Source organism: Brachypodium distachyon, chromosome 5 (genome assembly GCF_000005505.3).
Source record: "Brachypodium distachyon strain Bd21 chromosome 5, Brachypodium_distachyon_v3.0, whole genome shotgun sequence".
Lineage (NCBI taxonomy): Eukaryota > Viridiplantae > Streptophyta > Magnoliopsida > Poales > Poaceae > Brachypodium > Brachypodium distachyon.
In genome coordinates, this window is record NC_016135.3 from 6,012,226 (window position 1) to 6,073,173 (window position 60,948).

General features: G+C 46.2%; 2 protein-coding genes across 2 annotated transcripts; both read right to left on the reverse strand.

Annotated features, from left to right (window-relative positions):
• Window positions 1–46,737: 46,737 nt before the first annotated feature.
• Window positions 46,738–49,936, reverse strand: LOC100837647. Its single transcript, XM_003581043.4, has one exon. It carries the CDS (start codon window positions 49,389–49,391, stop codon window positions 46,977–46,979), a length of 2,415 nt encoding a protein of 804 aa, XP_003581091.3. The 5' UTR covers window positions 49,392–49,936; the 3' UTR covers window positions 46,738–46,976.
• A 1,027-nt stretch (window positions 49,937–50,963) lies between these two features.
• LOC100841388 lies at window positions 50,964–53,803 on the reverse strand. Its single transcript, XM_003579296.4, has one exon. It carries the CDS (start codon window positions 53,563–53,565, stop codon window positions 51,229–51,231), a length of 2,337 nt encoding a protein of 778 aa, XP_003579344.1. The 5' UTR covers window positions 53,566–53,803; the 3' UTR covers window positions 50,964–51,228.
• Window positions 53,804–60,948: the final 7,145 nt, after the last annotated feature.

Here is a 60,948-nt window from a genome sequence, read left to right on the forward strand (position 1 = left end):
AATTCTATTCTTATTAATAACAACTCACCCTTGACATCATTATATGTGTGTTAAGTTTATCTTGAGATGACAAGTTAATTAATTGTGTTTTATTGATCGACCGTTGATGAGACGCGAGGACATCGCGCCGTCGCCGTGGGAGCTATTTCGCGATTGTGCTGCTAATGATTGACAAATTGGACGGCTCGTCGGACATGACCTACGTTGTGAAAGGGATTGGCTCCGAATAGAGACTGACCGATGTAATCCAAAAGAGATTCCTGTTCTATTATTTTCTGTCCAAAAGCAAAATAGGAGAGATGGATTCCTTTCGGTAGGATTACTGGCATGTTTGATTAATATGTTGAGGGGTTATCAAGTCATCATGTTCTTAATTAATTTACATGTCAAAACATGCTGGTGTACTTTTGCTACAAAAACAAGTACAGTTGATACTTTTGCTTCGTCCAAAGACTTCTTCTTTTCCAAAACTATCCAATGAGAAGTATGTGCATGCATTATTATATATTTGAAATTTGTTGTCTGATGTATATGTGCGTACTGATCGATTAATAAAGATGCCATCATGAATTTGAGAATAAAATAAAGATAACTAATTAAGAGATATGTTCTTGTTAACTCTCTGAGTGATTATGAAAAGTAAATTTGACTTATCCCTAAATGGAGATTGATAACATATACATGTTCATGTGCTAAATCAGCAAAAATAACATTTCATAATCTTAATTTTTTGTGGCATCACAACATACAACATACCGCATACTCCCTCCTCTCATATTAAGTGCCGAAATATTACGTGTATATAGACGTATTGTAGTATATAGATACGTCCATTTTTAGACAAATTTGAGTCATTTAATATGAAACGGAGGGAGTATAATAATTTTTTCGAGCTGATCCATAATCACATTAGTTTCGATGTCTACTATGTGCGCTATAAATGTCATTTGAACAAAATATTTTATGCATAATAAGTGTCGTTGATTTAACAACTTTGTACTAAAGTTTTACTAAATCCGAGACACTTATTATGAATCAAATACAATATTAGTGAAGCCATCAAAGCAAGATCTATCTTTTTCGAAAAGGTATCGTAAGCAATAACATTAATTGACAAAAAAAGATAAACTTGTTTTGGACCACATCTACTCTAGCTAGATTGTCACGTAAGAGTGATACAAGAATATTTGCACCCCTTTTTGGCAATATATTAACACTCACTACTACGAAAACGGTCTATATGCAACGGCACATCCGTAACGGGTACGGCGCGACCGTTACTGATGAACAACATCAGCGCTGGTCGCGGCCGCGACCGTTACTGATGAACAGAGCGGGGTCTACCCGTCCCCGCCCAGCCATACATCAGTGGCGGTCACGCGAGGCGACCGCCACTGATGAACCATCATACCTCGCGAGATACATCAGTGGCGGTCGGTTAAGAGACGACCGCCACTGATGAACTAACGCGACCGTTACTGATGTACACCCTATTATCAGTAACGGTCGCCCAATTCCTGACCGCCACTGATGAGTGTCGCAGTTTAAATACGAAGAACAGAGCCGCAGCTGGTCGTGCCGCGCGTCGTAACGGACTAGCTGCGGCCCCTTCTTCTCCGGCGATGGCGAAGCCCTGCTCGAACGCGCCATGGCCACCGGCGAGCCCCCAGGTAGCGTCTCCTCCCTCTCCCTTCCTCCCCTCTCCCCCCCGCGCCGGCGGCCGTCGTCTCCATGGCCGGCGGCCGTCGTCTCCGGCGAGCTCCGATCTTCGAGGCCGAAGCTTCCCTCTCCCTTGCGAGCTCTCTCTCCCTCCCGATCTGCCTCGCCGGCCTCCAATTTCTCTCCGAAGTTTCCCAATTTCAAATATTTGAGCTCCGGTCGCCGGCCAAAATGCGGTCTCCTCCTCGTCGCCCGGAGCTTCCCTCTCCCTCTCGAGCTCTCTCTCCCTCCCAATCTTTCTCGCCGGCCTCCAATTTCTCTCCGAATGTCTCTAATTTCAAATTTTTAGTTAGCCCCGGTTAATTAACACCTTAATCCCCTTGTCAATGATTAGGCTAACTATTTTGCTTTGTTTGTTTTCTTGTGTATTGTGTTGTATATCGAAGGACCGTTCTTGGATGTACGCCAAGGAAAGAATCAATGCGTTGTTCATGTCGCAAATGTGGAAACACATGCATGATGAAGCCTGAAGATGTTCAGATGCACGTGCTGGCATCGGGTTTTGTGGAAGGTTATTCTCGCTGGACTTGTCATGGGGAGGATGCGGTTGATGTCGGTAGCGGTAGCGAAGATGATGATGTCCCGTGGTATGATCTGGCGAATGATTCCGAGGAAGAAATAAGGGTCGGTGAGGAGGCTAATGTGGAAGGTGAAGGAGCTCCACATGGAAGGATTGCCGAAATGCTAGATAACCCGTACCTACGGGACCAGCTGGAGGACCCCGAAGATGAGGCAGAGTCTGCTCAGTTCAAAAAATTGTTGGAGGACGCAAACACACCGAAGATGGTGGACCCCGAAGATGGTGGAGCTGGCGAAGAAAACAACGTGCTCGAAGTGACGCTCGAACTTTTGAAACTGAAGGCAGCATCATGCTGGTCAAACAAGGGCTTCACGGACTTGTTGAGTTACCTTGCTTCGTTTTTTCCACAGCCAAACAAGTTGCCCAAGAGCACATACGAGGCGAAAAAGATTACATGCCCGCTTGGATTAATTTCCTGAAACATCATTCATGTCCAAACGACTGTATGGTATACATTGGAGAGTACAAGAACCATGAGAGCTGCCACATATGCGTGTTGGAAATATGCCCTAGAGGCAATCATGTATGATGTAATTCTCAATGTATTTATAAATATTATTAAGTTGTCCTTGTTTAAACATCTGATATGTATCATTGAATATGTGATTTGATTGTGGAACTATGTATTCATGTTGTTCATACTAAATTGTCCTTAGTCATTGAGGTTCTGCTGGACACATAACCTAAACTAATGTGAAAGTTGGCTGATGACTCGGTTCCACTTGTCATGGGCATGGTGATGTCATTCCAGCTTACACGGACTCGGCTAAAAAGTTTAGCGAGTCGGACTGACCCATATTGAGATGCAACGAGTAGGTCGTCATTTGCATGTCTCAATCAATGTAATCCTTAGACCTGAGGTTATCGCACAATCCGAGTTGTGGATCACCAACTTAGGTTTTGTCAAACGTTGTTCCGTAACAGGACAGTTATAAAGGCAGAGTTCGGGTTGACTGAGAATCAAGCTGTGTGATGTGGATAACCAAGATGGGATTTTGCCCCTCCGACTGGAGAGATATTCTCTGGGCCCTCTCGAGTGATATGATTCGGGAAGCATGGCCATGCGCGACTTGGTTAACTGTTAACCGGGTCGATCGACTAAGAGTTAGTCGGATGAATCGTATATCACAGATCGAGAAGAGAGTTGAACTATTAAAGGGATGACGATTAATCGCCTATAGTTTGACAAGGTATATCGTGAGGCAAAAGGGACTAAGACGTATGTCACATTGGAAGGTACGTCGTCATGACTCGATGGTACTTGGGAGTCGGCACGTTCTGCTAGGAGCCGCTACCGATTGATCGATTGAGAGTCGGACTCCAATCGTTTCCAAGTCGCCATGAGCCTGCGGGGTCACACACTTAAGAGCGGGAGCAAGTATTTGGTCGGGTTGGACCCGAACTGGAATTGGGCTGACAATGCGAGTTGGACTCGCAGAGTGGATGGGCCACAAGTGCTGGAGCCCACTTCCACTCGGTATATAAGCAGGGGCGTGGGATGCCTAAGGGGCACGGTTTTTCCACTCTCATGCGTTGAGAACCCTAACCCCATTCAGTCCAACCGTCGCACCGGACTTAGCAGTCCGCCGTCGGAGCTCCTCCTCGCACGTGTGGATAACGGCAGAGGTGTTGTACGTTCAGCACTTCGACGATCGCGGGATGGGATCGGCTGGATCGGATCGAGGGACTGCACTGCATCAAGGCGCCGCATCGATAATCCGCAACTGCGTGTCTAGTGGTAATCCACGTGGCCTTCTACCTCGGCTAGATCTTGGGAGTTCGCGTAGGAAAAGTTTTTTGTTTATCTCTACGCGCCCCTTCAATGCGGTGCATCGAGATACAAGATGAAAAACGCCAGAGCTGGCGAAAACGATGGGGAAGAAGTGATGAAAGGCAGGCCGACAAAGACTGTCTGGTATCTTACGGCAGGTGGCCGAGTTGAGCGTTGGATGCAGAACATTAAGGACACGAGGTATCTCGTCTATCACGATCCGGCACAGGCTGCATTCGATCATGACGGGCACTACCGTGTGGAGGAAGTTGGGGTCCTAAGACACCCTGCCGATGGGACTCAGTGGAGGAACTTCGACACGGCATTTCCTGATTTCGGGGCAGAGCCCAGAAACCTGAGGCTCGGTCTCAGCACTGACGGGATAAATCCTTTCGGAAACATGAACAACAAGCACAGCACGTGGCCAGTAATCTTGTTTGTCTACAACCTTCCTCCATGGTTAATCATGAAGAGAAAGGACATCCACATGTGCATGCTCATACATGGTCCAAAGCAGCCGGGAGCTGACCTAAATGTGTATCTGCAGCTAGTCAATGATGAGCTGAAGCAGCTTTGGAACCCTGGCAGAGTGGTTCGGGATGCAAACAGGAGGGAGTACTTCATGATGAGAGCAGCGCTTCTGACCTGCGTGCATGACTACCCCGCGAATGAAAATACTTCATGCCAGATGACACATGGCTACAAGGCCTGTACAAAGTGCGGGAAAAACACGACATCGGAGAAGTTGCCCGCTTCATCCGAAAGTGGTTGGATGCTAAAGACCCTTGGGGGGGAGTACAAGGAAAGGTTCAATGGGAAGACGGAGCACGGGACAGCGCCGGAGGAGAAGTCTGGTATGCAAATCCTCAAAATTGTAAACGATCTTGAGGTTGTCCCTGAAAAGATTGCTGCGAAGAAATATAAGGAACCTGAAGGCGCCGTGTGGAAAAGGAGGTCCGTATTTTGGGACCTGGAGTACTGGGCATATTTAGAATGCCACCACAGCATATATGTCATGCACGTGGAGAAAAATGATGCGACATCGTGCTGGGGTTGCTGATGAACATTCCAGAGAAGACGAAAGATGGACCCAATTCACGGAAGGACCTGGAACTCATGTCTATCAGAAAAGAGTTGTGGGGCAAAGATCAAGTGTCGACATCCGACAAGAATGGTTTCGCGACGGTGACCACGCGGTGTCGTCTTGCATGTCACAACCTATACAAAGACGAGTTGCATAGGATGTGCCAGTGCCTGCAGGGCATTAAAGACCCATCGAACTACTCGTCGAGCATCAAGCATCTAGTTGACATGAAGAGTCACAAGCTATCTGGCATGAAGTCTCACGACAACCATGTCATACTAACTCGGTTACTTCCAGTCGCATTCAGAGGTATCATGGAGGCGCACGTAAGGGAGACAATCATGAAGCTTTCTGACTTCTTTGACAGCATATCGCAGAAGTCAATTACCGTTAGACGATGCTAGATACTGAAGGATAGTATGATACAGATTCTGTGCGAGCTCGAGATGTTCTTCCCTTCATCATTCTTCGATATCATGGTCCATCTAATGATCCACATATGCGATGAGATCTTGTCCCTAGGGCCTTCGTTCCTGCATAACATGTATGGCCCTGCACATGGAACAACTGTGAAATGAAAACCCTAAAAGAGGAGAAGTCTGGATCCACTGGGAGCACAATAAAACATTCGCAGCGTGGTTGAAGAATTTTTGGTACGGCAGGGAGACGACCAATGTATCAGAAGAGACGGTTGCATGTTTGTCACGTCTCTACTTGGCAATCATATGCGATCAACGGCTATAACTTCTACACTGCGTCTCAGGACCGTAAAAGCACGTATCAAAATAGGGTGTAGTCATGACTTCTAAGACCGCGACCGAGGACAACAGCAAAACCAAAGCGTTCTTCGGCGTTATCGAGGAGATCTGGGAATTGGAGTATTCGATCACAAAGATCCCAATGTTCCGTGTAAGATGGACCAAAGGTGACAAAGAAGAAAGTCACGTGTTCACGACGATGGTGCTACCTCCTGAGATCCCTCGTGAACAAGTTGACGTGAGAAAAATCCCGGCAAAAGAGAAACCATGGGCCTTTGCTAAACAATGCAAGCAGGTATTCTACATAGACGACCCGGCAAATAAAGGCCGCGTCGTAGTAAGAAGAGGGAAAAGAAGCATTGTTGGAGTGGACGGAGTTACTTCACAAGAAGAGTACGAAGGTTTTCATGATCCGACGACCGCCGCAGATGACAAAAAAGCGGAACGCACGATAGTAACGAGGAAAAGGAGAGGGAAAAGAAAAAGTGATGGGAGCGAGAGCGAGAAAATACCACAAAAACCCTACCTTAGAAGCAATTCTGCGAGGAGTCAAGTTATGACTTACCGAAGGAAGGAGAAGCACTAGTAGTCACATTGTAAAATGTACTCGTACTGAATCTTAATGCAAACTTTGTACTAAGTGAAATTATGTGTTAAATTTGTATGCATGTGATGAATTTTTTGAATTTAATGTAGCACAAATACTAAAGAAATACAACTGCCCCAACAAGCATAGTAGCACATCAGTAACGGTCAACTACTATGCGATTGTTACTAATGTGTAGGAGAACATCAATAACGGTCGGTCGCTCTGTCGCCCGTTACTGATGTAAGCACATCAGTAACGGTTGCTGAGCCGCCCGCCCATTACTGATGTGTAGGTGATCATTAGTAACGGTCGCGCGGTTGTGTGACTGCCACTGATGTGCTTCGGCATATAAAAGGAGCGGCCGAAACCCTATCCCGTTACTCTACTCGCCTGTGCGTCGCTTTCCTAGCAGACCGGCAGTGGGCGCTCCTCCTCCCCCGGGCGAAGCCCTGCCGGATCTCCGCGCCGCCGCCGCCGTCAACCTCCTCCGTGCCGTCAACCTCCTCCGCTGCCCCGAGCCCGACGCCCCTGACCTGACGCCCTCCGACCGCCACCCTGCGTCGCCTCGTCCGCGCCGTCGACCCCACGCCTGCCGTCCTTCTCCTCTGTGCCGTCGACCCCGAGCCCGAGCGGCGTCTCCCTCCTCCCCGAGAGCCGCCACCCCGCCGCCGTCGACCCTGAGCCCGAGCCCGCCGCCCAGCACCTCGCGTCATCGTCCTTTCCCGGGCGCCGCCACCCCGCGCCGCCGTCTCCCTCCTCCCCGAGCGCCGCCCGCCGTCTCCCTCAACCACAGGTGCGCGCCTCTGCCTCCTTCTCCTCTCCTTCTCCTCTGCCTCCCTCCCTCTCCTCTGATTTAGGGTTAGGATTTAGAATTAGCAAATTAGTTGTTGTTGTTAGGATTAGGGTTAGCAAATTAGTTGCTGTTGTTAGGACTAGCAAATTAATATGCTGTTAATTTAGCATATTGTAGCATTGTTGAGTGTGTCAAATTAGTTGCTGTTGTTAGGGTTAGTGTTAGTGTTAGAGTACTTTAGGGTTAGCAAATTAATATGCTGTTAATTTAACAAGAGCTAACTGAATAAGACAATGTTGCTGTTAGGATTAGGGTTGCTGAATACTGCTGCTGCTGCTCCTTAACTTAATTTAGGGTCAGACAATTTCATAAAAGAACATGCTGCTGCTGATTAACTGATTTTTTTTAGCAATGTGAAGTGTTCATTATTAGATTATTAGATGCTGTCATATATACATGTTGTTTTATATGCTATTTTGGAGAATTTAGTAATGAATTGCGGGCCCGACCATCATGTCGGGTCATTGGAGAAGGGGCCGGCCATCGTGCCGAGGGGGTACATATGCGGGTGGGTTTTTTATGCAGGTTTCGAGCTCCTAGTAGAGAAAATTTGCTAGTTTTTTAGCATAGGTCATGCCAAAATTTTTGGCCGATATATTTTGATGGTTTTGATGGCATAGGTACGAAATAGGAAAGAGTAGCCAGAAATTAGTTCTTGATCGGGAGGAGGTAGATCGTGTTGATGAAGAGTCTTCATCGGGAGAGCAAATTGCCAGCTTTGGCTCAAGTAGCTCTCGTTCAGAAGAGCGCGACAACGAGCGACGGGTGGAAGAGAGTAACCCACAACCAACTAAAACTGCCGCTAAGAAGCCAAGGAAGAAGATGCCGAGGGGGAGCCACAACTTGAAGGAGTTCTGTGACGTGGTCACCCGGCACTCTGAGAGAGGCCGCCCTGAGTCGCCTGAGAGGGCACAAAAGGCCTTCGCAACGACCTGTGGAGCCTTTGCATGTAAATATTGCAAGATCACCGGCGAGTGGAGTGACATCTCCGAAGTCGTTATAAACACGTGCATCGCAGATGTTGCAAGGAGGTTCCAAGTCACTGACGAGTGGCGCGAGCGATTCCTAGCGTTCGTCAACATAGCAGTGCGCAATGGACTTGCTAATTGGAAAACCACCGCTAGAAAGTGGATGGACAAACCGTATGAGATCATCAAGAAGAAATGGCCGTCGATAACTGATGAGGCCGAATGGGACAAATTCAAGAAGGAATCGTCTGACCCTGCCTTCATTACGAAGAGTGAACGTATGAGGGCGTTGCGCGCGAGGAAGCCCTTGAACCACAGGCTAGGGAGTGCAGGGAAAGAGGGGAAGAAGAAGGTCTAGCGCAAGCAGGACCGAATTCTCAAGGCGGCAGGCAGGGTGCCTCCAGTGCATGACATGCCGGAGGACCAACATGCTAGAGAATATGCACGTCAGCACATGACACCAGAGGAGGGGGCGGGCATTGAGCCAATGCAGCCGCCTGTTAAAAATTTTACGGTAAGAGTTCACGTGCATTAATTTGTTTTCGGCGTTAATTAGGACACTCCTGATCCATATAGACTCATGCCCTATCTTATATGATAACATGAAAATGCCCACAAATGGGAGGAGAGCAAGAGGTCAGAAACATCCGACAACTCCGTGCAGAGCAAGAGGTGGGAGTCGGCTGTGACCGCCTGCTTGCAAAAGGCGGAGCACACGGGCCGTGTTCTAGGGGAAGGCGAAGGGGCCTGCAGGGATGATTATTTTCCGCCTGCTCCGAAGTGAAGCAGGGTCCAGAAAAAGCTCTCCACTTCTGCTGAAATAATAGAACAAGCTAAGGCGGAGGCACGAGAGCAGGCATCTCAAGAGGTGTCACGAGAATATGCAGTCCAAGCCGTCCATCATTTGGTGTCGGCGTTGGCCAAAGACCACCCCGCCCTTGACGCCATACTCGGGGGAGGAGTGGAAGGTTTGAGGAACCTCCTTCCTCCTCTTTCTCCTCTTCGCCCGCGAAAGAGCACCCCGCTGAAGAGCAGCACCGCCGCTGACACACGTATGGACGACGAAGACACCTACAACCCAGGTTACAGCCTGGCTCCTAGCATGGACAACAGCCCCGCTAGCCAATCGGACCCAAGCGAGGGCATCCGGGATAACGATCCGGGTCCGAGCGACAACATCCTTGTAAGCATACTTTTCAAACTTTTTTTCACTCCTTACCTTCATGAATAAAGATCTTACACACATATGCCTTCTTCTTGTTATGCGCAGGCACCGACGAAGTGTCGTATCCACGTAGACAAGCCTGGGAAGCCTGTAGGCGCCATTGGCCACCTGATGCCCAGGCAATCACCACCACTGGTGCACGGCATTCTTATGAACGACGCACAAGTGAGTGTGATGGTGGACTCCGTCGTCGAGGAGCATCGTGATTATGCTATCCCGCTACCTCCGGAGGAAGGCGTGGATATCCTAGGCGGTTGTCCAAACTACCGCATTATGTGGCCTAGGAGCTTGGTATCTCTCTACAACCAGCGATGACCCTCTATGACTCCATCTCCCTCCGCCCACAAAGGTACTTCTCAATCGCCGCTCGGCCTTTCCCCTAGGATACTTCCTCCTGTCCATGCCGGCGGAGATGAAAAGCGGGCAATGTCGATGCCTCCACGGCTCAAAGATAGCCAGACCACAGGGTCGGCACCGGCTGGAAGCGTCCCTCCTACCTTCTCTCTCTTGGGTGCCGCTGAGTCCATGGGTGGCCGCAACATTGATGACAAGTACAAGGCAGAGGAGCAGAAGGCATGGGACAATAAGAGGAGTCATAAAAAGAGGGGACACGGCGGCAAGACCATCAAGGAGTCCTCCAATGTCACTCAAGATGAGATGCACTATGTGTCGGACATAACTGGAGTTTGGGAGGACAATAGGCCTGACATTCCCATAAAGAACCCTCGTCAATGCCAGAGATTCGAAGACGGATCCTATTTCGTGGCTAGGGAGTTTGACCGGGTGCTTATTTACTATCCTGGAAGACCGATGGTCGCCGAAGATTCCCTGCATGCCGTGTCCAGAGAGATGCAAGAGCTTCATCAGTTTTACATGCAAGCATCAGCTGGTTCTCAACAGCATGCCCAACAAATCAATGTTCGAATTCCACGAGACTATGGCTTCTTTGACCAAGAAACCGGGAACATTCAGAAACGTCCTATCACCTTTGGTGTGGAGTTCAACGAACTATTCCACCTCTTCAACCGCCAAAAGCTTGATATCAAGCTCTTAAGGCTGTGGTCTGCCTATCAAATAAAAGAACTGCGGCGAATGAAGGTCAAAAAAGTAGCCATTTTAAACCCCGCGATGTTCAACTACGGTGACATCGGTCTTGAGCCAGAAAAGGATCACTCAAGAACCCTGGCATCTAAATACTTGGTGGCATGTCTTGAAAAATACACGGACCACGACTTTATCCTCTTCTTCCTTAATTTGGAGTAAGTGCAATTTTATATATGAAACCTTTTGTTTTTTCTAATTCAGTCTTTCCTTATACACCCTTAGATACTAAAGTTTGTTTCTTTTGAAAACAGAGACCATTGGGTGACACTACTCATTTTTTTGCATTGGTCCGTGGTGTATTACTTCGATTCACTACTTCCGAAGAAGGGTGTTCGAGGTCGGTTCTGAAAACCCATCAAATCACTCATTAACACTGCCTGGAAAGTGGCGACCAAGGAAAAACTAGGTGGTAAAGGCTATAAAGACGAGCCTCACCACAACCACAGGTTCCATTGCCAGCAACAGCCGTCCAGCAGTGTGTTCTGTGGCTACTACTATTGTCACATCCTTATGGAGAATTCTAGCATGTTCAAGCCTGAGTGGAAGGGGTCAGTTGCGGTGATGGAAGAGAATTGGCGGCCCCAGATGACAATGGGACACCGACCTAAATGGGTTGTGTATAACATTCAAAGGAAGTTCGCCCATCTCATCAACAATGAGGTCATCAAGCCTAGTGGGGACTTCTACGAACGCGTGGAACAAGTGGTGTCTAGGATTCACCCACAGCAATAGCATCAAACTTGAAATGAGATACGTTTGTATTCTTTATATTCTTTTATGAAATTTTGACACTTTGTAATCAATGTCGTGAAATGAGATACATTTGTATTCTTTATATGCTTTAAATGATGCGGCTTTATATACATTTGTATGCTTTAAATGATGTGATGTGATGTGATGCGGCTTTATATGTATTTTTCTGTGCTGTGATGTGATGTGTTGTGCTGTATATATTATTCTGTGTATTTCCTGTATATTTTCTGTGATTTTATACTTTTTTTAAATACCGAAAATGTATCAGTGTCGGTCGCTCGACCGACACTGATGTGGCAACGCGACCGTTACTGATGATATATACATCATTAACGGTCGGGTCGGCCCACCTGCCACTGATGATATTACTGATAACGGCGGCTTCGAACATTACTGATGTTGTTTTTTGACCGTTACTGATAAGCCTTTCTGTAGCAGTGACTTCACATTCATATTTATTCATATAAATAGACAAATGGTGAACTCTTGTTTGAATAAAAAAAATGAGCCCTATTTGTACGTATCCGTTATAGGCATCGACTCTAAACCCACCTTCTTGGCTCTTTCGGTCGTCCAGTACGTCGCCCTGAGCTACAGTGCATATTTCTGCTGATCCGAGCACACATACCTTTAATTGGATTGATTTAATCATGCATCATGAGCAAAATTTGCAGCGCCTTGCTTCTATGTGCGATATACAGTATGCACCGGTTCCTCTTTGGTGATAACGACACGAAGCATTCCCTTTGAAGCTAATTAAGTATACGCATCTATGTAGGTCCCCATCACATGGCGCCCAAAGTTAGATCCAACCATCACATTATATTCACATGGTCTTTTAAGCAACATATAATTAACATGCCGACGATCGATGTGACCGGTTTGAAGTTAACAATGGCTGCCTCCGTCTGAATCCGACAGAAGTGCAGTGATAGGAGGTTATTCGTGAAGACTATTCATTGATAAGCTAATTTTTTAGGTTGCCGACGTACGGTTAAGCAATGGTCCACGAGAGAATACAACGGTACATAAAGGTGCTTTGCGACCGATTTTTAGGTTATATATACACACCTAATGAGGATAATATTTATATGTATACGTACTACGTAGCCACTTCTAGAAAGTCCTTTCTTAGGAATCAACGTAGCAATGATCCCAAAATTAAGTTTATACAGGGGTAGCTGGCCTGTTTGAAGCTGAGCAAAGAGAGCCATCAAATCAGATTTAATAAAGTTCGAGGAAAACTGATAGAACTCCGCAGGAAAACCATCAGGACCGAGCACTTTGTTATGTTTCATCTGGAAGATGGCATCATGCACTTCCTGCTCGGAGAATACCGCCACGTGAATGGCATTCTCTGCCGCAGAAAGTTGAGGTTTATCATCAACTTGGGATTCCACCAGGGAGAAAGAATTCAGTTCCAAAGCTCCAAATAATTTCTTATAAAATTCAGAGATATAGAGTTGAAGATTAGCCTGCCCTGTGATGGTCCCTTTGTCCTGCTCAAGTTGAAATATCCTTTTCTTTCTGTGCTTCCCATTAGCAATAAGATGGAAGAATTTCGTGTTATTCCTCCCTCCTGTATGTATTTAACTTTTGCCCGCTGGGCCCATTTCGAATCCTCATCCCGTCGTAGCTTAGATACGAAATCATTAGCATCCCTCAACGTGGCCCGTTCAGCCGTGGTGAGATCAACGGATTCGGCTTTAATACCAAGGTCATCGATAATTTTAAGAAGACGGTCAAGCTTCTTTTTATATTTGCCACTTAGGTTCTTAGCCCACCCACGAAGGAAACGACGTAAGTGTCTAATTTTATTCTGCCATCTCTCAATGGGTGTGCGACCCGAAGTCACCGAGGCCCATTCAGCCGCAATTATGTCATATAAACCTTCCTCAGATGACCAAGAGAGCTCAAAAGAAAATTGAGCACGATTTCCTAAGTGAGCCTGATCGCCGGAATCAATAAACAGTGGTGTATGGTCGGACCCCGAGCGGGTCAACGCATGGATTGACACCAAAGGGAACTTATATTCCCAGCCAAGACTTGAAAGTACACGGTCCAACTTCTCGTAAGTTGGAACCTGGCGTCTGCTAGCCCAAGTAAATTGCCTGCCCGAAAGAACAATCTCTTGCAAGCCCAGACTTTCAATAATGGCGTTAAAAATAAAAGGCCACTTAGCATTAAAACGGTCGATGTTTTTTTCCTCCCGGCGATGAGTAATATTAAAGTCTCCTCCAACCAGCATAGGCAGAGTTTTAGCCTCACATATACGAACCAATTCGGCTAAGAACTCGGCTTTGTGCTCATTTTGGGCAGCCCCGTAAACTGGCACCAAAATCCACTCAAAGCCATCCTCTTTAGAGCGAAGGTGAAATTTGACACAGTAATCTCCAGTATCGACCCGATTGACATGAAGAGAACTAGTGTTAAAACCAACCAAAATGCCTCCTGATCTACCGTGGGGCGGTAAACAATACCAAGCAAAATCAAGACCCCCAGCCAAATGGCGTAAAAAAGGGTTGGAGAAATTAGATCTCTCGGTTTCCAATAAAGCTATAAAATCCAGCCGTAAATCTCTAACCGACTCCTGTATAAATCGATGCTTAGCTGGGTCACGAAGGCCATCGCTGTTCCAGAAAATTCCTTTCATCAAAAAAAATTCTTTGGCTTTTTTACTCTAGAACTACGACGAACAGCGGACATGTCATAAACTTTCTTCCGTCGAGTTCGTGTGACTTTCACACGACGATCCGCATGATTTTCCTCAATATATCCAGCAAAATTATCTATATCAGTATAGAGATCGGAAATTTTCGAGACAACTAAACTATGCAAATTCTCATATCCTTATCCGTCTCACCCACATTCCTACGAAGTAAAGTAACAGCCCTCTCTATTTCCACATCTTTTAGAAGATTAACTGACTCGGAGACGGACTGATCAGACGAACCAAGTGAGACCCCAATACTATTAAAGTTGCTACTAATCGCATTGCGGGGATCGCTAACCAGGTGGTTAGCCCGACTCAAACGGCATTTATGCCTGGATGACACATCTTAGAAGGTGTGGTTGGTCTTCATGAGACCATACATGAGCTTCATCGGAAGAAAATTGATGGGGTGCTTTTTAAAATTGAGTTTGAGAAGGCCTATGATAAAGTCAAGTGGCCGTTCCTACAACAAGCGCTCCTCATGAAGGGATTCGACCCAATGTGGTGAAACTGGATTTCGCAATTTGTCCAGGGAGGGAGTGTGGGAGTCAAAGTTAATGATGATGTGGGTCATTCCTTTCAAACTTGCAAAGGATTGAGACATGGCGATCCTTTGTCCCCGATCTTGTTTAATATTATTGCGGATATGTTGGCCATCCTAATTTCTCGTGCCAAGGAAGATGGACAAGCTGGAGCTCTAGTTCCTCATCTCGTTGAGAGAGGTGTCTCTATTCTTCAGTATGCGGATGACACGATTATTTTCATGGAACACGATTTAGCGAAAGCCGTTAATATGAAATTAATCCTTTGTATATTTGAACAACTTTCTGGTCTTAAAATCAATTTCCATAAAAGCGAGATTTTTTGTTTCGGTAATGCCAAAGATGAGGTGCTTAGCTACAAGCGCATCTTTGGATGTGAATCTGGATCTCTCCCGTTTCGATATCTGGGAATTCCAATTCATTTTCGCTCGCTTCTTAATAAGGAATGGAAATCTGTAGAGGATCGCATTGAGAAACAATTGGACTGTTGGAAAGGGAAGTTGCTGTCCTACGGTGACCGCCTAACCCTCATTAATTCGGTGTTGACTTCTATGCCCATGTTTATGTTATCCTTTCTTGAGATTCCCATTGGAGTTTGTAAAAGATTGGATTTTTACAGATCTCATTTCTTTTGGCAATCGGACGAGCATAAGCGCAAGTACAAATTGACCAAATGAAATATTATTTGTCGCCCCAAAGATCAGGGGGGCTTGGTCATTGAGCTTCTGGAGTTTAAAAATAGATGCCTCCGCAGCAAATGGCTGTTTAAGCTACTTAACGAGGAAGGTATGTGGCAAGAGATGCTAGGAAATAAATACCTCCAGAATAGCACTCTTTCCCAAACGCTGGCCAAACCGACTGACTCGCAGTTTTGGAAGGGCCTCATGCATGTTAAAGATCATTATTTTAATCGCGGGTGTTTTATCCTTGGGGATGGGACTGGAATTCGTTTCTGGGAAGACACTTGGCTTGGCACTACGCCGCTCGCCTACCAATATCCATCCCTATACCGCATTGTTCAGCATAAAAACATTTCTGTTGCCGCGGTTTTTCAGACGATTCCTTTGAATATTCGCTTCAGATGAAATCTCATTGGGGATAAATGGATAAGATGGTTGCACTTGGTCCAGCGGCTTATGACGGTTAATTTGTCGACTGACCCGACAGATTTGTTTGGAGTCTTACTCCCTCGGGCGTCTTTTATGTAAAGCCTATGTACGCGGACTTTATGGATGGGCAAACGGTTTTTCGTCGAAAATATATTTGGAAGTAAGATTCCCTCCAAATTCAAAAAATGTATGTGGTTCTTAGATCGGCAGGTTATTTTAACTAAAGACAATCTTGCGAAGCGGAATAGGCAAGGGAGTTTAAAATGTTGCTTCTGTGATGCTGATGAGAACATTCAACATCTTTTTCTCTCCTGCCTTCTTGCTCGTATTATTTGGCGCATCATTTTTATTACTTTTAATTTTCCACCCCGACAACAATTACTAATTTTTTTGGTAACTGGCTTAATGGGGTAGAGAAAAAACTTAAAGCTCATATGCGGATGGGAGTTTCGGCTTTCTGTTGGGCTATTTGAAATTGCAGGAATGATGTGGTTTTTAATCGATCCAGGGTTTGCAACTTTTTGCAGGTTATCTTCAAAGCTACGCACTGGATCCGTCTTTGGGCTTTCCTGCTCCCTGTGCACCTGCGGAGACTTATGAATATTGGATGTAACCGGCTGGAGACGGTATCTCGGGATATCTTCAACCGGGCTGGCTGGCGGTGTAGTAGACGCCTTCAATTATATATTCGTCATGATTGATGTTTTTAGCTGGCTTATTTTTGTATCCACGATCGCTTGTCGATGACTTGTAACACCTACTCTTTATAACTTTGCAATAAAAATGGTTGGGTGCATCGATTGATGCAGAGGCCAGGGTTTCCACCCCTTTTCAAAAAAAAAACTTCTAGAAAGTCCTATAGATTAATTAGTTTTTGCAAGCAAAACTTAGTCCAGATATATTTCTTCTTTTCAGTCTACGCGGACACATCGACTCGTTAGCAGAGATTTAAAAGAACTAAAATTACAAGTGTGTATTGCATTATGAAAGTATGGGCACTTCGATTGAAAGTTTTGCCAGCATATACATAGTAGCAAAAGACCCGTGCGTTGCAACGGAACAGCGAAAATTGTATCAAAACGTTAAATTAAATATTGATGTGTTTCATGAGCACACATGTATACAACGATTTTATGATATGTTTATTTTAATTCGTAGACTATACTTTGGTCTCTTTCTCTTTTGCACATGTTTATTTCTATATTCCGTGTAAAGAGAAAGTGACACATGTTGAAGTCTTTTGCTCTCATTTACACCACACTTGAAAAGTCTTGTGTGAGTGTTTTTCAACTTTTTTGCTGAATTCATGAAGTGATTCTCAATATAATCATGAATAATGAAGAACACGTAGCAATGATAACGTTTATCACTTCCATCCCAAGCTGCTCGACCTCCCGTGTGATGATGATTTAAACAACAAGCATCGGTATATCGATCAAGACAGCAAGCAACAACAGCCATCACATAAAGCAAACGGCAGTATAAATTTTTTCTTAATGGATCATTGTCCTGCTCTCCTATTACTTCTACTCCGTACTTTATTTCTCAAATCTCTTTTCCCAATTTCTCTCGCTCTCCCTCTGACTATCCTCTCCATCCACTCTGAGTGCAAACTTGTCCTCTCCCCGTCCCGATTCATCCCGCTACCGAACATCGCGTCGACATTATATAGCTGATTTAGCTGTAGGAAAGAAAAGGTAGTTTTGATGAGGTGGAGAAAAGAGAGTGAGAAAAAATATAAACTGTACGTAGTTTTACATACAATCTTATAGACAATTTATATACAATTTACATACAATCTGTACTGTCCTTAGTGCATTTGGATGACTTAGTCACTTGGGCATTTGGGTCGTGGCTGACGGAAGTGCATCTTCGTGATCATCTGCTCAGCTTATGAGAAGTAGAGCCCACACAGCACCTCCACGGCCCCATACGTCAGTTGCTTTATGGGTAGAGACAAACTCGGTGCATGTGTACCACCGGACGTGGCAGCCCGTGACCGGTCAACCTTGACCTGGTGATATTGACTGGTCAACCCTGACATGGCATGCAGGGAACGCGCAGGCACTAGCAGCTGCCGTACGAGTATAAAACAACGGCGGATCCTCCGTTAAAAAAGGATTTCGTTTCGCGTGGAGACACCGGGAGGACGCGCGGCCAAATGATTCAGGTTACTCACGTAGTCACGTTGCCTATATTATTTCTCATCACGAAATCATTGCTTACTCACCACTAGGCGGCAGCAACCAAGTTCCTAGTTTCATCGATCAGAAAGGGGGTCGATGGCCTTCCCGTGCCTGGTGACGGTGATTATCAGGGTATTCTTTGACACTTCTTAGTTCAAACAAATAAACTAGTTTTATAAAAAGTTATGTCATTTTTAAATTTTAGTTCATTTGGTTGAACTAAGAAGAGTCAAAAGGTACCCTGATAGTCACAAAGTTGCAGGTCTACCCATGCCTCTGTTTTTAAATTTTTGCATCCACCTGAAAAAAGAAAAAAGAATCCTATGCAAAAAATAAACCTAGAACAATACGATTGCTAGGGATGCATATTGCACTGACAATTTCATATTTAGTTGGTGTCGGTGAAAAAAATATATATCGTGTCTAGCAACAATATGGTCTTTCATATTTAGATTTTGTGGATAACCTCAAGGTACGAATGATTCGGTAACAGTCCTACTTGTGTGTTGCCTGTATTACAGGAGGTGTCCAGTGAGTTGGCGGAAACTCTACGGATAAGGATTTGTGGTTATAACCTAGAAGTAATAACACACTCAATATATAAACTTGAAGCGTGCGAGCAGTTTCATAAAAGAACTTGAAAAATGAGGCCAAGTGATCGAAAACTTGTTTAAACGGGTGATTAGTGCCAAGATTAGTCTGAATTAGCCACGCTGATTGTTTAGACGGTTTGCAACTTTTGATTTTAGCCACTGCGATCAAAATACAATTTCTTTCTCATCCCCAGACAATGCAAGGCGAATGAAATTTTGCAAAATGGCCCTGCTTTCTTCCTATTTTCCATTCCAACCCGTACCTCTTCATATACCGAAAACATCTCTTCTTTTCGATCGTGGCGATGGTTCATCTCCCTCCCGAAAACCTTCACCTCGAGCTCCACGGCGGCGGCGGAAGTTTCTAGCAGTGATGCAATCTGCACGTGGCAAGGATGTTGCCGGAACCCTAGGTTCGGCGATGGGAAGAAAAAATGCGGCCTTTTATCGCAAGAGCGTACGGGAAACGAGGATTTTATGTAAAAATACCAGGCCCTCGGCGCGCGACTTTTCCACGCCGGCAACACACATGACGGCTGCAGACATCTGACTAAAACTGAATCTGCAATACAAGTTTTGGACCACTTTGTCCCATTTTTCAAGTTCTTGTATGAAAATGCTCATGCACTTTAAGTTTATGTACTGTAGGTGTTATTACCTCGTTGTTGTTTTTTTGAAAGAAGGCTTTTCGGCCGGCTTTTTATTAGAAAGCCAGATAAGTTCTGCTGGGTATGCCAGCTTTCAGTACAGGTTCAACCTCCACAACACACCAGTACAGGAGATAACATCAATTACACTTGAGACAAACCAAATCTAGCATTACACAGGAGACACTCGCAATCAACCAATCCCTTGATCGTCCGACTGCACCGAGTGATCTTGTAGTTTGGCAATCAGCTTAAGCGTAGGAGCTCGCATCTTTTCCGGAAGGAGACTCTTCCAGTGACCCAGAAACGCCGCGGCTTTGAATATAATCTGCATAGGGGATGAACAAACACGTTGATTGAACACCATATCATTGCAAGTTAACCAGAGAGACCAAGCCAAAGCAGCAATCAAAGACCACATCTTATGATTAACCACACGTCCCCCAAGACAGAGCGAAGTTTAAACAAGTCATCTCCTGAGAGCGGCACACGAACCCACCCCAGGCGATCCCTAATGTAGCACCAGAAGAAGAATGCCACAGGGCACGTAAATGCAAATGCTCAGCTGTCTCAGGTTGGCCACAAAGCCTACAACCGTCAGGACCTTGCCACCCCTTCTTATGCAATTCCTCAGTAACTTGGATTCTGCCCTTCAAACACATCCAATTGAAAATTTGTTGTTTTAGAGGGATAGTGGCCTTCCACGTATCCTGCAGATCACAGACCCCACTGTGAGACAAAGCATCATACATTGATTTGGTAGAGAAAGTTTTATTAGGAGTCAACTCCCAGCGAGCTGAATCAGGCACCTCGGAGAGCTCCACCTCCCTAAGCAGGGTCACAAGAAGTTCCCATTCCTCAGCTTCCTCATCCCCAAAAGACGGCCGGAAAGTGAGGCGAATATCCCCTCCAACCAACACTTCTGCCACCGTGGCTTCTTGTTGATTGGAGCAAGAGAACAGCCGGTGGAAAACCACATCCAACGGGGCCTGACGTAACCAAACATCCGACCAGAAAAAAGTATGTTTCCCGTTCCCAACAGTGTAAGCACTACCCACGGTAAACCAATTCTTCACTGCGTGCAGGCCTTTCCAAAATTGAGAAGCCTGAGAGGAGGAAGATTGGAAGAAACCCCTATCCCCCAGATACTTCCAACGAAGGAGCTCGCAGCTCAGGCCCGTATCCCCCCGTTCCAGCTTCATGATCCACTTGGAGACCAGGGAAATATTTCAGCGCCTACTTTCCATGAAGCCCAACCCACCAAATTCCTTACGCGCATAGAGCCTATCCCAACAAACCATGTGGTATTTCCTTTTCTCTCCAATTCCTTCCCAAAAGAATCTAGCTCTGACCATATCCAGCTTATAGTGAATGCCCTTGTTTAGTTTATAAAACCCCATCATGTAAGTTGGCATGTTATCAAGGCACGAGTCAATCAACACTTACCGACCTCCAAAAGACAAGTTACCACTCCGCTAGCCTTCCATCCTCTTCTCTACTTTCATAACAACACCCTGAAAACCTTCCAAGAGGATTTTCTTTGGGGACACCGGAATCCCTAAATATTTCATAGGGAACGAGCCCACCTGGCAATTAAATTGGTTGGCTAGTAAGGACTGCTCCTCTGCATCCATACCAACACCAAAGACCTCGCTTTTTTGATAGTTAATTTTCATTCCGGACATCGCCTCAAAATAGTAGAGTAGCAATTGAACAGTTCTAATCGACTTCTGATCATTGTTGACAAAGAGGATCGTGTCGTCCGCATATTGCAGATGCGAGATCCCCCCCGGGATAAGATGAGGCACCAGCCCTTGCATGTGCCCTTTACACTTCGCAGCCAGCAACATTGCCCCCAAGGCATCTCCCACAAAATTGAAAAGAAGGGGGGAAAGTGGATCACCCTGGCGAAGCCCTTTGTAAGTTCTAAAATACTCACCAAGTTCACCATTCAGGTTGATGCAAACCCTACCAGACTCCATAGCCATCCTGATCCAATTGATCCAAATCGCCTCAAAACCTTTACGTTGCAGCACTTCTATGAGAAAAGGCCACAACACCTTGTCGTACGCCTTTTCAAAATCGAGTTTAAGCACAATCCCTTGTGACTTAGAACGGTCCAATTCATGGAGCACCTCGTGAAGGATCACCACCCCCTCCAAAATGTGTCTGCCAGGGATAATTATCCTTGCAGCAACAGGGGTCAGCCTAATTGTGAGAACCTTGGTAATAATCTTGAGATCACAGTGAGTAAGAAAATAGGCCTGCATTGTTTAATGGTGTTGGCATCCTTGATCTTAGACTTTTGTGAAGTCAAGAAATTCATTAAAACATCAAGAAATTACGCTTATAGAAAACTCTAAAGAAAGGAGACCCATGCCTTGATTTTCAAATCTTATATATTTTGTAGTCTAAGCTGCTCGTTGCCTCGTTGGGTGTAATGCCTATCTAGATGTTTATATCGCATATACTGTATATTTATATTGTCGTATGCCTATCTACCCACGAGCCTTCATCAGCATTCGAAATGAAGCCACGACCAAGGCCAAGTCGGTCTGGTAATGAACCCAAGATAAGACAACTCGCCTTGGTTCAAGCTTGGTAATTAACCTACCGAGAAACCCCTGATAAGGTACCATTCCTTTTTGTTCCTGCATTCGAGTGAAGACGAAACTGCTTTAGCCTACAGCCTCGGGTGGACCAACTATTATACCCTCGGGTATTTAGTGAAGCATCGCATGAGTCATGGTGGATCATGATGGGATTTTCCTCTTCGACTCGAAGAGATATCTCTGAGCCTTTAGGAGGGATCAGATTGCGACCTAGGTCAAGTGCTAACCTAGTTAGAGAATGTGTATCACCGGATGGAAAAATGAGTCGAGATATTCACAAGAATGACAAGTCATCGCCTTTAGCATGACAACTTATATCGTGAGGCAAAAAAAAATGATGCATATGACGCATTATATGATTCGTCGGTATGAATCGACCATTAGGGAATCGACACGTTCGAAGCGTAAATCGTGCCTCAGGTTACAGATTGCCTGTTTCGTGCCTCGGTGATTAGTTTGTTTTACTACTCCCTCCGTCCCATATTAAGTGAATCAAATTTGTCTAAAAATGGACGTATCTATATAGTAAAATACACCTAGATACATGTAATATTTCGGTACTTAATATGGGACCATGTGAGATCGAGATAGGCAACCAGAGGGGGTGGGGGTGAATGATTGTGCGGAAGCAAATTAAGACTTTTCCCGAAAGTTCGAACCATAAATCACCTTCTGTCCGTGATAGTAAAACAGCCGTAACTTTTGATTTGATGAACCAAAAAATACGTCTGAGTATGTAAAAGAAAGGTATTGAAATTATCTAATCAACGCAACAAGAATCAGCTCAATTGGATGTATAAATCAAAATATATGATCAAAGCACTAACAGCTGAAAGAAAGTTACGAGAATTAATCTATAATCAATTTCGACGAATAACAAGAAAGATGAAGTAATCGCGATCTTTCCTTGATCTCGTGATAAACCTGCAGCAAAGTATTATGAACTTGTGATAAACCTGCAGCAAAGTGCTAGAAAGATCTAACACGAAGAATCCACGAAGATCCGAGAAGAACAGAGATGACACCGCCAACGAATCTCTTTATTGCAACGATGTCGATCGATTACAAAAGATGCAACCATGCATCCAAGAACTCGCCAAGAATTGATCTTCACGTCGATGCCACTCCATGACATCAACTCTTCTTGTGATGTCTTCAAAACTCGACCATCACGTGTCGAATATCTCCAATACCGTACATCTCCGGTATAAACAACGTACGACAAACCGGTGTCCTCCCGGATCATCGTAACCTTCACTTCCATTGTTCCTTCGCACGAACGTCCTGCATGACCTTGATCCCTCGACCTCAGCTTCTCCCAAGCTTCGTCCCTCGATCCCGTCATCGACTACGTTCCTCTAGCTCCGGCAACACCTAAAAGCGAACACACAAATATCCAATACAAGCACAAGTCCACGACTTGACTCAGCGTAAGTTCCAACACAAGATACATGTGATCACATAAGTATCCATATTATCCAAAGTATCCACATCAATGTTTCATCTAAAACACTTCTCAATGTTACACATCACCTATGATTTCACAGACCGAGGGAGCACAATTCATGCATGCAGGATGCCATCACGCGTGCCAGTGCATGCATCCATGCATGATGCATCACATGTTTACGACAACACTCACGTCTGTAGGGCTGCAATCTAGGCATGCAAATGCCTACGTACCTCAAGTTTATTTTTAAATTACTTCTCTCTCCAATTCATATTAATTATCGAAATATTAAATGTATCTAAATTTTGAAGTATAGATACATCTATATTTGAACAAATTTGAGACAATCAATATGGATCGAAAGGAGTACATGCATGTCCAAGCCTACATGATGCAGCTTAGTTCAGAACCGGCAACCTGTTCTGAATCTATCAAGTAGCAGGTTCCTCCTGCGTCGACACCCTGCAGCAACAGATTAACGATGCGGCAGCACAGCATATTAAGGAAGCGGTGAGACCACTGAGTAGCCTAGTGCGCGCTACTTCATTTTCTGTTTTCTTCAGACACTGCATAGGGCGTGTACGATGAGGTGATGTCAGCCTTTTCTTAGCGATGGCACGTAGGATAATTGCTGGTGTGGAAGAGAGAGGAATAAAGAAAGTCATTAGTCTTCTCTTAACTAATTGTGTTTTTTTTTTTGCGATCGCTCTTAACTAATAGATGGTCTTTTCACAAGAAAGATAAGGCGGAAAAAAAAAATCCCCACTGTACTAGATTTCACCTTTCCTTAACATTTATTTATTTAATTTTATTCATCTAACCATTAATTGTAAGATAACACAATAAAAGATGACCTATTGTATAATATGTTTTATTGTCTTTTCTAAATGACGTGAAACACATAAGAAAAAGCTGTCTTATCAACCATTGTACATGCCTAACCCAGCCATCCTCGGTTAACATAACCTCATCTGAGCCTTTGACTGTTGGTGTTTGGGATGCAATATGAACTTCACAATTTGGTATGCTACATATGGAGGCCAGAGATACTTAATTTTAATAATACTACGTTAATGTGTTCAGAATTTGTATGCTCCAACTCCATTCAGTGTTGTACTCACTGCTTGAAAAAACCCCTCCAATGGCGGTCAAAAAATGGGGTTGGTGGCGGTGATCACGCCCGCCACGAACTCTGCGTCACCGGAGGTTTTATCACCGCTGCCGGGTAAAATATCCGCCACTGCTGCACCGAGATCACCAATGGTAGGTAAAATACACGCCACCGAAGACCTACAAACCGCCACTGTAAATCCCTCCGGCACCACCAGAAAAGTACGTGGAGTACATCAGTGGCGGGCAAAGTACCCGCCACTGGACATTTCCAGTGGCGGTCTGTGGCCACCGCCACTGGAACCATTTCCAGTGGCGGTGGTGTATAACCGCCACTACTATAGTTTATAACCACCACTGGTACTATTTTTTTCCGAAAAATCTAAATGAATTATTTAAAAAAAATAGTCCTGTAGCACAGAAATAGCAGGAATACAGCACAGCACAGACAATAGCAGGAATACAGCACCAAAGAAACAGAATAGCATCAAATCTTCTATATCTAAGTAGGAGAAACCCACTACTTGATTTCTCTCAACATGCAAGCATGCCACATCATCACATCATTAATATGTTCACACCTATTTAGTGAGAAACTCATATTTGTTACACATGCATGGATGATATTTTCCATCATGCTATCCTCACTATGTGAAGAATCTATCATACAATTTCATTCTATGTTTTAAGTTTTGGATTCTTTTTCGTTGCTACTCAATTTCACTCAAGCATGTATATTAACTAAAAATTTCCGCAACAACGTGCGGGGCATCATCTAGTATATTACAAAGTTCCACACGAGTTAAACATTCAAGTCACATGCATGTATACAACGTGTTTGAAGAATGAGCCACAAATAGAAGTGTTCCACACAATTTAACCACTTTTGGCGACAATCCCGCCGCCGTAGTAATCCCCGCTCGATTTGAGGACCTCCTTATTGAGGATTTCGCCGATGTCCTTCTGGATCTCGTACACGAGAATTTCTGAGTTGTGCCCTAACTCGGCGTTGGCCAGAAACCATTTCCTCACTTCTTCGAAGGTCTTCTTCCCCTTCGGCTGGAAATCATTGATGAACTGCTGAATAGTGTGCGCGCAGTAGTAACCATAGTAGACGGATCCTTCAGGCTATTGCTCGTAGGGGAACCTGAAAGTGTGCCTGAGGGAGCGTCACGATTGCGGCTGAAGCTAGGCATCGCGTACCATTTCACCGCGTCGCGATAGGCTGTGTCGATGACCTTTTTTATCGGCTCAAAGTTGTGTTGTGGTTCATTCTCCTTGTGTCGTAATGGATCAAAATATGTGACCCCTCCAAGATTGAGGCAGATGGCGATTGTCACCCAATGGCCGCTATTTCACAGAAGGACGCACATTGTATTAGCCAAATAATATAACAAGTAAGTCTACTGACAGAAAAAGATGTATGTATTCACGCGAATTGAAAACAACTTACTGTAGATGGTACAATATCAATACAAAACGGCGGTCTTGGTGCTTCAACATGAATTGAGTGAGGTATTCCATCCCCAACCTTCTACTTTCGGCCAACAATGGGTCTGGACCAAGCAAAGTGGCGTTGAAGAGAAGGGGGTCGATGACGAGGCCTTACGAGTGCAGCCTCTTGCTTCTCTGACATAGGCTCTAGGCCCGCCCACTGATTTGCGGTCATTGAAGACCGCAGCCATTTGTTGGAGCGCTCACCGCGAAGAAAAGTTGGGACCCTCGCTGTATCCCGGCTTGGTCCAATGCGGCGTCCTCTTTCGCCCACACCTTCTCCTTTCCGGGGCGTCCACGACTGCCGAGGTGGTGGTCGAAGGGCCTTTTCTCACGAAGCTCCTTGTACCATTTTTGGCTGGCCTTGAAGTCAGGGGATCTGACCCACACCTTGAACCTCTCCCAATCCTCCTCCGAGATCCCCTTCCAGTGCTTGTTAACCACTATCTTCCAATCTTTTTCGATGAGCTTCTGCAGTTATATTGCCACGTGCTCTGGCCTTTCCTCATGACTAGGTGCATCCGCCACTCCAACTGTACGCGGATCTCATCATTGGCAGGCACGAACTACTTCCATGCCGCCTGGTAACAGTCCTGCATCACAGCTTCCGGGACGTCGCTCCATCTTTGATAGATCCGAGTACGTACCCGTACGATAGCGTTGCATGTGTTGGAGAATCTTTCTGCAGCCTCCACCGGTTCCTCCGGGTAGCTTTCTTTATTGAGCTTGGTGATGACCCACGACTCCGACGGCACCTTGTTCGCCCCCCGCTTGGACTTCGACTAAGTATTCGATGTCGTAGCCTGAGACGTCGCACCCTGTGCTTCTTTCTCGTTAGCTGCTCCTTCGAGGAGGAGCTGCTCCTCGGCTCCTTCAAGGAACAGCTGCTCCTCGGCTCCTTCTTCACTGTGCTTGAAGCCATCGCTCATGGCAATTTCCGAACCCGAGGAAGATGCCCCCGCTTCTTCTGCGACTTCTCTCTCCACAACCGGTGGCTGCTCAGGCACCTCTTCAACGTGAGCCTGAGGTTCCAATCCAACACTTATAAAAGTAATTTAAAAAAACCAAAAAAATTTGCCAAGACCTATGCTATAAAACAAGATTTCGGCATGACTATTGTTGTAAAACAACAAATGAGTCTACCCGAATTTTATACCTGCATAAAAAAAACTCCCACCCACATATACACCCTCGGCACGATGGCCGGACCCTTCTCAACGACCCTACACGATGGCCGGGCCCACATTGCTCATATCAACCGACACGATGGTCGGGATCACATGCATGTATCATTTAACCATAAACAGCAATAACATCAATACTTAACCATAAACAACAATATAAACCCTAAATAGTTAGAACTAAACATAAACAACAATACTTAAATCCTAACTAAACATACACAGCAAGATTCAACCTAATTAAAAAAACAGCAAGATTCAACCCTAATAAACTATAGAACTAAACATAAACAACAATATTTAAACCCTAACTAAACATAAACAACAAGATTTAACCCTAATTAAAAAACAGCAAGATTCAACCCTAATTAACTATAGAACTAATCATAAACAACAATATTTAAACCATAACTGAACATAAACAACAATATTTAAACCCTAATTAAACATAAACAACAAGATTCAACCCTAATTGGACCCTAAAAACAAGATTCAACCCTAATTTAACCCTAATTTGACTCACCGGGGTAGGTACTTCGTCAACCGGCGGAGGAGTCAAGGCGGCGGGCATGGTGGCGGGGTCGGCGGCCGCGGGGGTCGCGGAAGAGCTCCGGCTGCATCCCCTCCTCACGGCGCCAGATCCAGCGGCCGAGGCCGGCGGCGCCCGCACCTTGCCGCTGCGGGTCGTCTTCCCCGACGTCCCCTACGAAGACATCGCGGCGGCTAGGGTTTGCGGCGGCGGCGGAGTCAGGCAGGGCTTCGCCGTAGGGTTAGGGAGTGACCGCTGCTGGTCTGGGAAAGACGCGCGTCTCGAATACAAATTTTTGCCAAGTCCAGCACGTCCCATATATATAGGCAAAATCACCAGTGGCGGGTATCAGCATATACCCGCCATTACTAACTGAGACCATCAGTGGCCGTTCTTAAGGATACCCGCCATTGGTGCTCACCAGTGGCGGGCACTAAACAACCACCACCACTGATAGTAGGAACAAAAGTGAGGGTTCTTCACACCCCTGTTCCACACACCAGTGGCGGGGATCTGAGAACTACCCGCCACTGGTGACTATTTTGGCTTTTGTATTATATTTTTATTATATTTTGTGTTTATCTAAAAATTATAGTACCTGTACTTTCAAGTGTATAATAATAATTTCTTGTCTCACTAAAGTTTTGAATGCTAAATGCATTGCTGAAAATGAAATATGTATGCTTTTGCAATGTTTACTGTGGTTAAAAATTGTTATAAATTAGAAAAAAGCTTAGAATGGTCTGATATTAGGCATGTAAGCTTCTCACACAACAATATGCCTGCATATGAAGTTTGCTGTCAAAATTCCAAATGAATCCCGTAAGAATACCATATTGGGATCATCTAGGTAGATATCGCTGATACCTTCTAAGCCAACATCCAAATTGTAACATTAAAACAACTTTGACCTCGATTTTTTCCATGTGGCTTCATTAGACTGATAGGTGTTCCCATGCAAAGTTTCAGCTCATTTCGATGAAAATTGAATTCTATGAAATTAAATTAGCAAAAAAGCCACACATAATCACAGAAATTTGTATGATATACTATGAATTAATGTCTAAAACTTGTATTGGGAACAAACAGTATTATTATACAACCAAAAGTACAACTGCTATATTTTTGGGGAACAGAGAGAATATAGTAGGAATATAATAGTGCATTTTGAAATCATTACCAGTGGCAGGTTTTACACAAATCACCGCCACTGGTGAGTGGGACAACATTTGGGAAATCCCTAAGTCCTGTAGCACTCACCAGTGGCGGTTTTCAAGAAAATCACCGCCACTAGTGACCCCTTCCGGTGGAGGGTTTCCCTGTAATCACCGCCAACGGTGCTTTAAGGCACCCGTGGCAGGTTCCTGTGATGTCACCGCCACTAGTGGCCTTCCGCGGGCTGCCGCGCGAGGCGAGCTCGCTAGTTTACAAGCGTTTCGACCAGCATAAATAGCTTCCCCCCACCCTCCTGTTTCAGAATCCAAATAAAATCAAATGCCGCTCTATCTTCCACTCCCATTCGCCTGGCCTGTGGGCCCGGTACCCTATGTGTTCACTTGTGGGCTCGGATTATAGCCCTGTGGGCCCATGCTCTGCTAGCCAGTAGGTAGTAGGCAACTCCCGGGTTCGCCTGGCTGGGCCTGAACCCGAAACAGCCTAGTTGACTAGGCGGGCTAAAAACCATTTTTTCCCTCCTTTCTGTTAGCACACACTAGTGGCGGGTCTCCCGAGGTCACCGCCAATGGTACGTGCACCATTGGCAGGTTTCTTTGGATAACCGCCACTGGTGGCCTTCTACGGGTTGCCACGCAAGGCGAGCTGGAGTTTAGTCCCACCTCGCTAGTTTACACGTGTTTCGACCAGCATATAAGGCTTTCTCCCCTGTGTGCATCAGCTTCTGAATATTCCTCTAACCTGTCACCGCCTCTCCTCGCCTGGTTCGTGGGCCCGTTACCTGTAATGTTCAACGTGGGCTCGGATTACAGCCCCGTGGGCCCAGGTCTGCGTTGGCTTAGTAGGTAGTAGGCTGCTCCCGGGTTCGCCTGGCTGGGCCTGAACCCGAAACGCTCGGTTCACACGGGCGGGCTTAAAAACCTTTTTTTTCCTCCTTTATAATGAAAATAACATGTATTAAATATAAAAAATATTAATTCTGAAATAAAATATGCATTCTGTAATGTAATTGTTACCGAAATCGAAACAGGCAAATAAAATATGCATTCACATTGGAAAAATATTTCGAACAAATTTACGGCATTTGTTTTCAAATTTGAACAAGTTAAAATTCGAACCTCGTTAGAATTCAAATTACATTGAAAATCATCAACGAGCATAATTGATCAAAATTACACAAATTGTGAACTATTGGACAATCTTGTCTTTTTTCTTTGTTGCCTTCTCTTTTCTCTTATACGTTTGGACCTCATCGTGGCTGCTTCTGGCGTAGGCCCTATCTTGTGCGGGTAATTTTGACTTCTTTCTTTTATGGATCGTCCATCTTGCCGCCTCTTCTTCTTGCCTAGTCGTGGGATCGGGGAAACCTTCATAGTCTTGTTGTGAAGTTACTCCGTCGACCCCAACAATGCTCCTCTTGCCTCTCCTCACGACTACATGGTTTTTCGCTATCAGGTCTTCTATGAAAAAGACGTGTTTGCATTTGGAAGCAAATTGCCATGGTTCAAGCAGTGCCGAGATTCTTTTGACGTTCATCTGATGACGGGGAACCTCTTTTGGCAGAATCATTGTTGTGAACCTATGATTTTCATGCCTGACATCACGTGCCCATATGATGCGAAACATGGCGATGGTGGTGAAGGTGTAGTCAAGCTCCTAGATCTGTTCGACCACGTCGTAGTACATTTCAGTCTGGCCTTCGCTGTCGGTCCCCGTCTCAGCAACGAGCACTATACCGCTGTTTTGGTACGTAATCTTACGGTCTTGAGCCTTAGTGTAGTACGTATACCCATTCATTGCGTACGACTGGTAGGTCACGACGTTGCGGTCGGGAAGCCGTGACAACTTCTAGACAATCTTCTCATCTTCATGCGCCGCAGCCCTCGGATACCAAAGATCCTTGAGCCACATGGCGTATGTAGAATTGTGTTTTCGCTGGATCCAATCATCATTCCCTTTAGGGTTGAGGTTTCGAAGTTCTTCGATGAACGGCTCGACCTCTGGCGTGAGTTTCAGCACCATTGTCTGTGCTCTTACAAAGTCGTCCATTCTTTGGCGGGCATGCACATCAAGATCCTTCCGGCCAAGCCCACCTTCACCTGTTAGCTTCCCCTTATGTCATGATTCGGGGACCCCTATGGGTTTGCGGTCCGCCAACCAATCAGTGCAGAACTCAACGCACTCTTCTGCATGATAGCCTTCCATGATGCTTCCTTCGGGACGCCCTCTTTTACGAACATATCGCTTCAGCACCCCGTTGTATCGTTCGGGCCCAAACATGTTGTGCAGGAATGATGGCCCTAACAACAAAATCTCATCGGCGACGTGGACCATCAGATGGACCATATTGTCGAAGAACGTTGGGGGAAAGAACATCTCACATTCGCACAATATCTGTATCATTGCGTCCCTCAGTTGCAGGCAACGGTCCACCGTGATGGACTTCTGGCCGATCGTGTCGAAGAAGTCACAGAGCTTCATGACCATCTCTCTCACCCATGGCTCCATGCAGCCTCTTATTGCAACCGGAAGTAGCTGCCTGAGAATCACGTGGCAGTCATGAGACTTCATGCCAACCAGTTTGTGGCTCTTCATGTCAACGAGTTTCTTGATGCTGGATGAGTAGTTCGATGGAACTTTGATGCCATGGAGACACTCGCACATTCTATGCAGCTCGGCTTTGCTCAGACTGTAACACGCAGGTTTGCATCGCGTATATATCGTGCGTTCACTATCCTTGTTTTCCTGCGGCGCCTCTTCCTCTATCGGCCACAGCTTCTCCCTTATCCCCATCCACTGCAGGTCCTTCTGTGCCTTTGGTCCATCTTTTGACTTGTCCGCGTGGTGCATCATCAAGCCCAACAGGCTGTCGCACACGTTCTTCTCGACATGCATGACGTCTATGGTGTGACAGCTCTGTAAAAACCTCCAGTAAGGCAGGTCCCAGAACACGGACCTCCTCTTGTACGTAAGGCCGCCATCTGGACCAGCAGCCGGCCGTGCTTCCCGGCCACGACTTCGAGGTCCCTGACAATTTCGTATACTTCATGTCCAGTCAGTTTCCTCGGTTTGTGCCGCCTCTCTGCTCTCCCGTTGAAGTTTTTCTTATCATCCCTCCACGGGTCCTTCATGTCCAGCCACTTACGGTGTCCCATGTACACAAACTTTTTTGATTCTGGCAGGAACAACCCTTCTCTCTCGTCCCTGCACTTTGTACACGCTTTGTACCCATGGGTTGACTGGCACGATGAGTTCCCGTTCGCCGGTTAGTCATGCACACATGTCAGGAGAGCTGCTCGAAGGATAAACTACTCCTTCTTATGAGCGTCCCAAACCTTTCGACCCTTCTCCCAAAGCTCCTTGAGCTCATCCTTCAGCAGCTCCAGATACACGTTCAGATCAGCTCCGGGCTGCTTAGGGCCTTGTATGAGCATTGATAGGTGGATGTACTTCCTCTTCATGACAAGCCACGGGAGGAGGTTGTATATGAACAGGATCACCGGTCATGTGCTGTGTTTGCTGCTCAAGTTTCCGAACGGATTGATCCCATCCGTACTCATCCGGAACCTGATGTTCCTGGGCTCTACGCCGAACTCGGGGAATTCATCGTCCAGAGTCCTCCATTGAGCCGCATATGCGGGGTGTCTGAGGACTCCATCATCGTTGTGGTACACGCCCTCGGGATCGATATCCGCCTGAGTCGCGTCGTGGTAGACGAACCACCTGGCCTCCTTCTCGTTCTGGAACCAACGCTCCAGCCTGGTGCCACACGGGAGATACCAGGCCGTCTTTGCCGTCGGACCACGCTTCACTTATTCCTCCTCGCCGCCATCAGGATTGGGGTCTTTCTTCATGTATCGAGATGTTTTGCATACTGGACAGCTGTGCATGTCTTTGTAGTCGCCCTTATATATGATGCAGTCCAGCGGATAAGCATGGTATCTGATGACCTCTAACCCGAGGGGGCATGTAACTTTCTTCGCCTCGTACGTGCTCTTAGGCAACTTGTTGCCCGGAGGAAGTACCGTACGCAGGTAACTCAGAATCTCTGTGAATCCCGAGTCCACGATGTTGTATTTTGCCTTTATACGCAAAAGCTCGAGCGTTACTTCTAGCACACTGTTATGCACGCCGGCCTTTTCATATAACGGTGTCTCAGCATCCTCCCTCAGCTTCTCAAACTTACGGGACACCCTCTCATCCTCAGAGTCATCCAACTGATTCTGCAGATGCTGATCGTCCAGCATTTCAACCATCCTACCGGTTGGAACGTCCTGTACTGGATCCTAGCCACGGTATGCTTTTTCACCAGGCTGGTCGTCAGACTCCATGTTTTCCATCTCAATTCCGTCATCGGCTTCAATGCCATCCTCCCAGTGAGAAGTCCACCTTGAATAACCAGGCACAAATCCCCGCATGAGCAAATGCATCTCGACATCCTATGGCTCATACAGCTTGCTGTTCCGACATCTCACACAGGAACAACACATCTTATCACCCCCTTTCCTATGCATATCTTCCATGCCAGCATCGACAAAAGTCTTCAGCCGCTCTATCCACTCAACACGTAACCTGTCCTCGTACATCCAGGCACGGCCCATCGAGCTACAACACAATTTTTTTTTAAATAAATGAATCAGCTTGATCGACAAAAATGAAAATTTTTGGCATGACCTTTGCTAAAAAAACAGCATTTTGCACTACGAAATTCGATGCCTGCATCAAAAACAAATTACCCCCACCCACATCGGCACGACGGCCGATGTCACATCACATAAGAAATACAAGGCCGGTGTCAACACACATTTAATATGCTTGAACATGCACGTACACCGGTCCCGAGGTTAAGCTTAACCCTCGGGCTAAGCTCCCCCATAAGCAGCAGCGGCCATGGACTCCAGAGAGAGCTAGAGAGAGAGAGAGAGAGCGCTCATGGGAGCAAATTAAAGCCATAGAGAGGGCAATCCGGGGGGGAGGGCAGAGCTATGCTGCGGGGGAGCCACGGATAGAGCGGGGGCAGACCGGGGGAGCCGCTACAGAGAGATCGAGGCCGAATTTCCCGCCGGCGGCCACGACGCCATTAATGGAGATTTTGCCAAATTGGAGAAGAATAGGAGGAGGAAGAAGGGAGAGGAAGAGGGAGGAGAAGGGGGGAGAACTACCTGCCGGCCGCCGCCATCAATTTTGGCAGGGCTTCGTCGGCGCGAGTGAGGAGAGAGCCGCAGTTGGTCCAGAGAGACGCGCGAGCTCGACCAGCTGGGGCTTGCACACAGTACTTATATATAGGAAGGTCACCAGTGGCGGGTGTAAGGATAAACCGCCACTGGTGACTTCCAGCGGCGGGTGGAAAAATAAACCGTCACTGGAGGACTCAGCAGTGGCGGGTTAAAGGAGGCCCGCCACTGGTGCTCTCCCACCAGTTTCCCCGCTTTAGTCGCACCTCGCTAGTTTACAAGAGTTCTGACCAGCATAAAAAAGATTCCGCCGCCCCGCTTACCAGTGGTTACTACTCAGTGCTCAGTGCGTTCCCCGTTCCGGTTGAGTACTAAACGAATGATCAGACGGTGCTTAAGGGGTTCAGCGAAGGTCACTGAGACTGAGTAGTACCATCATGTATCGGGTGGTCTACCAGTGGCAGTTCTTTTTTACGGCCACCGTTGGTGGTTGTTAGGGTTTCCATGGTCATTTCCAGTGACAGTGACAAACACCGCCATTGGTGATGGCGGTGACATGTTTCGGGACAATATTCACCGCCACTGGTGGTGAGGCACGAGTGGCGGTGATAAGGCGCTCGTGGATACTTTGAGAGGCCTCCAGTAACGCTGTGTTTTTTGGTCCGTTTTAACCGTCACTGGAGAGGGATCACGGATGGAGTTTTTTGTAGTAGTGATTTCTCTAAGTACTAATCCGCGGCGGTGCAATTTTTAGGATGCCATCGTGGACCTCCTATATATAGGCCGGTAAAGAACTCAAAGTGGAAGAATGCCATTACTCAACAACCAAAAAAATAGAATGGTGGTCTCAAGTATGACTACGGAACATAAGCCCCGCGGCGCGACCTGTACATCATTAACATCTCTTGGGATCAATGAGACAATCAAATCCATGTTCACCTCTTCTTATTTGTTTCTCATGATGTTGCCAATATTTGATTTTGTAGTATATATAGAGAAGTGGTGCGTGAATATATTATATACTTTTTTTAGTTCATGTTAGGAGCAAGAAAAGGTGTTGTCGAAATTCAAAAGAAATAAATAGGTTTACTTACTCAATTTATCTCGGAAATGCAGGTATATGAATGGAATTCGTCCTTCAAGAAACCGTGTGAATCTTTCGTAATTGTTTGAGTCATACCTAGCTTGAGTTAGCTTATGTCGTGTGTATCTTCTACATGCATTCATTTTTATTATTTTTTAGGAAAAAGACAGTATATCCAATGTACAAGTGAAATAAAAAAATTTATCAAAAAGAAGCAATCCAAGGGCTGCATAAGTCTTTCTTTTGGACTTATGGAAGACAAGGTTCAAATCCTCCATGAAGAGCTTCCTACGTATAAGCAGGGCTGCACTTGTTAATGATGTAGTCATTTCTGATCCTCCGTATGCTCCAGGCAGCCAGCGTGATGATTTCCATGTGGAAGGGGATTTTTATGATATTAGATATATACTAAATGCCTATTGACCACGATTGTAAGCTTATATAATAACAATTCGATTACTAGTTGCTTTAACAAAGTATTTGCATCTTTGTTGTCCATTTGTCAAGACTATAATATTTGGTAAGCCAAAAGTTCATGATTCGCAAGGAGTTTCCCTCAAAGTAGTATGATATAAACTTTGCCCTCGGAAGTCTTTGTAGACATCCTTCCCCAGCTTTCCTCCAAAGGCTTCAGAACCCTATATTTTGCAGGATCACAACTATTTTTTTCTCACCTTAAGCGTGCAGGACGCTCAAATACATCTATGAAATCCACCCCTTCCCTCCGTTTTATTAGGAATTCAAGTCTTTGTTGGAGTTTAACAAAATCTAATACATCATGTTTGCTTTGATCCTGACTATTTATGGAATAATAGGTTGATCTGTTCTAGTAAACATAGGAAGACAACCACCATATCCATATTTCACAAAAGAAGGTAAATTGGCATTCACTTAAAGAAGTGGTTGTGTTTTATTTGTGCATACTTTTCTTTGCCAAAACCGGATTTGGGCATTTTGTAACCCTATATTTTATCTTCCTATCAAACCATGTAGTATTTCAAAAGGAATGATGGATTGTTATTTCTAAAGTCAAATGGTTGTATCGTGTTTTGGAAAAAGGAAAATATATTGCATATTTTGTGTGCCATTAATTTCATGATGCATAGAATTTAAATTTAAGTCGGTAAAAATATGAAGAATTGCCCACGGTACACTGTTATTTTGCGGCCTTTGACCAAACACACCGCCCGATTTTGGATATGTCCAGTACCGTTACAAGTCATGGGACATTTGTCGCCCTTCCAAAAATGGAACCGAGGGAGAGGGCGGGAAGGGGCAGGAGACGACGGCAGGCCGACATCCGCTAGGGTTCCTGCCTGGTCGCAGCTCTGTTGGGAATGGACGGGAACTGTTTAATTTCGCTGATGCGCGCTGGAGTAAGAACAATGGTGAGAGAACAAACTAGAGAAGTGTAAGATGGTAATTCAACACACAAAAAAGGTCAGCTTTTCGTTTTTGGGCAGGTGGTGTGTTTCAGCAAATGACCCTAGAATTGTAATGGTTCTAGGCAAATCCAAAATCGAGCGGTGTGTTTGGACAAAAGCCGCAACATAACGGTGTTGTGTGATCCATTTCCCTTTAAAACTATTGTCCCTAGAACTGCGTAAGCCACCATGTTGCTTCTAAAGAGATCATCTCTTGTGAAGATAGAAGGCAGACATCTTTTGATCATTTCTCTCTCGTACAACTTACAAGTCAGTAATTATCCTCCGTGACATAGTTAGATAAGACCGGTATGTATGTATGCTGGTGAATTTCAAACTCTTTTTCTTACCACTCTCCACTGCACCGCCGGCCGCCGAGGATGAGGAATCGACCGTCCACCGCGCCCGATCTCTCGAGACAAAGACGACGGTAATCGCCACTCTCAATGGTACAGTCCGGGCCAAGGTGGAGACAACGGCCGCTGTCATACGCCACCAAGTTGGATCGCTACTGGAGCACAGAAGACGGCCGCAGTCGGTGGCTTTCAATCGGCAGCCAGAATCATCTGTGATACGCTTTTTCCACTGAAAAATCGTTTATGGTACATATAGTGATGTTCGTGGTCAAAAATTTTTCCGAAACCTATGTAATGCCATTAATTGGTTAAGTCGAAGAAGAGTTGGACAGTTTATAAGAAAAACCGTTCGAAAACCATACAACGAAGAACGTACCCCGCCAGCCCCGAGGCACGCCCCACACGAGTCAGATACCAAGTCACCCAAGAGACCAATGCCGACACCCTAACAACTCAACACAACAAGGCGAAAGCGAAAAACCGGAGCCGCCGCTCCACCATCCACACCGGCCCCAGGGCCGCCGGGCAGCTCCTAGCCGAAGACGAAAACGGACAGGTGCCAACCAGACGAGCAGACCAGACACTGGCACAGGAGGTGAGGGTCTCCACAACGGTGCCTCCAAGGAGAAGAGCGACAACTGAGGGCGCTGCCATCGCTGGCAACAACCGAGGTCGGTGCAGGGCTTTCACCCGGAGCTCACCAAACCTAATGATGCACTCGCCTGACCGCCGAAGTCGAGGATACATGGAGTACTTTCTCGGTTTCTCCTGCCTTTTGGTTACGGTTGTCGTCAAACTTTTCAATAAAACATAGCATAATAATGTTCCAATTGTATGATCATTTTTTTCACTGTATTTTTTATTGTGGGAGATGTAATTAATACAATGAAAATAGAATCTACTCTTGTTGTGGATCCATCTGCCCAACTCCAACACCCAAATATGACATTTTGAGTTTGACAGCTGGTTGTCAGAAAGCTCACACATCTTTGATTAATTATAGTTTGTATCTGCGTTTGGATGCAGCTTTCCAAAGATGGTAAATGATGGCATATTCATAAAAAGATGTTCACCGAGAAGTATTCAAAGCTGGGACGCGGATGCTCCTGTTATGGAATGATTTTACCGTAGACTAGAAGATGAGTACAAGCAGATGCCGATGCCCACCCTGCATGCACCTCCTGCTGCAATCTCTGAACCGCACAATGCATGATGGGTGACTTTTCTATGCCATTCTGAATTCGCCCAGGCTTTCCAAATACTTAATACGTTTCTCATGTCTGATCATGCTTACCTATCCCTCGCAAAAAGGTCATCTTTTTCAGCTTAAGCTTTAAAGATCATCACTGCATGCATATCAGTGCTGGCGCTAGCTAGCCGCACTGCAGACCTCTGATGCTGCATCGATGACACTCCCACCAATACATGAATCGTAATGTAACAATAATATTGCTATGAATCCATCCAATGTTTCACTACGCATCTCAGTGGTATAATAGTGGACATAGATGATAAATCACGTCCTCAGGAAAAAAAACCGCAGGCATAGTTTGCATGTAACCTGAGCACACGAACCCCAAACTGTCAATGAAACGGGCGTCTGTCAATGAACCACTGCACCTTAGATATAGCTAAACACAGAAGAATACTCATACTCGATGTTTAGCTCAGGAGAGTATGTTTGAGGCTACTACCTCCTTTCCGGTTTATGGGGGGCAGTTGAAGTTTTAACTAATGTAACATTAATCTTATATCACAAAAACTATACCATTAGAAGCTTTAATGTTTTATTTTTTAATGGTATAATTTTTGTCATATACGAATGATGTTACATTAGTTAAATCTTCAACCTAGAGATGCATTGGGGCCACTTATATTGGAACCGAGGTAGCAGTTCTCAAGTGCACGAAAACACACTTGATCTGTTTGATAAGCTCAGAAAAGATGTAAATAAGACAGAGATAATACTTAAGGGACGAAATTGTGTTTCAGCCTTAAATTTTGTTTTATTCGAATAGAAAGGAAATATTTATTTGTATTATTTTGGTGTGCACAAATGTATTTCCATTCATGTAGAGTGTAGTAGTAAACTAGTAATTTATTTATTTAAGAAATCAAAACCGGACACCTTAGGAGGCCTCTCACTAATCCACTTTTCCGAGCCGTCTTTTTCGCGATCTAGTTATGTTAGGCCATTGGACATGCATTGAGTAATATTTAGTGTAACATAATCCCACAATATGGCGAGATGTCTGAAGGACACATTATTTCCATAGAAAACTCAGTGCCTGCTAATTGTCACACTCTCCGCTAATTGGACCTTCTCCTAGATTTTTATTGTTTACAAAGACATTTCAACTTTGAGTGATAAGTTCATAGCATTTCTTTCCCTGGGTCGAATATCACCTTTTTCTTATCATGGCCTTGATTAGATCAAACTTTTTTTTGAGAGATGATGACCGGATCGAACCATGTGGACTTCTAGTTGCCTACACGATTGGATCTCAAATTCGTTGATTTAAAATAAAAAAAATCACTAACCGGCGACGTATCATGTGAAAACCTTTATTCTGTGAAAATTTTTAAAAAAATACTAACCATTAGATCTCAAAGAAACAGGTCAGATGGAATGTGGAACCTCTAATCAGTTCAACATTTTATGAAAAAAAAACCTACGTGATTAGAGGTCTAGAGGGTTTTTGTAAAATACGTTGAAGTGATTAGGAACTTCACCTTTCATCAGATCCGTTTATTTGGGATCTAATGGCTAGGATTAGAAGTTTTCACTAAATAGAGATTTTCACCTGATAAGTAGATGTAATTTTAACTTGCCTATTCTATGAGATTATATATTTGCATCACCCCTCTCTTCTTATTGGCCAAACTGAATGATGTGGTCACACACGCCATCGCGATCTAGTGTGTTATCTACATTGTGTAGTATTTAATGGTTTCAAATTTGAGCATCGTGGTTCCTAAAATGGAATGGAACCATCTGATTCCTCAAATATGCAGGCAACCCGTAGTAATGACGAAGAAACCAAGGAATTCAACTTGCAGATCTTTGTCCGAAAATATCTTTGACCACTGGCTTGTTGTGTAGCAGTACTATCAAAAGTGACCATAGAAGATAAGTACTTTGACCTTTAAATTAATTTAAGAAAATCTTTCTTTTCGTGGGAGCAACGGTTTCAGTCGATACAGAAGGATGCATACGGCCGTTTGCAGTTGCGAACTTGCGATCGTTCTGGATCCATCGTTCTTGGTGTCATAGGAAGCCCCTATAGACAGACAAGCTGGGCGTGGCATTGGACTGGAAGCGTAACATTAGAGAGTGTCCCGCAGGCAGGCAGGCAGGCAGGGATGGGGACGGGACTGAATATTTGAGGTGCATGCATGTTTCAAGTTTGCGGTCTTGTTGGTCTTCTCCGCTCCACGGCTCCACGCTCCCTTCCCCCTGGTCATTGCATTCCAAAATACACTGTGAAGGCTTTTTGAACTGGCGTGAGTGCGAAGGCTCAAGACAAGAGAAAACTACCACCTCCCAGATGTTTTCATTTCATAAACCTAGGTCATCATCACAGGTGTCAACATCGACATTGTTACTTTTTTTTGTCTGCCAGGGAAGCCAGTCACGTATTGCATTGGGTCATTTTTTAAAAGGTGGTGCTATATTACTCAGATGGCTGGGAAGTTACAATCATCCAGAAGCAATCGCCCCACACAGGAAGGAACTGCAGCACTCAACACACCACCATTCGACACACTAATATAGAATTTCGCTAATTCATGAGCTGCACGATTATTCAGACGACTCGTGAAACTAAAATGTATGCCAGGGTCGAACGGCACAGGCCTTAGGGACGACCTCTGAATTACAGGATCAGTGAGAGCCAGCACAAGACTCTGACAGTCACTCTCAACAATGAGCGGTAAATTAGTGAATCTTCTTGCTAGGCGGTACCTTCCAGGCAGTCAATTCTTTCCGCAAATTCAGCAACATTGGGTCACATTTTAATTACGCCTTTGTACCGTTTGAGCCTTCGAGGTATGTAAAGCTGCCAACGCCGGATGTGTTTCTGACCTCGAAAAATAACACTGTAAATCATACTCCTTCGTCCCATATTAAATGCCAAAATATTAAGTGCCAAAATATTACATGTATCTAGACGTATTTTAATATATAGATACATTCATATTTAGATAAAATTTGAGTTACTTAATGAGATGGAGGGAGTACTAATTCTCAGAAAGGAGAAAACATTGATACAATTTTCAGGTCTTGTTTGGATCATAGGAATTATAGGAGAAAATGAAGGGTTCTAATTCTAAGAAAAAAAATCTTATGCAAACCTTTGAATTGTAAAATTTCACCAAGACATTTCATACTTCCTCCGTCCAACAGGGGATGTCTCAATTTTGAATAAATTGAATGCATCTATAGACTAAGTCATGTCTAGATACATTCCAATTTTGACAAACTTGAGACATCTTTTGTTGGACGGAAGGAGTGGGATATTTTTTCATCAAATTTTGGAGAAATCCAAACATGGGGTCTAAGCTCATGAAAAGTATTACCAATGCATCTTCTCTTTTGCTTTCTCTCCTCTCACGCCAACTAAGTACCACATAATCTAAAAAAAGAATTTGTGTGTGTTTCTCCTGCCAAGCTTATTTTTGTGCGTTTCCATCCAAAGAAGATCTCAATCTTATACATGCACAAAAAGAATCATTAACAACTTTAATGTAGGCATCAACAAACAAAATGACAACGGGTAGTGTGAAAAGGTTGTCGAAGTTTTTAAGAATGACAATATTAACACAACATACATATAAAATATTTGGAATCAAAAACTGATTTGTACAACGAGAAATAAAAAAAATCTTGATGTGCTGCTATTAAGGTAGTATTAATTCATCCCATGTGAAATAAATTTTTATTTAGTATTTTTACATGATTAATACATATAGTATTGATCTTTTAGATTTTGTTTGAAATTGTTTCTTGACTTCTATACTTACTACTTCTATACATGTAGAATTCAGCCCATCCTTGTCCTCCTACCACCTTTCTTCCCTTTTATTAACTATTATCTTGTTGTTATTTGAGCTATGCAATTGTTTGTGGCATACAGACTACAGTTGATGATCGATGAAGAACAAATAAACTCTCTTGGTACATTGCACAGTCGCTATTTTCTATTCTATAACGACGTATGGATATTACATTAGTACGGAGTATAGACGATATTATTTTTGATATTCTTTAAGAAAAAAAAAGGCTAAGCGGAGCCCGAGCAACTAACATCCGCGCTGGACGCTGGTACCCGATAATACGCCACGGGTATATTGGAGACCCAAGTGGGATAGGAATAGGATAGTCCTTAATATACCGAGTAAAAGCCTCCGGCTGTGCAGAGCTAATAATAGTGAAACGACCCATCTAGTTGCATCCATCCATGTGGATCTCCTTAAACAGCAATAATAAACCCTGTAGACATCTTAAATAGGGTTTTGAATTTCAGAGGCTCCAATCTCCCGTCCTCCTCCACAGAGCACAGACCACAGGTCTCTGTCCTAAACAAGTATTGTCCCTTTTCACCTTTAGTACTGCTGCCTGCTTGGGGGAGTTGGGGGGCGTGGGAAATTTTTTCTTTATCCACGTCGGTACTTGGAAAGCTGGAAACCACGTCCATTCACATCTCGCTCTCTGTCTCTCTCTTTCCGGTCCATGCGTCAATCGACAAGACCGAAAGGCGAAATACCGATGCAATTGTTGTACAACAGGCCGGGACAGCCAGTCCAAGATGGAGAAAAAGCGTGTCTCGGGGTAGGGCCCCGGCCCCGGCCCCGTGCGCGACAACACCACATCATCGTATACCCCCCGCAAGTGCTACGAACCACATGTACAAAAATATACTGCCGCTGGTACTGTACAATCAATCGTTTGCCACAAAGTAACTACATCGAGGAGAAAAATATTGGGGGAAATGTCAGTGTTAATACGCCGCCAGCTCCCTTCCACGGCTGCATCGTGCGTTTGCTGTGCTGCAGCAATAACAACTTCGGTTCAAGTACGGAGAAAAAATTTCAAGAATTAACTGCCCCATCATCTGCTCGCGTGGTGTCTCGTCTCTTACACCGGCAATACCTTTACATCATTTTTTCTTTTGAAAATATACTACTACGAGTACTTGTCACCACGACACTTATCTTTGTTAATTTCTTTCTTTCTCTGTCGCTGCGTACCTGCACTATGATAGTAACACAACCGAATGCAAAGAGTCCCATCGGCAATGTTCATGGACATTGCCCTTTGTTTTCGTCACAAGTTCATCGATATACCTGGCTGGCATACGGTTTACAAATGACAACTGCCAAAATACTACATCCCTGAAAACCATTTTGGGAGGCCGTCACGAGAAAAAGAGAAAAAAGAATTAGCTCGCAGAATACCACAACTTATGACTCGTTAGGTTTTCCGGCTTGCAAAAAAAATGAAAAACATATATTGTGATAGGGCGGCATTTACCGCCATGAGGAATTGTCCAATTTCATTCCTATGAAAAACAAAGAGCTTTGAGCTAAGTTCATTGTCCTCCAAAACCGTAAAAAAGATCAATGGGGATCTTTTAAGGAATCAGTTTTCTTGTTTCCTGCAAATCAAATGCATATACAGTGAATTTTCCTATGGGATTATGAATTCTTTGGATCTTCTATGGAAATCATCCAAACCGTACGAGCTCTTACAAGCAGCTGCAACAAATCAGTGTGTACAATCGTAAATAATCATTCAAAACAACATAGACTAATACAATTAATGTCTCCAAAGGGAAATTTCAAAACAAATAAATTAATGAAATAAAGCAAATTTAAGAGACCCGCACAACTGTGGCGAGCTGTCGGCCTCTGCTCCTCCTCACCACCAAGGTTCTAACCCTCATCGCCAAACCCTCCCCTCTCTAACCTAACCTAGTCCCACCTCATTGGCCTCCTTCCCACCTTCACCATCGGCCCCCTCCTCTAAGTATCGGTTCCGGCCTCCTAAGTGACGACGTCAAAACCCTGTCAGCGCCTCACCTTACCACAAGCATCGAGGAGGGTTGTTGGCATGGCACCACCGGCCATATCAGCCATGTGGCAACCTTTCTTGGCCTAGATTCAACGTGCGGCTTGCCTTTTGTGCTGGTGGCCTACATTGCCTATTGTACCGGCATGCCACCCAAACTAGTTGAAGAACTCTCATATGATCGTCTCCAGGCGGTTACACCCAAATTTCATAGACTCCTTGGCTTCCGTCCGAAGCAGTTGGTACCGGTTGGGACCGATTATGGAACCAATGTACCACCAAAGAACAACTTGCAAAAAAAAATCTTATTAAAAATTAGATCATTCTTACAGCCCCAAATTGACCAACAAATCACACAAGCCCGGTAAGGATAAACGGTTGAAGCAGTCTACCAAACCCCCTAAGCCAGCGAACAAACATTCATCTGTATGGAACATTCGCAGTACTTCAATAAGCACAAGAAGAGATATTAAAATGCAAGATGATATTGTTATGCCCACTAAATTTTTTACATGATTGTATTTACCCAAGATTCGTTTGGTTGCACACAGAAATAATCTTTCCAAGAGGTTGGAGTGGATGGAAAAATTCTTATAAAAAGTAGAGTAATGCACTTGAATCTATTGAAAATATTCCAAGAGGTTGGAGCAGATGGATATATTCCTATAGGATTCAAACCCGCTGATCGAACAATCCACTTAGGATTTTTTTTCAAAAGTTTCTTATCCTCGAAATTTCCTACCTTTAAATCAAAGAGAGGTCCTGGATTTCCATGAAACAAAGGGAGGCCTAAGCTGACTAGGCCAACTTCAGAGTAGACTGGTTATCTTTAGAAAAATTGAGGTCTTTGGGTGTGTTAATTAGGACTTGGGATGGAGAACAGGGTCGATCAGGATCGAGTGTGGAGAATGCAGAGAATGGAGTACCAACTACCAGCTTACCAACACAGGGAAAGTAAATTGAAACAAGTTGAGGCCACAGCTGGCTTGCCGACGGTGAGTGAATTGCACACTAGCTGGTGCTACTACTAACAAGTACTCCGCCACAGCACACACAGTCTGCATGCACTACATCCTGGCGGATTAGCCATCAAGATGTGCTGCTAATTAACTGCATCTGCTGGCACGCGCACTAGCTTCGGTCCGGCTCGTCATCGCTGCCACGGGCCTTGTAAATTACTTGCTCCTACACAGAGAATGCGACGACGGATGCCATGCCTGCTGCGACTTAGGTAAGGAGGCATGTGCACGCGCTGCAGTGAAGGGAAAAAAGGCTCCGGACCGGAGACCATACGGGCCAACGGCCATGTGTCTGTACGAACGTATCAGCCGTGGAACAGCCTGTACAAAGCAGGCTTTTTACACTAATGGAACTGCCCCCATTACACACAAGCTGTACGTAAACACCATTGCTCCTGCCGCTCTGGGTTTTTCTTTTTCAAACTCTTGGTTGGGTTTTAATGGAATAGGACGACGACATTGACAGTTGAGAGAGCATGAAACCGATGGATCCAAGGACAACAGTGCCTTTCATTGGAAAGAAAGCAAGGGAGAAAAACAAGAGAATCTCGAAGAAACATACACACATAGGTTTCAAACATAGGGGAGGGTACAGGTACAAGCAAAGCAGCAATGCTTGCTTGCTTGGCATGCATGCGTGCGTGCTGCAAGAAACACACTCTGCTGCGATGCTAGGCTCTTCATCAGATGCCCATACCCTGTTAAACTCGAGTGCAAGAGCTGGTCATGGTCAATTTTTACTCTGTGGTGAAAACAACCTTGGCTGTACTCCACCTTGCACATTCAACTCCTCTCACCAATACAAAAAAACAACAACACTGTTCTTGGGCTTACACGCTTTGGGATTCTGGAGTTATTCAGGTTGACCGATTGGTACCCCCGAAAGCTTATTAAGCTATGGGAAAGAAAGGGCGTGGTCGATGTGTCTAACCTCTGCAGTGCAAATATAACTAGCGTGTCGCTATGGTCCAATGGTCCGGCTTCGCTGCTGGAATTAGGGGGGTAAGGTGATGAACTAACTGATGATAAGATCCCTCCTCCCCGGTGGCCTCACAAGACCAAAGATCATTGGGCAGAGACTAGTACTACTCACTACACGCCCTAGTGAAGCTATTCAAGGGAAAGTATTAAATGGGCTGTAGAAGAGAGTTTTAGGAAGCAAATGACAAAGGCTGTGTGTGTGGCAGGCACAACCATACTGGAATCGTACCATCCTTGCGAAATAATCTCGCTTGAGGACACTAGCTGCTGCCACGAGCTACTGTTCAAGGCTTCATAGCAGCAGAGGCTGTGGCTGGAAAGCGGTGTAGGGGAGGGAAGGGATTTTCCCCATAGACAAATGTACCTTGGCACGCACTATTGCGACGTGAGCATTGTCCACATGACAGAAATCCCACAAGCAGCTACCTAAAGCCCCCCCCCCCCAATGATGACCTATGTATATTAGTACATCACTACCACACTTCATAATTAAAAGAGTGGATCAAAAAGGAAGGCCTCTTGTCTAAGTTAAGGAAAAAGAACAATTTTATCACTAGAGTACGTACTGGTAGTTACCAGTATTTCTGCAATGTACTAATTGTTTCCAATCTTCAAAGCTGTCAATGAAAAACTCCAACTGTACAGAGGACGTCATTGTTTGCACAACAATACTTACACACGCATCAGTCATTCAGTCAACACACAATCTTCCCCTCCTCATGGTGACTCTTCTTGCTGATTCAGAGATGAGATCTCTAAATATTCCTGGTTCCAACAGAACAGGCATGTATTTATTAATTAATTAAGCACACCTCCCTTAATCTGCACATCCTGCCTCTTCTTGCCGATTCAGATTTTTAAATATTTCGGGTTCCAACATACGTATATGACAGCAGAGAGTCATTTATTAATTAAGCACACTTGACAAGCAAATTAAGGTTGATGCATATCTCCATCTCATGCCCCTACTCCCCACCCAAACAAAACAAGAGGAGGGAGCAAGAACTAGCAACATGGGGGGCAGAAGAGAAAACAAGGAAAAAAAGAATCTAACAATTCCTAGGGATCAAAGTCTACAAATGCTAACAGCAAATGCACAAGAAGCAAATTAAGCAGGCAGGAATTGCTACACCGAAGAGGGATCCACATTGGCAGTCTCAGTTAGCATGTCATCATCTCCTTCTGTGAGCAGCTCCACGTCCTTGTCATCGTCGTTGGAGAAATCCCTCCTCTCCAGCTTTGAATTGGCCGCGATGAACACAAGCCGGTGTGCACGGCCAGTGCCACCGACCGAGCTCCCCGGAGCACTAGCGGTCAGCCATCGCGCCATCGACGGCGTGCATTTGAACCCCTTGGCAGTTGCATGGAGGAAGATGAGTCTGACTGCCACTTTGCCAAGTGACTTGAATTCACTCAGGCACGTCTCCCAGACGAGCCGGCTGCTCTGCTTGTTGGCAATCTTCATCTTCCCCGTGGAGGGGTCAGGCTGACGGACCTGCACTGCCTGCGCGTACAACGGGTCCAGCCCCTCCGATCGCCATTTCATTAGCTCCATCAGTGCGAGGTGCGCCTCCTCCGGCGAAACGAGCCTCGTGATAAGCCTGTCCACATCCTTCTCTTGCTCCGGCGTCAAGTAATTGAACGGGGGAAGGTACCTTCCACTGGCATCCTTGATCAGATATAACGGGTCCAGTATGAATGCCGCCGACCATGCCGGGTGGTAGTTCTTCCTGAACCTCCTGTCGAGCACATTCATGGCCGTGCCTTCTTCGATGTTGAATTTGCGGCACCAGCCTCTGACCTTGCCGCGGAGATCCTCCCAGAGTGGCAGGCATTGCCCGACGAGCGGCCTCTCAGTTTCCATCTCCTTCACCATGTCCATGATCAGCTTCACGAGGGAATGCGCCGCCTCCACCTCGGTCCAGAAGGCCACATTCTGCACCATGTCACCGATCTCCCTGGTGGCAGGGTCGTCGATGCAGACGAGCTTGAAGGACTCCTCGAGCACGGCAAGCTGGAGCGGCCGCGCCGAGGTCAGTATGCTCTCGAGCATCGCGAACGCCGCGTTGAGTTCGCTGCTATTGTACGGCGCACCGGCGGCGACGGGGAGGAGGAAAGCGTGCCCGTGCTCCTGGACTTGATGCTTGTGCAGGAGCACGCGCAAGGCGGGTATGGTGTTGAAGTTGGTGGCGATCTTTGCAGAATTGGCCATGGCGGAGTGGAAGAGGGGAAGCTCCCGCGCCAAGTCCATGACTAGGCGTGACAGGCCATGGACCTGGCAAGAGAGGTTGACCATCCAGTGGTGCTTGGTCTCGAGATGACGCAGAGCCTTGGAGCCGAATCGGTCGGCGACGATGCCGGCGCAATGCCGGAGGTCTGCAGAAGCAGAGACGGACGCCGAGGCGTCGAGCAGCAGCTCCTCGGCGTAGTCGGACGAGGCCATCGGCATTGGCACGGCGCGGTGGAAGACGGAGGTGCCGTTGGGGAGGTTGACGGAGAGCGTGATCACCTGCTCTCGCCACCCGTCGGCGGCGAGCTGGAAGAAGCGGGCCTCGCGGAAGCGGGCCGCGGCGTCGGCCCGGGCCTCGGCGAAGCGCGCGTTGAGGCGGGGGCCCGCGAGCTCGGCCCGCGACATCTCCGGGAGGCCCACCTGGCGCAGGAAGCTCTTGAGCTTTGGGTGCTCTGCCGCGGAGAGCGACGCGCTGCCGGAGGACTCGAGGAACCAGTCGGCGAGCAGCGAGAGCGCGGCCTCGGCCTGCGGCCGCGGGAGCATCGCGCCGGGCGAGTTGACGGGCGACTTGAGCCGCTTCACGCTGTCCTCCAGCCGGGCCAGCGCGCTCAGGTCGCCCCTGCCGCCGGACAGCGCCTGCAGCCTCGGCGAGGGCGCCGGCAACGCGGGCAGCGGCGATTGAGAGTACGCGGCGGCTGGTTCGGACATGACCACCACATGCTGCTGCTGCTGCGAAGACGCGTCCACGGCGGCGTACGCGGCCGCCAGCGCGTGCCTCTTGCGCGCGCCGCCGCCGCCGCCGGTTGAGTGCCGGCGCTGCGAGGACGAGGGCGGCGGAGGGATGGATGATATGGGGACGATCGACGATGCCGCCGCCGCGGATGATGACACGGGAACCAACTGCTGCTGCTGCTGCTGTTGCTGCATCTGCGGCGGCGGATGCGGGGAGGCGAAATTGGGGCAGGCGCCGCGCTTGAGGTGCTCGGTGGCGGTGCGGGAGGGGTTGGAGGCGGAGAAGGTGGAGGCGCAGAGCGCGCAGCGGAGCCTGGCGGCCTTGGGCGGCGCGCCGGACCCCGGCGGCGGGACGAGCACGGGCTCCAGGTGGCCCCAGTACCAGGCGCCCTTGCCCTTGACCGCCTTGGCACGCACCTGCATCAGCGCCTCGTACCGCTTCCGCGCCACCGCCTCCTCCGCCCCCATTACCGCCCCCGCCTCCGCCGCGGCGGCCGGCACCAGCGCCGTCGACCCGGACGCCTCCGCCTCCGCCGCAGCCGACGCCGACGCCGACGCGCTCGCCTCCTCCGCCGACATGCCCTGCCGTCACGCGCTCATCGCGTCGGCGGTTACGTCGGTTGGGTGCGTTTCTGGGAGAGGTTTTCAGGGGGTTTCGCCCAGGGGGACTTGGCTCGCTCTCTCACGCGCCACCACTACTATTGCTCCTATTGCTATTGCTGCTACGGCCGAGGGGAATGGTATTTTTATTTTTTTTCTCTTCCCTTGCTCTCCTCCCGATTTTTATTGGCTGCTGTGTAGCTGCTGGACTCTAGCACGACTAGTATATGATGATGAACTCACTGATCAACCTTCTCCACAGCCAAACCGCTGCTAGCCTATTCTATACTCTCCCTAGCCTCATTCTCTCTCTATTTATCTTGGTTTCTCGAGCCAATACTACACGGCAGTAGTAAATCTCGGGAGTGGGGATGGAGATGGAGACGAACACACAAGGGAGAGGAGGGGCTGGAAACTCTCAGGGCCAACCTTGGAATTTAAAGGGCACTCACTCAGACTCAGGACTACCCCTCTCTCTCTCTATCCCTCCCTCCTCAAGACACTGTTTATCTCAGTACCTATATGGAGTAGTACTAGTACTTGCAATTTTTTTGCGTACACATGTTTGGAGTAGTAGTATTTTTTTTTCGCTGGTCTTTGGTAGGAGTTGACTGCCTGGCGCAAGACTGCAAGAGGAATGCTCTGATATAATGCTACTGTGGGCTTTATGGTACAATGCCAATAATAATTAAAAAAAAGGTAGGGATTGGTACGGGCGACTTGTGCTGTTGCCACTGTGACTGTGCTGCGCGGCAATTATTGCGGTGGAACAGTTGGTGAGAGCCCACACCAGAGCTTCTCTTTTGACAGGGCGGCAGAGATTGTACACTGATACGTGTAAAGAAATTAATTATTGTACACTGCATTTGCCCTATACTAGATTCCAAGTGTTACTTGACTGATTAACGTTTTGACGCCAGATTAATGCACCTAATCACAAACAGTTTCACTTCCACATGCTAGGTGGTACGAACGACCATAATCAACTTTTTCAAACTGTACTCAAAATTAGCCATGCGTGGCACTGTAAGAAAAAGGGTTCAAAAAACAGATGATGTTTTCAAGTACTTCGCACAGTACTACTGTAGTCTCTTTCTAAATAATTGTCGTGGTTTTAATGCAACTACAACAAGTATTTAGAAACGGAGTAAGTATAAAATATTATGAGCTATTTTCCATGATAGACTTAATGGTATGATCTTTATTTGACAAATCTAAATACATTGGTATAGCCTTTCAACTCTCAAGTCATGTTGATTCTTTTGATATAGTATAAGCAAGTTCAGTCCAAATCTATGTGCAGAAAGTGCACATTTTCAAAATATACGGTCAGTTAATGAGGTACTTAAGTACTGTACTTCTGAAAATCCAGTTCATTTCACCGAATCTTGTGTAGGGTGATCAGGCAAGTGTTTGGTCACCAAATTTCACAGTGCGAAAACAAATCTTGCAAGACATTGTATGCTCTGTGATATTATTATTTGCACGACATCTCAAAATAGTTACAACAGAGCACAATCTAACTTCTGGTCATCTTGCTTCTTCTAGCTGTTGATTCAGATTTCTAAGTATTTCAGGGTCTAACAGAACTAACACATCTGACAGGAGAGAGTAATTTATTGATTAAGCATTAATAGGGTGCAAATCTCCGTCTCATGCCCCTACTCCCGACCCAACCAAAACAAGAGAGGGAGCAAGAACTAGCAAAATGGGGGGCACAAGAGAAAACAAGGGGAAAAAGAATCTAACAATTCCTAAGGATCAAAGCCTACAGATGCTAATAGCAAATGCACAAGAAGCAAATTATGCAAGAATGCTACACAGAGGAGGAGGGATCCACGTTGGCAATCTCCGTTAGCATGTCATCGTCTCCTGCCCTGAGCAGCTCCACGTCCTTGTCGTCCTCGTTGGAGAAATCTCTCCTCTCCAGTTTCGAATTGGCCGCGATGAACACAAGCCGGTGCGCACGGCTAGCGCCACCGGCCGAACTCCCCGGAGCGCTCGTTGTCAGCCAGCGCGCCATCGCCGGCGTGCATTTGAATCCCTTGGCAGTTGCATGGAGGAAGATGAGCCTCACGGCCACTTTTCCGAGCGACTTGAGCTCACTTAGGCACGTTTCCCAGACGAGCCGGCTGCTCTGCTTATTTGCAATCTTCATCTTCCCCGTGGAAGGGTCAGGCTGCCGGACCTGCACTGCCTGAGCGTACAAGGAATCCAGCCCCTCCGACCTCCATTTCATCAACTCCATCAGCGCAAGGTGTGCCTCCTCCGGCGAAACTAGCCTCGTGATTAGCCTGTCCACATCCTTCCCCTGCTCCGGTGTCAGGTAGTTGAACGGCGGAAGGTACCTCCCGCTGGCATCCTTGATCAGATACAGCGGGTCCAGGATGAATGCTGCTGCCCATGCCGGACGGTAGTTCTTCCGGAACCTCCTCTCGACCACATTCATGGCGGTGCCCTCTTCGATGTTGAATTTGTGGCACCAGCCTCTGACTTTGCTGCGGAGATCTTCCCAGAGTGGCAGGCATTGCCCGACGAGTGGCCTCTCGGCTTCCATCTCCTTCACCATGTCCATGATCAGCTTCACGAGCGAATGCGCCGCCTCCACCTCGTTCCAGAACGCCACATTCTGCACCATGTCACCGATTTCCCTCGCGGCAGGGTCATCGTTGCAGACGAGCTTGTAGGACTCCTCCAGCACGGCAAGCTGGAGCGGCCGAGCCGAGGACAGGATGCTCTCAAGCATCGTGCACGCCGCGGTGTATTCGCTGCCACTGTTTGGCGCAGCAGCGGCAACGGGGAGGAGGAAGGCGTGTCCTTGCTCCTGGACTTGATGCTTGTGCAGAATCGCGCGCACGGCAGGCATGGTGTTCACGTAGGTGGCCACCTTGGCGGAATTTGCCACAGCGGAATGGAAGAGTGGGAGCTCGCGCGCCAGGTCCATCAGCAGGCGTGACAAGCCATGGACTTGACAAGGAAGGTTCACCATCCAATGGTGTTTGCTCTCGAGATGACGCAGCGCCTTGGAGCTGAAGCGGTCTGCGACTATGCCGGCGCAATGCCGGAGGTCGGCGGGGGCAGCCACGGATGACGCAGCGTCCAGCAGCAATTCCTCGGCGAAGCCCGACGACGGCACCGGCATTGGAACGGCGCGGTGAAACACGGAGGTGCCGTTGGGCAGGTTGACGGAGAGGGTGATCACCGGCTCGCGCCATCCGTCGGCCGCGAGCTGGAAGAAGTGCGCCTCCCGGAAGCGCGCGGCGGCGTCAGCACGGGCCTCGGCGAAGCGCGCACCGAGGCGGGGACCGGCGAGTTCCGCTCGCGATATCTCCGGCAGCCCAACCTGACGCAGGAATTCCTTCAGTTTCGGGTGCTCCACCGCCGAGAGCGACGCGCTGCCGGAGGACTCGAGGAACCAGTCGGCGAGCAACGAAAGCGCGGACTCGGCCTGCTGCCGCGGAAGCATGGCCCCCGGCGACGCGACGGGTGACTTGAGCCGCTTCACGCTGTCCTCCAGCCGGGCCAGCGCGCTCAGGTCAGCCCTGCCACCGGACAGCGCCTGCAGCCTTGGCGAGGGCGCCGGCAACGCGGGCGGTGTCGAGGAATACGCGGTGGTGGCCGGGTCAGCCACCACCACCAACTGCTGCTGCGAGGCCGCGGCGGCCAGCGCGTGCCTCTTCCGCCCACCGCCGCCACCAGTGGAGTGCCTGCGCATAGACGACGGCGGAGGAGGGATGGATGATATGGGCACGATCGAAGACGCCGCCGCCGCCGCGGACACGGTCACCAACTGCTGCTGCGGCGGCGGCGCCTCGAAATTGGGGCAGGCGCCGCGCTTGAGGTGCTCGGTGGCGGTGCGCGACGGGTTGGACGCCGAGAACGTGGAGGCGCAGAGCGAGCAGCGCAGCCTGGCGGCCTTGGGCGGCACCCCGGAGCCCGGCGGCGGCACCAGGACGGGCTCCAGGTGGCTCCAGTACCACGCGCCCTTGCCCTTAACCGCCTTGGCACGCACCTGCAACAGCGCCTCGTACCGCTTCCTCGCAACCGCCTCCTCCGCCCCCATTGCGCCCGTCGCCGCCGCCGCCAGCGTGGCCGGCACCAGCGCTGTCGACCCGGACGCCTCCGCCGATGCGCTCGCCTCCTCCGCCGACATGCCCGTCACGCGGCCATCGCGTCGTCGGCGGTTACGTCTCTCGGCGGAGGTTTCCACGGGGGTTTCCGCGAGTGGCGCTCCCCTCTCAGTAGCACGAGGCGGAGGCGGCTCTCGGAGGCGGCGTCGATCTGCGGGGGGTTGAAGGGGGGTGCGGCGCGGAGCCAACGACAGAGGAGGAGCGGACGGGGGTAAAGGGGGCCGCGATTCGCTGATGTTGATTTGTTTTGTTTTAATAAGGGCGTCTTAGGGCTTCACAACAATGCGTTCTAGTCACATTGTTGGCATCAACTATATAGTTTTCAAACCATGGTCTAACCAAAAGGGGTTACAAAAATTTCCTTAAATCACTCTCATCCAAAAAAAAAATACAGATACATTTCCTCCAACTTCTAAAAATGGCATCCCAATACACGTCATATTAGTATTAACATGCTCGAACAGAGTTTTTGAAATTTTCCATTAGATGACAAAAGTGAACTCAAATTTCTGTCAGTGTGTCTAGACTCTAGAAGACATAGGTACTAAGCATTTTTATTAGCAAGAAAAGAAAAGAAATATACACGATCTATTGGAGTACTTGTATTAGTCCAGTCTCAATGCTCCAATGACAGTTCAATACTGGAGTACATCTTGTCTCAGAGTGTATCGTATACAATGGAAACTATATTTAGATACAACTCTTCCAACGGCTTGTATCTTGTTGTATCTAAACAAACTGTCATCTGTTATGTTTTCTGAGAGAAATTATTAATTTACTTGAGTTTGACCCTAAGAGTTGTATCTAGATTAAGATATGATACTTCTCTCTTTGTTCATAAATAATGTTCCACACCAGAGTTTTTTTTCTCTAGCTGGCAGCCTGGCATACCTAAGGTACATTACAAAGTGGAGCATTCTGAGAAAAGGTCTAAGAACTAGCATTATGTAATGCATTTTCTTTTGGGGACACGTCCCTTATTTATTTGTTAAAAGTTTGATAAACTTGCCAATTGTGCCTAAACCTTATAGGTAAACACCTATTGCCATCCTAACCTATCAATTTAAATGATAAATTAAACAATGAAAAGAAAACTAGTTTTGAGAATTATGTTGGAACTTTGGCCAAATTTATGCCTTGAGACTCCTCACTGGGCTATTTATAATGTTTGTATTTGTTGATAAGGTTTTCGATTAATGTGAAATTTGGACTAACACTCGAACTTTCTTGAAAAATACATCACTCTTGAAAGAGAGGACTCTAATACCTCTGTTCGGAACTCATTTTCGATTCTTATGCTCTTGTGAGACAGATTTCTAAAAATAATAAATATTTTAGAATTTTTGGAAAATCTAAATAAGTACATGTGTATATGAATGTGTAATGCACAACTACAATTTTTTTTATTGAGAAAGATGTTAATTTATGATAGATGTTCTATTTACCTGTATTAAATAATCTACAAATTGATTTTTTGTAGCAATATGTTATAAATCACATCTATATATACTTTGCATGTACATTTTTTAGAGTTTTATGTAATTTTGAAAACATGTTTAAAATGTTGGGCTCACTGAGGTAACGTCAGCACTCCCCGTTCGCTCCCTAGCGCCTCTAGTCGACTCGGTCTAATTAAAAGTGGTACAGCAGATGAGATCTCTGCCCACCCCACGTATGATACAACTTGCTGGAGTTAGCATATTTCCCCCCTGCAAGCACTTCTTTTGAGATTTCCTATCATGATGTTGCCGAATATATTTTCAGCGTAATGTCTACCCTACGAAGGCTATGACCCGGAGCCTGGTATGGCTAGGCCCCCAAAAAGCTGCTTTTCTTTGAGTGGAATACTTTTTTTGTATACTACATGCTGCATAAATTCAGTATACCCTGAAGAAAACGTCCAATTTTTGACATGACCTGCCCCTTTCCTCGAGGAAAAGATGGGCAGACGAGACCCTGATTGCCAGAGGTGATGTGCGCTGGTCTTGGACAGCAACTGCAGCAGCTCACGCCTGTACCCAAATCTCCTAACCAAAACATACACAAGCAACTACTCCTCCCATTTGACTACGTCTAATACTCCCAGAGTAGCAGTACGATTGATGCCTTAATTAGTCGGGTTTAACACTTAACAAAGTGTGCTTTTGCTGATGGGGTACGTATCCCGAAGATAATCAGCTGGTACTACTCTACTCGTACTAATTAAATGATGCTTTTTGGCGCCTGAAAAAGAAGAGCGGAGAGAGGTGCAGAGCGAGCACAAGTGGCGCTGGTAAGCGTAGCGATTTGGGACGTGGAAACATATACTAGTAGAGTATTATTTTGGGTGGTGATTATGACCACCTTTTGGTCATTTCAATCACTTTTTTTTACATCGAATGATTCGTGCAATCCGCTGCCAGAATATTTTATTTGTGCTGCATACGTCCGCGTATCATTTGCCACACCCGGAAAAAGGCAGCAAGGGCAGGAATAACGACCTAAAACACCGATTACGGGGTCACCATTAATGGTAGGTGAAGTGGTTTCGGGTTGTTTAGGAATATTGCTGGCCCACGTGGCCCAAAACCAAGAAAAAAATGGTGAGAACCCAAAGAAATTTCACTTCATCCGCGCGGCGCAAATACCTTGTTTTTTTTCTTTTGAGGAAAAAAACCCTGTTTGAATTGGTAAAAAAAAAAGACCGTATTTCACTGATTTCACATACGAAGCTTGTAATGACGTTGCAATATAATTACACATCTCTACTGTCTGTTAAATTTCGTTGGGGGTTCATCCATGTAGACGAATCGAGTTCTTTTTTAAGCTAGACGAATCGAGTTTGCTTCCAAGAGATGGGTCGTCGGAAAAGATAGTATGTGTCCTATATTAAGTGTACTTGAACAACAAGCTGACTAGATGTAAACACAGAAACCAAAATGTACAAGACATGTTATAATAATTATGCGAATCATAAAATCCTAGAAAATGTTTCCAAATAAGTTTTTTGTTAGAACCATGTTTCCAAATAAGTTATAAAGCACATAAGAGGATTGTAAAATAAAAAGCGATTTTCCATATTTTGGGGCTAGAAATACTTTTCCTGACTACTAAATATTATTTGAATTTATTTGCATTTTTATGGATAAATTTTGATATTATTAAAAAAAGAAAACCAAACCCTGAAAAAGAATAAGGAACAGGAAAAGGAAAAGAAGAAAAAATAGAATTAGGCCGAAACCACCCCTCGGCCCACCTTCCCTTCTCCCTGAGCGGCCCTTCTTTTCCCCACCCGAGCATCCGCCTCGGCTCAGCGCAGCGCACTGCCACTGGCCCAACGGCCCAGCCAGCCCCACGCACCTGTCGTCCCCAACCTCCGTCCACAACGGCCGAAACCGCCGACGCCCGAGACGATTCGCCTCTCCCGCAACGGGCGAAATCTCCAGAAAGACGCCCGCACCGGCCGCTTACCTTCCCATCCAAAATCGCCGTCAAACGTCCACTTACGGCCATTAAGGTCCGCGGGCGTTACCGCCGGTGAGCCCCCTCCTCTCCTGGCGCCCCTCCGCCTCCCATTTCCTCCCCTCAACCTCTCCACCTAATCCCCGCCCAGGATCCGCCTTTCTCCGCCCACAATTCTCACGGAAGACCCCACCGCTCCGGTCGACCGTCACCGCCGCTTGGAGCCGAACAAGGAATGCTGAGGCAGCTGAGGTGTCTGTGTGAGGCAGAGGCAGCTGAGGAGTTCATTATGGCTGTCACCCGATCCTGAATGCGCTCCCCTGCACCGAATCCGCGTCCGCCCGACGTTCCCACCCTCGGACGCCGGTAAGACCTTTTTCTACCGTCCGATCTTCCCCGACGGCCTAGATTAGATCGTATCTGAGGCGGGTATGTTACCCTAGATCTAGATCCGGCGGTTGAGATATCTCAATTAAACGAACCAGTTATAAACCATGGAAACCTGCCAAGTGTCTAGCCTCGCTAAGCCTAGGTCTTGAGCTCAGGTCATCTATCCATTGATGGGGTTATTAAATGGATCCAGCGTTGAGAGGGTATTATTTATGTTATGCGGCATAGATTTCGTCTCTTTCCTTTGTGCTTGGAGGTAGCTGGTCTAGGGGATCCTTCGTGCTATTGGTAGCAACTTGTGTCGAAACTTGCCGACAACAAGACAAATATTGGTCGACGGAAGTCTCCTGCTGAACACGTGTGCGGTTTCTACCGTCATGGTGACTCGAGAGAGGGTTCCAAAAGCGTGGCATTCAGGGCCGTACCTGAGAATTTGAGGCCCCTGTGCAAAATACAAAATGTGGTCTGAATAATCTAATCTGATGGCCATCGAGCACTGTTTTTGCCTGTGTCAAATTGACGATCCATGAGATGAAGCAATCGGGCAGAAAACGATGCGTCGCGTGAAATTGATCTATCGATGGAAGCATGTAGCAGTAGTTCAATACGCACTGATTCAACCTAAGGCTATTGTGGATTTGTGGGCTTGGACTATTATGTTTTTTCTCCTAGCTGGGTTGACCGGAATGAGATCACTATTGTGGTTTTCTTTCCTTTTATCTCCCTGCTCTCATGTTGGCCTTCTGTTTACGGTGATTAAGTATGTGATTGGTACAAATTCAAGTAAAATTTGAGGCCCTAATTTTTCGAGGACCCTCTGCGGTCGCCCAGACTCCCCTGCTACTATACGGGCCTGGTGGCGTTTCACCTAGCTTGTAGGTGACTTTCCACGTGCACCATATGTATTTTGTTGTGATTTAAAAAAAAATTCAAGGCTGTAGATTTACCATGAGTTATAATAGTGCGTGGATATCCTTTGAAAAAACACGTAATAATATTTTTATATTTTCCTTAATTCACTTGACATCTTTTTTGTCAAGTTTATGAATGCATTGGATGGAATATATAGTAAACGTTCGCTCCCTGATCTTCCGACTCGATGGGTAAAGTTCCACCCGTACAGAGCTAAATTTGACATCCTCACAGACTAAAGTTGACATACCCACGGAACTAAAGTTGCCATCCCACTATAGCTGGGCACGGGTGGCCCGGCCCGAAGCCTGACGTCCCGGGCCGGGTTCGGGCCTCACTTTCTAGTCCCAAGCCCGGCCCGAAAGCCCGAAATGACTAAAAACGGGTAATTTTTAGGAAAAAGAGGTATAAAAAATCGTTTATTTATTCCGAAAATAATTATTTTAATGCTTAAATGGCCTATTTTTGGGGTTTTGGGCCGGACCGGGCTTCAGGTTTGTATACATCCCACAAAATTAAACGTTTGCTCTCTAGCCTTCTGTTGCGATGGGATAAAGTTGACACCCGCACAAAACTAAAGTTGCCACCATCACAGAGCAAAGTTGATACCCTACATAACTAAAGTTGTCACGTCACGTAACTAAAATTATCACCCCACAAGACACGTGACGCAATCTCTTCTCAGTCGGAAAGCAAACAGATCGTTCGCTCCGAGAGGCTAAAGATCGAACGTTCGCTCAATATAAATTCTGACCTTGATCCCACCGAGGTTGAGAATAATGAAATCTTTCCTTATATTTAGGGAAATTATTTACTTGCATCCGCACATTGTTGTACTCCTTAACTTTAACTTGTCCCCGATAATAATAAAAAACATGCATGCATCTTGACGAGACTATATACACTAGCTACCTTTTCATTTATACGTGACCTTCTTTTGTCTGCCAAAAGGTAAAAGGTGGTTCTAGTTCTTGAGTAGGAGTACCTACCCCGTCTGCCCTTTTCGCCCGCGTAAAACTCCAGCTCGGGGAAGTTGCTGTCGTTTCTATTTGTCCTTGACCATCCTGTTTGGAGCCTTGAAAAATCCGACGGGATCGAAGGGTGTTGTCTAGCTCAGCATGGTCATGAATTGAATTCGGCTGTTCCGTCCCACCGGAAAATTTGTTGGCTCTTTTCCTTTTTACAGAGTGCGTCAGTAAATCTTCCAGTGTTATTGTTAGCTCGGTCATTCCACCAAATTCCTACCGGGACATATAGTACATTCTATTCTAGTCAGGCTGGGTTGGTACTTACCCTAGGTGTACCATTGTCTTTATGATAAAAAGGAAAATTTCAATAGGGAACATACCACAGCTACTTGTAAGTATACATTAATACTCCAACGGCCTCCACATGCAGACTCGTGTTACCTCCCGTTGATTTAATAGATAAATATAGTTCTCATCTTTTAACTATTGCGAAAAAAATATTTCGATTTTCTGTCTAGATATTAAAAACTAGACATATTTTATATCTATTCCACCCAAAAGCGATATTATTACCAAGGTACAATAGTTTTTCATGTGACTTGTCGTATGGTTTGTGTCACTCGCGCGTGCTTGGTCCTTTCTTCCTAGCTTTTAGGGTTCCCAAGGCCCTTCTATGCTCGTAAGTGTCATTGACCTTCAGGATCCGTAACGTGAACTAATGTTTCTTTTCGAGAAGTGGGCGAAACGAGAACCTCGAAGACTGACATGGCATCGCCACGTGATCACATAGGACGCTCACATGACACACTAGATGTAAAATCGCTCTACGTTGACACTAATATTGCTTTGAAATGACCAAAGAAATCAAAAGCGTTCGATTCTGATAATTGACGGACAAAACAATACAAATCCACGTCAGTTATTTTTGATATGGAGGGAGTATTAAAACAAATAAGGGACCACATTATAATTTCCTAATAATTGAGGGATGGAAAATATATTCGTCCCTTGACACTACCAGAATACTGAGTAGCTAGCAATACAGTGGCACATCAATCGGTGAAACGGAACCTGGAGCACAAAAATAAACGACTTGACAGACTATATACCACTGCCCCGGTAGATTGAACGTTAATGTTCAATCCATACAAGGTACTCTCCATCTCGCATCTTATCACGCATACTTCCATGTACCCCCTCACCAGCAGACCGGCCGGCAAAGTACGACCGAGACACGAGCACATGCTTCTTCTCTTCTTCACTGCATATTCCTCCGTCCAACAAAAAGATCTCAAGTTTGTCAAAATTTAAATGTATGTAGACATGATTTAGTGTATAGATGCATTCAAATTTTGACAAAGTTGAGACATCTTTTTGAACCGAGAGAGTACAACCGATTGAAATTGCACCGCGCTAGCTCGATCCTTTGTCCCATGCCTCTGCTTCAGCGAACACACGAATGGACGCCTCTAGCTCTACATGCAATGTGCTATCAGGTCGAAACTTTTCTCCATTCTCTCTCGGTGCCTTTTGACCATATTCTCATGTTCTTTTGCAAGACTAGCACCTAAAATGCCGCACTAGGTAAGCAAGGCAATGCAGGCAAAAGAGAGCTTGCCTGCATGGTAATAGCAACTAGAGCTCTCATGTTGCCACTGGCTCGCTTCAATTTCCATTTCTATGCTTAGCCCATGA

Coding starts and splice junctions, on each gene's coding strand:
- LOC100837647 (XM_003581043.4), bottom strand. CDS start 49,391: ATGTCGGCGGAGGAGGCGAGCGCGTCGGCGTCGGCGTCGGCTGCGGCG.
- LOC100841388 (XM_003579296.4), bottom strand. CDS start 53,565: ATGTCGGCGGAGGAGGCGAGCGCATCGGCGGAGGCGTCCGGGTCGACA.